Genomic DNA, 72,089 nt, shown 5'->3' with positions numbered 1-72,089 from the left:
AAAACACATATTCACAAAATGGCAAATGATTTTTCAATCCCCGGCAACGGCGCCAAAATTGATGTCGCTTTTATCGAGCGACCAATTTAACCCTGAAATGTCATTAGTAGTATAAAGTAATAGGGATCGTTCTATTCCGGGGATTGAGGGTACACCTGTCATTATCAAACAATTAAACAATTAAATTAAAACAAGTATAATATTTACAAAATAAAACAAAATATATACATATTTACGAAAAGGGGGGATTTTTGATTTTGGTTTTCTATTTTCGAAAATAAAAGCTAACTAAATAATTAAAAATGCAAAAACATAAAAATATAAATGGAATGTAAGAACAAAGATCAAAGTCGAAACTCATGATTAAAATTGATTCAAGTTCATCATTGTTCATCATAGTCATGCAAGAGGAGTTGATCATGTGAAACGTTCAAAAGCAAACAATTTCCCATATTGTACTTTCAATGCTAATTAACCTAAGCGAAAGCACCTAGATTAATTCTATCAAACATGCAATCAAGCCCTAGAAAGCTAGTCAATCATGTCATGTTTAACGCAATAAACACCTAGAAAGGCTATCAACTCAAATGTGCAACTTAGTATGAAAAGTCCACCTAATTGCAATCTTCTTTGATTAAATTCGGTTTTGTACAAAACCTTTACTACTTATCGATTCAAGAACACAAAACCAAAAAGTTGATTCATGTTCTCAAATTCGTAGCAACAATCACATAAGAACCCTAAATGTTTCGAACCATTCAAGATAATCATACAAAAGATTTCTATCATGCAAATTTAATCAAACACTCACACAAAAGCAACCATAAATCGCAATATATGAATCTGAAAATTAACAATTCATCATAAAATTTCAGAAACAATACTTGTTCATACATATGTGTCAACTAAGGCAAAACCAACGAAAATACAAAGCAAAGGTACAAGGAGAATCGGATTACACCGTGATGAAGATGAGATGAATGAAGTGATGATGTGGTCTCTTGAATTTCGAAAGCAATCTTCAAGGTGGAGGGTGGATGGTGTGCACGGCTTGTCTTCTTCTTCCTTGGCCTTGCTTGCACTTCGTGGTTGCCCTAGAGGATGGAGAAGAACACGGCTAGGCTAGAGAGATTTCTGAATTATTTTCTCAAAGTATAAACGCAAAAGTGTGGAATTCGGACTCTTTGACGTTGAGAAAGTGTAGGAATATATAGGGGACGGCCCCTAGGTGTCCAAGCCGTCCAAAACCTAGAGATGTTCACGGCATGTGCTTGCTTCCTCACATAATTTCCTCCAATGAATTCTTGCCACATAAGCCCTATGAGGTGGTGCAACCAATCACAAAATTCCAATATTAATTCCCTAAATAATTCTTGCCGAAATAAAGAGATAATTTCTGATTTTATGCTTCCAAATTCGGCCAAAACTCTTTAGGGAATGTAGGAATGTATCTAGACTTCTTTTGATCTTTCCTTGGTCTCCACCTTTTTCTCTTTCCTTAAAATCTCTAGGGAATATCTTTGCCGTCCAAAACCCTAGGGTTTTGGCGTCCTCCCTTGTTTATCTCTTCCTTTTTCACGGCAAAACTTCTAGGGAATATCTCCAAGTATTTTCTTTCCATAAAAATAGCCCTAGAGAATCTCCCTAGAAAATCTCCACACATAATTCTGATTTTCACGCCACTTTCCTTGTTTTTCTCTTGCTTTGAACGGCAACACTCCCCTAGGGTTTATTCATGCGTCATAAACCCTAAATATATGGGCTTTGATGGGCCTTTATCCAATTTGCCGAAAATCCAAAGAGTTCTTGGGCCTCGTTGCTTCATCTTTAAGCCTTCTCATTTTCCAACGCAAAACACAATATTTTTCCATTTCTTTTTCATGGTTGCGTTGGAAACTTGCTAGGGAAGCCTTCCTCCATTTTGTAGGATTTCCTGGTTGGACTAGGAAAGCTTGTTTCTTCATTTCTGCTCAAATGTGTGGGCCATTTTCTCTCATGTTCGTTCGTCTTGATGTTCGCAAGCTCCTCTTCCATTCGTGCGTTCATTTCCACTTTCTAGCTCGGAGGTCCTGAAAATAGAAACTATACTTAAAATAGAAACTTTCTAAAAATGAAAATAGAAACTTACTAAAATGAAAAATAGAAACTTTCCAGAAATGAGAAATGAAAAATGAGAAATGAGAAATGAGAAATGAAAAATGAAGACAAAAATGGAAACTTTCTACAATAAGGAACTTTCCCAATCAAAGAATGGAAACTTTCCCAAACAGGGATTTCTCAAGGAAATGGCGCAGAAAAGTGTAGGGAAATGCAGTTAAAACGTCGCATTAAAATGCTCCTATCAAGAATCAGGGCCATGTATTGATATAACGTCTCAACAAGCACAAGAGCGAATTCTAGCATTCTCTAGTCCATCAAACTTAATCTATGGCAAGTAGTCAATCAAGATGAAAGAATAATGAGATCACCAAAACATCGCCAAGAAAATAAGAATATATTTTTCATTTATCACTCCAAGAAAAAGGGACATGGGCTCAATTATCTCACATGGGTTTATATGAATCAAAACTCATCTTAACATGCTCATATTCTGTACCAAAGTTTCGAAATCCATATCCACTACAAGGCATATATTTTTCATATATCTCAATTAACCAAAGAATACCATTTTTAAATCATCTCAATTTTGTGATCCTCTTTTAATCATGATTTCAGAGATATAGAATCATCCTAGACAGTTGAAAGGGCATCCTAAGACTCAAAACAAAAACAAAAGCAACGAAAATTTTTAAATTTTTGACATTTTTCACTTTTTTTTGTATTTTTCAATATATGACTCAAGATAAAAGTGTAAATCCCTTCCCCCACACTTAAATATTACATTGTCCTCAATGTAATCAAGAATAAGCATGCAATGAAACACTTAAGCATATAGGGTAGAGAATTACGAAAATGACTAAAGAAAATTGGAGAAGTAAAAGGGAGAGATAAAACAAATATGCGTTGATGACTCCTCCACAGCTACTTCTGAATTGGGTTGCCTCCCAAGCAGCGCTTAATGTTTATAGTCTTTCAGCCTAGACTTGTACCTCCATTTAATCCTCAGGGTTTGGAACGTTTTGGAGGGGTACATCCTCCACTTCATGTTCCACAAAGGCCTCATAGTAAGGCTTCAAGCGATGGCCATTCACTTTGAACTCGTTGCCTGTTTGTTCACTCTTTATCTGCACAGCTCCATGGGAGAACACATTAGTGATAACAAAGGCCCAATCCAACGAGAACGAAGTTTACCTGGGAAGAGTTTGAGACGAGAATGGAAGAGAAGAACTTTTTGACCCACAACAAAAGTCTTCCTTCGAATCATTTTATCATGGAATGCCTTAGTCTTGTCCTTGTAAATCTTAGCACTCTCGAAGGCATCATTCCTAATCTCCTCTAACTCTTGCAATTGCAACTTCCTATGAAGCCCAGCTGCATCAATATCCATGTTGAACTGCTTCACAGCCCACCAAGCTCTATGCTCCAACTCCACAGGTAAATGGCAAGGTTTGCCATAGACTATTCGATATGGGGACATACCTATGGGAGTTTTGTATGCAGTTCTGTAGGCCCACAAAGCATCCTCTAGACGCAAGGACCAGTCCTTCCTGTTGGGGTTCACAGTCTTCTCCAATATCCCCTTGATCTGACGATTAGAGACCTCAGCCTGCCCACTAGTTTGGGGCTGATAAGGTGTAGAAACCTTATGTGTTACATCATATCTCTTCAAGAGAGCTTCAATCGTCCTATTGCAAAAATGGGATCCACCATCACTAATGAGAACTCTAGGCATTCCGAACCTGCTAAAGATGTTAGACTTGATAAAATCTGCAACAACCTTAGAGTCATTAGTTCTAGTGGCCTTTGCTTCCACCCATTTGGAAACATAGTCCACTGCAAGTAAGATATAGAGAAACCCAAAAGATGAAGGGAAAGGTCCCATGAAATCTATACCCCAGACATCAAAGATTTCAACAGTTATGATATTAGTTAAGGGCATTTGATCTCTAGGACCTAGATTTCCTGTTTTTTGGCACTTATCACAAGTTAAACAATAGGCATGTGCATCCCTAAATAATGTTGGCCAATAGAACCCAGACTCTAGTACCTTAAATGCAGTCTTCTTAGACCCAAAGTGACCTCCACATGCTTTAGAATGGCAAAACGAAAGTATAGCATTATGTTCATGTTCAGGCACACATCTTCTAATCAATTGATCAGAACAATATTTCCATAGGTAAGGTTCATCCCAAACATAGTGCTTAACAGTTTTCTTAAGCCTATCTCTATGAGCACGTGACATGGTATCAGGAATCTTCCTAGACACAATATAGTTCACAATATCTGCATACCATGGTTCACTTACCTGAAGTCCAAAGAGTTGCTCATCTGGAAATGTCTCCACCAGAGGGAGATGATCTTCTGTATGCACCAAGCGACTCAAGTGGTCAGCTACCACGTTCTCACTACCCTTCTTGTCCTTGATTTCCACGTCGAATTCTTGCAAGAGTAGGATCCATCTGATGAGCCTTGGTTTCGCCTCCTTCTTGGTCATCAAGTATTTTAAAGCTGCATGGTCAGTAAAGATAGTAACTTTGGTACCAAGTAAATAAGAGCGAAACTTCTCAAGGGCAAAGACAACTGCAAGGAGCTCTTTCTCTGTGGTGGAGTAGTTCATTTGTGCATCATTGAGAGTCCTTGAGGCGTAGTAGATGGCATAGGGTAGCTTGTCCTTCCTTTGCCCCAAAACAGCTCCAACTGCATAGTCAGAGGCATCACACATCAACTCAAAGGGCAAGGACCAATCTGGAGGTAACATGATGGGGGCAGACGTCAACAACTCCTTAAGCTTGTCAAAAGCTTCTTGACACTCCTTGTCAAAGTGAAAGGGCACATCCTTCTGGAGTAGTTGACATAAGGGTCTCGAAATCTTAGAGAAGTCCTTGATGAACCTCCTGTAAAAACCTGCATGGCCAAGGAAAGAACGAATCTCTCTCACAGAAGTGGGAGAGGGTAAGTGACGCACAATATCCACCTTGGCCTTATCAACCTCTATACCCCTAGCAGAGACAATATGTCCTAGAAGTATCCCTTGTTGAACCATAAAATGGCATTTTTCCCAATTAAGTACAAGGTTAGTTTCCATGCAACGTTTCAAAATTATCTCCAGATTATTAAGACAATCATCAAAATTCTTGCCAAAAACTGAAAAGTCATCCATGAATACCTCTATGATTTTCTCAATATAATCTGAAAAGATACTTACCATACACCTCTGAAAGGTACCTGGAGCGTTGCAAAGTCCGAAGGGCATACGTCTATAGGCAAACGTTCCAAAGGGGCAAGTGAAGGTTGTCTTCTCTTGGTCTTCATTTGCAATTGCAATCTGGTTGTAACCAGAGTATCCATCCAGGAAGCAGTAGTAGTCATGTCCAGCTAGGCGCTCAAGCATCTGATCAATGAATGGCAGAGGAAAGTGGTCTTTCCTTGTAGTTGCGTTGAGCCTCCTATAGTCAATACAAACTCTGTGGCCTGTGACTGTCCTTTGAGGCACCAGTTCATTATCAGCATTCTTGACCACAGTGATCCCAGACTTCTTGGGCACGACCTGAACTGGGGAGACCCACTTGGAGTCAGAAATAGGGTAGATTACCCCACAATCAAGGAGTTTGATAACCTCCTTCTTCACAACTTCCATCATTGGAGGGTTGAGACGACGTTGAGCCTCTGTAGTGGGTTTAGACCCCTCCTCCAGAAGTATCCTATGGACGCAAGTTGTAGGGCTGATTCCCTTGATGTCCGCCAATGTCCATCCTATTGCGGTCTTGTGTTGCTTCAACATTTCCACCAACTTCTCTTCTTGTGGAGTCGTCAGTGCAGAGGACACAATCACTGGTAAGGTTTCCTTGTCCCTAAGTAGACATACTTCAAATGGTCTGGAAGAGGTTTTAGCTCTAGTTCTGGGGCCTGGACCACTGAAGGTAAAGTCTTGTTAGTGGATAACTGAATGGACAAGGGAGAAACAGACTTACCTAGATAGGGAGATGCCTCAAGGAAGGAGACGTTTTCAATGATTTTCTCCTCACAAGTGTCTTTCAACTTGTCCTCTGGAATGGTGATTCCTTCCTTTGTATAGCCTACCCCACTCTCAAGGGTAGTGACTAAGGTATCCTCATGCATAATGTCAAACATTTTCTGCGCAAGTTCGTCCAAAATATCAGTAGAAAAACAATCATGAACCTCTAGGGGATACCTCATGGCTTCAAAAATGTTAAAGCCAATAATGTCACCATCGAACTCCATTGTAAGAGAACCTTCATACACATCAATCTTCGTCCTAGCTGTCCTTAAGAAAGGACGTCCCAAAAGCAATGGAGTTGAACTTACAGGGGAGTCCTCCATTTCCAACACATAGAAATCAGCTGGGAAGATAAGATGGTTAACCTGTACAAGCACATCCTCCAACAAACCTCTAGGGTATGCATTGGATCTGTCAGCTAATTGAATGATAACATTGTCAGATTTAAGTTCCCCTAGACCTAGGGTTTCATAAACAGAGTAGGGCATAACATTAACAGATGCACCTAGGTCTAGCATGGCATTCTTAAATCTAGAGTTACCAATAGTACAAGGAATAGTAAAGCTTCCAGGATCCTTACACTTTGGAGGAATCTTCCTCTGAATCAAGGCAGAGACGTTCTCACTTACCTTTACCACCTCCTTTTCACGGTTTACCCTCCTAGTAGTGCAAAGCTCTTTGAGGAACTTGGCATACTTAGGGACTTGCTTGATGGCCTCTAGGAAGGGTAGGTTCACTTGCACCTTCTTGAAAGTTTCCAAGATGGCTTGGTCACTTTGATCCTTCTTAGATTGGGCAAACCTGCGTGGGAAGGGCATGCAAGAAGTAGAAGGGTTAGCAATAACCGAATTTGTTAAGTTAGAATTACTACCTGATACTTCCGGTTTTGCCTTTAATGGTGAGGACGCCCTTGTCTCTTCCTTGGACGTTGCAGGGTCCTTCTCAAGACCCAACTTGGTGGGTTCTTGGTCTTTCTCAATTTCTATGCTTACTTGGGCCTTCTTGGGTTGCTTTGGTTGATCCACAAATGGTCTTCCACTCCTTGTAGTAACAACTGATGCATTCTCCACATTAGGGTTAGGTATTGTATTACTAGGGAGCTTGCCAGTCTCGTGGATCTTGCTCATGAAATCCACAACTTGACCCATTTGCTTCTTGAGCTCTGCAATGTCCTTGGTGTGGGTCTGTTGTCCTTGAATCAAAGCCTGTGTAGAGTTTGTCAAGGCTTGGGTAGAACTAGTCAAGGCCTCCAACGTCTTGTCATAGTGAGACATTGAAGATCCTGAATTTTGTTGAGGAGGAGGCATGTAAGGCCTTTGAAAAGATGACCCTTGGAATGAAGGCCCTTGTGGACGTTGGAAGTTCCCACCAAGAGGATTCTGAACGTTCTCATTGTTGGTCCACTTGAAGTTGGGATGGTCCCTCCATCCTGGGTTGTAAGTATTTGAATAAGGGTCATGCCTAGGACGTTGAGGTCCTCCTTGATATCCTCCTTGGTATCCTCCAATAGCATTAGCAGATTCCCATCCTCCATTTTCATTGAGTTGGGGGCACTGATCTGTAACATGCCCTTGCATAGAGCACACTCCACAAGCCATTGTTGCACTTGGTCCCTTGGAACTTACCACTTGGTTCATGAGGAGGGTAAGCTTATTCAGTTGGTCTTCAATGGCAGTATTCTTGCTCATCTCATGCACCCTACGAGTAGAGTGTCCTACCCCCTCATATTGTTGAGAGTTTAGGGCACGATTAGCTATAAGTTCCTTCCCAACCGCAGGTGACTTATCCACAAAAGCTCCACCAGCTGCAGCATCCAACATTTGCCTTTTGATAGGAGCATTTTAATGCGACGTTTTAACTGTTATTTCCCTATATTTTCTGCGTTATTTCCTTAATAAAACTCTGTTTAGGGAAGTTTCCATTCTTTGATTGGGAAAGTTCCTAATTGTAGAAAGTTTCCGTTTTGTAGTTTCTATTTTCCATTTTTAGAAAGTTTCCATTTTAGTTTAAGAAAGTTTCCATTTCTTATTTTAGAAAGCTTCTATTTTTAGGTTTTTGGAATAAATAAGCTGAATTGAGTTCATAAATGGAACGAGAAGCTTCATGAAGATGACATGGCAAGGAGAGAATCAAGGAAGAGTTTTTTTAAAAAAAGGAAAATATATTTTCCTTGGGGATTAAATTTGCCGTGTAATACTTAAGGAAAAACAAGGTGACAACGTGGGAATTAAGGTGATTGATTGAGAATTTCACGTGGAATAAATCAAAGGATATTTTCTTGGGAGACTTTTATGGAAAGAAATATTCTTGGAGGAATAATTTGGTGTGATTGCCAACGTGAAAATCAGAAATAATCAAGGAGATGACGCCAAGAGAGATTCAAGGGAGATTTTTATGGAAGGAAAATATGTGTGCACCAAGGAAAAGCTCAAAAGGCGTCTAGATTCATCCCTAAAATCCCTAAAGGAATGTTGGCCGAAATTCATGAAGAAAATCAGAATAATTTCAAGGAAATTCAGCAATTAAATATTAGGGAGGTATTTTAGAGAATTATGATTGGTTGGACCACATCACAAAGCTTACTTGGCGAATTCCTATTGGTGGAAGCTATGTGGAAATTTCTGATTGCTTTGTGAACCCTAGCCGTGCTCCTATATATACCCACCTCTTTGACGTTGAGAAGGGTCCTCTCCCCCATACAATTAACACTTTAGAAAAAAATCAGAAAATCTTCTTAGCATAGCCGTGAGTTTCTCCATCCTCTAGTCATCTCCACGAGTTCAAGCAAGGCCAAGGGAGAAGAAGCATAGCCGTGAGTTTCTCCATCCTCTAGTCATCTCCACGAGTTCAAGCAAGGCCAAGGGAGAAGTCTCCAACCTTGAAGCTTGCTTTCGAGATTCAAGAGACCACCACATCAATCGTTCATCACCATCCCATCTCACGGTGTAATCCGATTCTCCTTTGTAACCTTTGCTTTGAATTTCGTTGGTTATGAACTAGTTGACATATGTGTTTGAACAAATATTAAGTTCTGGAATTTTTATGATTAATTGAGAATTTTCAGATTCATATTATTGTGATTCGACAGTTGCTTATGTGGGTTTGTTTAATTGAATTTGCGTTACAGATAACTTTTGTATTTTAATCTTATGTGGTTGCAAACACTTAGGGTTTCGATATAATTGGTGCTAGGTTTAAGAACATGAAATCGACTTTTCGTTTTGTGTAAACTTGAATCAAAGTAGTAAAGGTTTTGTACAAAGATCAAATTTAATTAACGAGGATTGCAATTAGGTGGACTTTTCCATACTAAGTTGTACACTTGAGTTGATAGCCTTTCTCTATGTGTAATGCGTTAAACATGACATGATTGACTAGCTTTCTAGGGTTTGACTGCATGTTTGATAGGATTAATCTAGGTGCTTTCGCTTAGGTTAATTAGCATTGAAAAGTAAAAAATGGGAATTCATTTGCTTTCGAATGTTTCACATGATCAACTCCTTTCTCATGACTTAGATGAACAATATTAGGGTTTGAGTCAATTTTAATCATATGTTTCGATTTTGATCTTTGTTCTCTCATTCCATCTTTGTATTTACGTTTTTGCATTTTAATTGTTTTGTTAACTTAGTTTTATTTTCGAAAAATCAAAATCCAAAACCCCCCTTTTTCGTAAATAATGTTTATACTTGTGAATATCTTTGTGACTATTATACTTTGTTTTAATTTTAATTGTTTAATTGTTTGACAATGACAGGTGTACCCTCAATCCCCGGAATAGAACGATCCCTATTTGCTTATACTACTAACGACATTTCAGGGTTAAATTATGCGCTTGCTTTTCGGCGCATCAATTTTTGGCGCCGTTGCCGGGGATTGAAAAATCATTTGTCATATTGTGAATATTTGTTTTGTTTATATGTTGTGTTCGAAAAAGAAAAAAAAATTTACTTGTTAATTGTTCTTAATTTGTTAGTTAATTAGTTAATTAGTTAATTAATTACTTAGGTTGTTATTTATATTATTGAATACGAATTTTAATTGTGAGTTGTAAATTAAAGAAGGAATAGGTGAAGTCGTGTTTATTAATATTGGCCTAAACCCCTTATTGGTACCTAGTCCAGGTCCCTTAAGGTTGAGGGCGGCCTTTATTAACATTCATTGAACTGTCTTCACACTTAGGATCTTTTTCATCCAAGTAAGTATAGCCTATGTGGGATGGTGTCTAGGAAGGGGACAACGCTCATGACAGGTTCTTGAATCCAGAAGTGCTTACAAATGGGCCTAAACCACAATGTAGGAGTAGCTCATGCCAAAATGGATTCTACCTCTCGTGGTCGCCCTCCCCTACCTGGCCATTTCAGTAAGGTTGCCCAAAGGATGTAGGAGAGACTTGGTGTCTAGACGACTATACTTGGGCCGCACGTCCTCTTGATTTACCGCTTGGAATTTAATTTGATATCAATGATATATATAACAAACGAAAATATTGTGATTCACTAAGGTATATTGGATTAAACATAGTCTTGAAAAGGGTAGCTGTTTCTTGAAAAGGGTAGCTGTTTCAGTCCCATTGCACATCGAGACTCCCTGTTCCCGTACCTAAGTGTTGAAAATAATTGTAAAGGAAAGGAAAGAATGTAAATATTTGTAAGTATTTTCGTACAAAGAAAGAAAAGAAAAAAAAAAAAAAACACTTGTGTAAACATTTTTCGTGTTTTTTTTTTTTTTTTTTTTTACTCACTTGTGTACTTAACTTGTGTCTTATGTACTGACTTGTTAACTTGTGTACTTAACTTGTTAATATTACATGTAGTTTGTAATTCACTAACTTGTTATACTTGTTTATATTTTTTTTTGTATTTCTTTGTTAATTATAGTCACTAACTTTATTTAATGGAGGTACCGTCTGGCTGAAAGACGTTAAATTCAAGCGCTGCTTGGGAGGCAACCCAATTCAGAAGCAGCTGTGAAGGAGTCTTCAATAACACAGATTTGCTTTCTCTTTCGCTATTTCTTTTACTTTATAATTTTCTCCTTTATTTTTGTAGTCTTTTCGTAAATTCCATTCCTATATGCTTAATTGTTTCATTGCATGCTTATGATTGATTACATTGAGGACAATGCAATATTTAAGTGTGGGGGAAGGGATTTACACTTTTATCTTGAGTCATATATTGAAAAATACAAAAAAAGTGAAAAATGTCAAAAATTTAAAAATTTTCGTTGCTTTTGTTTTTGTTTTGAGTCTTAGGATGCCCTTTCAACTGTCTAGGATGATTCTATATCTCTGAAATCATGATTAAAAGAGGATCACAAAATTGAGATGATTTCTAAAATGGTATTCTTTGGTTAATTGAGATATATGAAAAATGTATGCATGTGTAGTGGATATGGATTTCGTGACTTTGGTACAGAATATGAGCATGTTAAGATGAGTTTTGATTCATATAAACCCATGTGAGATAATTGAGCCCATGTCCCTTTTTCTTGGAGTGAATCGAAAATATATATTCTTATTTTCTTGGCGATGTTTTGATGATCTCATTATTCTTTCATCTTGATTGACTACTTGCCATAGATTAAGTTTGATGGACTAGAGAATGCTAGAATTCACTCTTGTGCTTGTTGAAACGTTATATCAATACATGGCTCTGATTCTGGAAAGGATAGAGGCACCCTAGGAATTACCACCATTGCCATATAAACTTGTGTCCCTATTTGTGCCCGTCGTGGGACCCCCCTAGATAAGCCCCTTTGAGCCTACATTAAGCCTTTTCGTTCATCACCCTTAAAATCCTTAACCATGAAGCTTAGTATAGTTACAACCCTACCCTTTGTTCTAAGAACTTAGTGGAGCTATCTTTTGAGACATACTACATGGGTTTGGCGTTAAGGATGAAAATTGAGAAGAGGTGGAAGTTCAAGTGTGGGGGTAGACTTGTCCATAAAGAAAAAAATATGTGAAAACCGTGAAAAATGAAAAGAAAAGAAAAAAAATGTGTACGGCTAAAAAGAAAGAAAAATGTATGTTTATGGATTTTAGTCCCCCATACTTAGTGATCTTGGAGTTTGTTTTGAATTGAAGGCCCACTACAGAAAAATTTGGCCTTTGTCCATTTCACTAGAGTTCAAGGGAAGTTTACATTGAAGATTGGGCCCAACATGAAGACATTTGGCCCTTTTATGAGCCTTTGGGGATACTTGACGTTTTGCCTTGGTGGATTTCGAAAATTGCCTCTCTACATCTACATGAGCTCTGCTAGGTTTTTAGGACACTTTGTTAAATTCCTTACCCTTTCATTTCTTAAAACCTTGAGCCTTGGCCCCATTACAACCTTTGAGAAGACCTTCTTGATCCTTAAGATGGGACAGCCTTTGATGTGGAGATGAGTTACAAGAGTTGAACCTATGGCTTGGGTCCATCTGTGCAAGTAGTTGATATCTTTCATGAGATCTTTTGAAAAAAAAAATTATTATATTCACAAAGTGCTTTTCGTTTCTTATATATGTGAGCTATTTGATTGCCTCAAAATATTTTCTCTCACATATAATTGAGTGATTATAAGCTTTTAAGCATTGCCTTGAATTCTGAGAGAAGAAAGAGTGGATATACCTTGTGAGGATATGAATCATACTTGTCTGAAACATGCTTAACATAACCCATCACCATTGTTACAACCAAGTCCTACTTGTGTATGTGAAGATTATGTGTTTCAATTAACTCTCGAATGCTTGAACATTGATTCTTCGTTGAGTGCTAATCTTGGTGTTATGAAAGTAAGAGATTGCTGAGACAAAAATTTGAAGGGCAATAGAGTCATTGTTTGTGTCGAGTCTTTAAATCTTAGTTGAGTCTTTGTGTGATTTTGCTAAGGGACTAGCAAAAGCTAAGTGTGGGGGAATTTGATAGGAGCATTTTAATGCGACGTTTTAACTGTTATTTCCCTATATTTTCTGCGTTATTTCCTTAATAAAACTCTGTTTAGGGAAGTTTCCATTCTTTGATTGGGAAAGTTCCTAATTGTAGAAAGTTTCCGTTTTGTAGTTTCTATTTTCCATTTTTAGAAAGTTTCCATTTTAGTTTAAGAAAGTTTCCATTTCTTATTTTAGAAAGCTTCTATTTTCAGGTTTTTGGAATAAATAAGCTGAATTGAGTTCATAAATGGAACGAGAAGCTTCATGAAGATGACATGGCAAGGAGAGAATCAAGGAAGAGTTTTTTTTAAAAAAAGGAAAATATATTTTCCTTGGGGATTAAATTTGCCGTGTAATACTTAAGGAAAAACAAGGTGACAACGTGGGAATTAAGGTGATTGATTGAGAATTTCACGTGGAATAAATCAAAGGATATTTTCTTGGGAGACTTTTATGGAAAGAAATATTCTTGGAGGAATAATTTGGTGTGATTGCCAACGTGAAAATCAGAAATAATCAAGGAGATGACGCCAAGAGAGATTCAAGGGAGATTTTTATGGAAGGAAAATATGTGTGCACCAAGGAAAAGCTCAAAAGGCGTCTAGATTCATCCCTAAAATCCCTAAAGGAATGTTGGCCGAAATTCATGAAGAAAATCAGAATAATTTCAAGGAAATTCAGCAATTAAATATTAGGGAGGTATTTTAGAGAATTATGATTGGTTGGACCACATCACAAAGCTTACTTGGCGAATTCCTATTGGTGGAAGCTATGTGGAAATTTCTGATTGCTTTGTGAACCCTAGCCGTGCTCCTATATATACCCACCTCTTTGACGTTGAGAAGGGTCCTCTCCCCCATACAATTTACACTTTAGAAAAAAATCAGAAAATCTTCTTAGCATAGCCGTGAGTTTCTCCATCCTCTAGTCATCTCCACGAGTTCAAGCAAGGCCAAGGGAGAAGAAGCATAGCCGTGAGCATCCATCATCCATCTCCAACCTTGAAGCTTGCCTTCGAGATTCAAGAGACCACCACATCAATCGTTCATCACCATCCCATCTCACGGTGTAATCCGATTCTCCTTTGTAACCTTTGCTTTGAATTTCATTGGTTATGAACTAGTTGACATATGTGTGATGCGGCTGAAATAGCCTCACAATTTAACCCTGCAAAATGTAGTTGTTAGTATAGGATAAGCAGGGATCGTTCAGTCCGGGGATTGTAGGGTACACCTACACAAAAAGGTCAATTAACAAATAAAAGAATAAAATGGGGGTTTTGGAATTTGGTTTCTAATCTACTAAAAATAAAAACAAAGCAAATAAAACTATATACAATGATCAACTTCCCTAACCTAGACCAATACCACTTAGAAATTACTTAGTGTAAAAACAGAAAATTCATTTGAACATGCTACAAAAATGTGCCCATCTTAAATGCCTAGATAAGAGCTCAAATGAAAAGCCTCAGTGGATCAATCCACTTATCTGATTCGCTCTAATGTAGGCTTGGATCGGAAAAGTCCTTACCAAGCCTAATACTACTAATTTTCGAAAACACTCAGCGTAGTTCTCTTAACTAGTAGTATTATCTAACCCTTGAATCAACTCACACGTGCAAATTAACCATTACACATAGAATTTAACACGTAATTTCCAGAATCATTTAATCATTAAAGCATGATTTTTACCACCCGTTAGAACTAATTACTACTTGTTTAACTCAGCGTCTTAACAAATAACAATTACTCTTGGCAAATTAAGCAAACACACAAGAACTCTCACCGTTATTCTAGCATGCAAACTTATGAACCTAACTCTGAAAATTACCTAAACACGTAAAAAGGCACAAGATTGTAACATGCATCATAAAAGAATTCTCGAAATTAACTCAATAATAAACTGAAAATCTCAAAAATATTAATAAAAATATTCTGAAAATTTCATGTCTCCAATTACACAACTCACAAATTGAAACACACAAAACCGAAACAAAAATTATAAGTAGAGTCATAGTTACACTTTGAAGCTTTCCTCAGCGGCTTAGCAACAAGGTGATGAACTTGTCTCTACTATGGTGGTGGAGCGTCCTTGACTCAGCGCCTTAGAGCTTTGTAGATTGATGGATGGATGGTGGTCACGGTCTTGTAAGATATGGAGGTTTGAGGAGTGAATTGGGCAGAGTCTCGGAAAAGTTTTTGGCCAGGAAGTGATCTTAGCTAGGAAGTGATAGGCAATGAATTATCTTGGCTGGGAAGTGATCTTGGCTGGGAAGTGATGCAAATTCAGTTCTGGACGTTGCCTATTTATAGGGGAGCATTGGTTGGCTTTCCCAACTGAAACGTCTTCTTTATGGCCTTAACTCCTCTCATAATAAGGCAATTCCTTTAATTTCCAAGCTGAAACATCTTTCTCTTATTTATTTTTCCAGCTGAAACATCTTTTTCTTTTATTCCTCAACTGAAAACGTCTTTTCTCCTTTATTCCCCAACTAAAAACGTCTTTCTCTTATTTATTTTCTAGCTGAAACATCTTTTTCTTTTATTCCTCAACTGAAAACATCTTTTCTCCTTTATTTCCCTTCTTCATTGCTTGGTCAAATATCTTAATGCTTTATTTTATGACTCCATCATTGCTGTTTCCAAGAGTTCAACCAGGCAACGTTTCCTACAACAAGCAGGAGAATATCAGAATTTTCTAGAGAAAATAAAGGGAAATTAAAATGTAAAGACCGCAAAAATAGTTGACAGTTAGGAATCCTGATCCAGCTAGGATTTTTCATGAATTTTACTTTTTCCGCTTATTTCACGCCAAACACCCTACAAGACTCTTAAAATGACTCGATGACTCAAAACACGAAACTTAAGGGAGAAACAAGGCTAAAATGGAGCATATACTCATTAATATTATCACACTTTTTTGCTCCTATCAATGTGTTTGAACAAATATTAAGTTCTGGAATTTTTATGATTAATTGAGAATTTTCAGATTCATATTATTGTGATTCGACAGTTGCTTATGTGGGTTTGTTTAATTGAATTTGCGTTATATATAACTTTTGTATTTTAATCTTATGTGGTTGCAAACACTTAGGGTTTCGATATAATTGGTGCTAGGTTTAAGAACATGAAATCGACTTTTCGTTTTGTGTAAACTTGAATCAAAGTAGTAAAGGTTTTGTACAAAGATCGAATTTAATTAACGAGGATTGCAATTAGGTGGACTTTTCCATACTAAGTTGTACACTTGAGTTGATAGCCTTTCTCTATGTGTAATGCGTTAAACATGACATGATTGACTAGCTTTCTAGGGTTTGACTGCATGTTTGATAGGATTAATCTAGGTGCTTTCGCTTAGGTTAATTAGCATTGAAAAGTAAAAAATGGGAATTCATTTGCTTTCGAATGTTTCACATGATCAACTCCTTTCTCATGACTTAGATGAACAATATTAGGGTTTGAGTCAATTTTAATCATATGTTTCGATTTTGATCTTTGTTCTCTCATTGATGTCGCTTTTGGGAAGCGACCAATTTAACCCTGAAATGTCATTAGTAGTATAAAGTAAATAGGGATCGTTCTATTCCGGGGATTGAGGGTACACCTGTCATTATCAAACAATTAAACAATTAAAATTAAAACAAAGTATAATATTTACAAAAATAAAACAAAATATATACATATTTACGAAAAAGGGGGGATTTTTGATTTTGGTTTTCTATTTTCGAAAATAAAAGCTAACTAAATAATTAAAAACGCAAAAACATAAAAATATAAATGGAATGTAAGAACAAAGATCAAAGTCGAAACTCATGATTAAAATTGATTCAAGTTCATCATTGTTCATCATAGTCATGCAAGAGGAGTTGATCATGTGAAACGTTCAAAAGCAAACAATTTCCCATATTTTACTTTCAATGCTAATTAACCTAAGCGAAAGCACCTAGATTAATCCTATCAAACATGCAATCAAACCCTAGAAAGCTAGTCAATCATGTCATGTTTAACGCATTAAGCACCTAGAAAGGCTATCAACTCAAATGTGCAACTTAGTATGAAAAAGTCCACCTAATTGCAATCTTCTTTGATTAAATTCGGTTTTTGTACAAAACCTTTACTACTTATCGATCCAAGAACACAAAACCAAAAAGTTGATTCATGTTCTTAAATTCGTAGCACCAATTATATCAAAACCCTAAGTGTTTGCAACCACATAAGATTAAAATACAAAAGTTATCTATCATGCAAATTTAATCAAACACTCACACAAAAGCAACCATAAATCGCAATATATGAATCTGAAAATTAACAATTCATCATAAAATTTCAGAAAACAATACTTGTTCATACATATGTGTCAACTAAGGCAAAACCAACGAAAATACAAAGCAAAGGTACAAGGAGAATCGGATTACACCGTGATGAAGATGAGATGAATGAAGTGATGATGTGGTCTCTTGAATTTCGAAAGCAATCTTCAAGGTGGAGGGTGGATGGTGTGCACGGCTTGTCTTCTTCTTCCTTGGCCTTGCTTGCACTTCGTGGTTGCCCTAGAGGATGGAGAGGAGCACGGCTAGTCTAAAGAGTTTTCTGAATTATTTTCTCAAGGTGTAAACGTAAAGAATGGAACTTCGGAACCCTTGACGTTGAAAGAAGAGATGAATATATTGGATTAAACATAGTCTTGAAAAGGGTAGCTGTTTCAGCCCCATTGCACATCGAGACTCCCTGTTCCCGTACCTAAGTGTTGAAAATAATTGTAAAGAAAAGGAAAGAATAGAAGTAATTTTACTTAATTTCGTGAAAAAAAAAAAAAAAAAAAAAAAAAAAAAAAAAAAAAAAAGAAGATAATTAGATGTGAATAGTGACGTTTTGTTTGTTTGTGTGAAAGTTTTGTGTAAATTGTGTCTAATCTTGTTAAACAAAAGAAATGTAAAGAATTAATTGTAAATATTGTTAACTTCTTGATTGTTATAAGTGTGTAAAATCGTATGAGTAGATAAGGGCCCTTTTGTTAATATTGGCCTTAACCCTTCATTAGTGCCTTTCTAAGGTCTTTTGAAGTTGAGGGCGGCTTTTATTAACATTTGGAGAACTGTCTAACACATGAGTTCTTTCCAAGCTGAGTAAGGGGCATATAGGTGGTGTCTTAGGTTGAGACCCTGGGTGATGGGTTCAAATTGGATCTCAGAGATACTATAGACCGTGCGTAAACCACAATGTGGGAGTAGCCAATAGGGGCCTAAACCTCAATGAGGGAGTAGCCTCCGTAGTGTCACCAAAATGAGTCCTCCCTCTCACTTACCTCTTAATCTGGCCATCTAGCCTTCTGAAACAAAGGAAAGTGACTTATGTCTAGGCGACTATCCCTAGATCGTAGCTCACCAATAGTAGTGGTTTCTATTGGGCTCGACTTACAACTTGTAATCAATTGAGATATTAACTTTATTTTGTAAAGATAATAAGATACTTGAACATAACCTCCACTTGTAAATTGTGTTGTTTTGTACATTTTTTTATACTTGTATAAACTTCTTACGTGGTCTATTTGTGAAAAGATTGTGGATAGTTTGTAATTTGTACTTCTCTTTATACTTGTATAAATCATAAATAGTAAAGTCGTGAATAGTAACTTGTGAATAGTGACTCGTGAATAGTAAGGTTGATGTATAAATCACTAATTTGTAATTAACTCACTTTATACTTTGCTAACTTCTTTGAATTTTGATGATGTTCAGGATTCCTATGAATGACCGAGCCTTTTAGATCCTCTACACTAAAGGAAATTGAAGCAAGGCTCGCTCGCTTGAAGGGTCCTTCACTTCTTGAGCAGACAAGCCCTTCCCCTTCGACACACAGAGGGTACATCTTTAACGAACAAGGGAAGAGGACCTACTGTTCTGAGGAGTCTACATCACCTACACCAAGTCCATCTCCTCCTTCACGTTCACCTTCACCGGTGATTTCGTCCAACTCTACACCACCACCTACACCACCACCTGAAGAAGTCGAAGAAGAGAGAATGGCATCTATTAGGGAACTTTCCACTGCAACTGTTGAAGGAGGACCCCCTACAGGCATAGTATACCCTCCCCCTGCAGCTGGAAGACAAGCAGAGTTTGAGCTAAAGAGTGGTTTGTTGCACAAGCTCCCTATCTTCCATGGACTTAATATGGAGGACGCTAACAAGCATGTTCGAGAATTTCAATCTGTTTGTGCAAACATGCAACCACAAGGGGCAGATGAGAACCTTCTTAAGATGAGAGCATTTCCATTCTCTCTAGCTGATAGAGCCAAGGATTGGCTATATGAACTCCCTGCAGGACGTATCACTTCATGGGAGACAATGAGAAAGGCCTTCTTGGAGAAATACTTCCCAGCTTCTAAGGTCATCACACTTAGAAAGAAGCTCAGTGGAATAGAGCAAGCCCATGATGAGTCCTATGCTGCTTACTATGAGAGGTTCAATTCCTTACTTGCACAATGTCCTCAACATCAGATGAAGGATGAGACCCTACTCACATGTTTCTATGAAGGACTCTTACCCTTGGAAAGGCAAATGTTGGATGCTGCAGCTGGAGGAGCTTTTGTGGATAAGTCCCCTACAGTTGGGAAGGAGCTGATAGCTAATCGTGCCTTGAACTCTCAACAATATGAGGGGGTAGGACACTCTACTCGTAGGGTGCATGAGATGAGCAAGAATACTGCAATTGAGGACCAACTGAATAAGCTTACTCTACTCATGAACCAAGTGGTAAGTTCCAAGGGACCAAGTGCAACAATAGCTTGTGGGGTATGCTCTATGCAAGGGCATGTTACAGATCAGTGCCCTCAACTTAATGAGAATGGAGGATGGGAATCTGCAAATGCTATTGGAGGATATCAAGGAGGATACCAAGGAGGACCTCAACGTCCTAGACATGATCCTTACTCCAATACGTACAACCCAGGATGGAGGGACCATCCCAACTTCAAGTGGACCAACAATGATAACGTTCAGAATCCTCTTGGTGGGAACTTCCAACGTCCTCAAGGGCCTTCATTCCAAGGATCATCTTTTCAAAGGCCCTACATGCCTCCTCCTCAACAGAACTCAGGACCTTCAATGTCTCACTATGACAAAACGTTGGAAGCCTTGACTAGTTCCACCCAAGCCTTGACAAACTCTACTCAAGCTTTGATTCAAGGACAACAGACCCACACTAAGGATATTGCAGATCTTAAGAAACAGATGGGCCAAGTTGTGGACTTCATGAGCAAGATTCATGAGACTGGGAAGCTTCCTAGTGGCACAATACCTAACCCTAAGGGTAATGTGGAGAATGCATCAGTTGTGACTACGAGGAGTGGAAGACTGTTGGTGGATCCACCCAAGCAACCCAAGAAGGTCCAAATGAGCATAGAGATTGAGGAAGACCAAGAGCCCACCAAGTTGGGTCTTGAGAAGGACCCTGCAACGTCCAAGGAAGAGACAAGGGCGTCTTCACCGTTAAAGGCAAAACCGGAAGTATCAGGTAGTAATTCTAACTTAACAAATTCGGTTATTGCTAACCCTTCTACTTCTTGCATGCCCTTCCCACGCAGGTTTGCCCAATCTAAGAAGGATCAAAGTGACCAAGCCATCTTAGAAACTTTCAAGAAGGTGCAAGTGAACCTACCCCTCCTAGAGGCCATCAAGCAAGTCCCTAAGTATGCCAAGTTCCTCAAAGAGCTTTGCACTACTAGGAGAGTAAACCGTGAAAAGGAGGTGGTAAAGGTAAGTGAGAATGTCTCTGCCCTGATTCAGAGGAAGATTCCTCCAAAGTGTAAGGATCCTGGAAGCTTTACTATTCCTTGTACTATTGGTAACTCCAGATTTAAGAATGCCATGCTAGACCTAGGTGCATCTGTTAATGTTATGCCCTACTCTGTTTATGAAACCCTAGGTCTAGGGGAACTTAAATCTGACAACGTTATCATTCAGTTAGCTGACAGATCCAATGCATACCCTAGAGGTTTGTTGGAGGATGTGCTTGTACAGGTTAACCATCTTATCTTCCCAGCTGATTTCTATGTGTTGGAAATGGAGGACTCCCCTGTAAGTTCCACTCCATTGCTTTTGGGACGTCCTTTCTTAAGGACAGCTAGGACGAAGATTGATGTGTATGAAGGCTCTCTTACAATGGAGTTCGATGGTGACATTATTGGCTTTAACATCTTTGAAGCCATGAGGTACCCCTAGAGGTTAATGATTGTTTTTCTGCTGACATTCTGGATGAACTTGCGCAGAAAATGTTTGATGTTATGCATGAGGATACCCTAGTCACTACCCTTGAGAGTGGGGTAGGCTATACAAAGGAAGGCGTCACCATCTCAGAGGACAAGTTGAAAGACACTTGTGAGGATAAAATCATTGAAAACGTCTCCTTCCTTGAGGCATCACCCTTTATAGGTAAGTCTGTTTCTCCTTTGTCCATTCAGTTATCCACTAACAAGACATTACCTTCAGTGGTCCAGGCCCCAGAACTTGAGCTAAAACCTCTTCCAGACCATTTGAAGTATGTCTACTTAGGGGACAAGGAAACCTTGCCAGTGATTGTGTCCTCTGCACTAACAACTCCACAAGAAGAGAAGTTGGTGGAAATGTTGAAGCAACACAAGACCGCCATAGGATGGACATTGGCGGATATCAAGGGAATCAGCCCTACAACTTGCGTCCACAGAATACTTCTAGAGGAGGGGTCTAAACCCACTAGAGAGGCTCAACGTCGTCTCAACCCTCCAATGATGGAAGTAGTGAAGAAGGAGGTTATCAAACTCCTTGATTGTGGGGTAATCTACCCTATTTCTGACTCCAAGTGGGTCTCTCCAGTTCAGGTCGTGCCCAAGAAGTCTGGGATCACTGTGGTAAAGAATGCTGATAACGAACTGGTGCCCCAAAGGACAGTCACAGGCCACAGAGTGTGCATTGACTATAGGAGGCTCAACGCAACTACAAGGAAAGACCACTTTCCTCTGCCATTCATTGATCAGATGCTTGAGCGCTTAGCTGGACATGACTACTATTGTTTTCTGGATGGATACTCTGGTTACAACCAGATTGCAATTGCAAATGAAGATCAAGAGAAGACAACCTTCACTTGCCCCTTTGGAACGTTTGCCTATAGACGTATGCCTTTCGGACTTTGCAACGCTCCAGGTACCTTTCAGAGGTGTATGGTAAGTATCTTTTCAGATTATATTGAGAAAATCATAGAGGTATTCATGGATGACTTTTCAGTTTTTGGAAAGAATTTTGATGATTGTCTTAATAATCTGGAGATAATTCTGAAACGTTGCATGGAAACTAACCTTGTCTTAAACTGGGAAAAATGCCATTTTATGGTTAAACAAGGAATAGTTCTAGGACATATTGTCTCTGCTAGGGTATAGAGGTTGATAAAGCCAAGGTTGATATTGTGCGTCACTTACCCTCTCCCACTTCTGTGAGAGAGATTCGTTCTTTCCTTGGTCATGCAGGTTTTTACAGGAGGTTCATCAAGGACTTCTCCAAAATTTCGAGACCCTTATGTCAACTACTCCAGAAGGATGTGCCCTTCCACTTTGACAAGGAGTGTCAAGAAGCTTTTGACAAGCTTAAGGAGTTGTTGACATCTGCCCCATCATGTTACCTCCAGACTGGTCCTTGCCCTTTGAGTTAATGTGTGATGCCTCTGACTACGCAGTTGGAGCCGTTTTGGGACAAAGGAAGGAAAAGCTGCCCTATGCCATCTACTACGCCTCAAGGACTCTCAATGATGCACAAATGAATTACTCCACCACAGAGAAAGAGCTCCTTGCAGTTGTCTTTGCCCTTGAGAAGTTTCGCTCTTATTTACTTGGTACCAAAGTTACTATCTTTACTGACCATGCAGCTTTGAAATACTTGATGACCAAGAAGGAGGCGAAACCAAGGCTCATCAGATGGATCCTACTCTTGCAAGAATTCGACGTGGAAATCAAGGACAAGAAGGGTAGTGAGAACGTGGTAGCTGACCACTTGAGTCGCTTAGTGCATGCAGAAGATATCTCCCTCTGGTGGAGACATTTCCAGACGAGCAACTCTTTGGACTTCAGGTAAGTGAACCATGGTATGCAGACATTGTGAATTATATTGTGTCTAGAAAGATTCCTGATACCATGTCACGTGCTCATAGGGATAGGCTTAAGAAAACTGTTAAGCAATATGTTTGGGATGAACCTTATTTGTGGAATATTGCTCTGATCAATTGATTAGGAGATGTGTGCCTGAACATGAACATAATGCTATACTTTCTTTTTGCCACTCTAAAGCATGTGGGGGACACTTTGGGTCTAAGAAGACTGCGTTTAAGGTGCTAGAGTCTGGGTTCTATTGGCCAACATTATTTAGGATGCACATGCCTATTGTTTAACTTGTGATAAGTGCCAAAGAACAGGAAATCTAGGTCCTAGAGATCAAATGCCATTGTCCAATATAATAACTGTTGAAATATTTGATGTCTGGGGTATAGATTTCATGGGACCTTTCCCTTCATCTTTTGGGTTTCTCTATATCTTACTTGCAGTGGACTATGTTTCCAAATGGGTGGAAGCAAAGGCCACTAGAACTAATGACTCTAAGGTTGTTGCAGATTTTATCAAGTCTAACATCTTTAGCAGGTTTGGAATGCCTAGAGTTCTCATTAGTGATGGAGGATCCCATTTTTGCAATCGGACGATTGAGGCTCTCTTGAAGAGATATGATGTCACACATAAGGTTTCTACACCTTATCACCCACAAACTAGTGGGCAGGCTGAGGTCTCTAATCGTCAGATTAAGGGGATATTGGAGAAGACAGTGAACCCCAACAGGAAGGACTGGTCCTTGCGTCTAGAGGATGCTTTGTGGGCCTACAGAACTGCATACAAAACTCCCATAGGTATGTCACCATATCGAATTGTCTATGGCAAACCATGCCATTTACCTGTGGAGTTGGAGCACAAAGCTTGGTGGGCTGTGAAGCAGTTCAACATGGATATGGATGCAGCTGGGCTTCATAGGAAGTTGCAATTGCAAGAGTTAGAGGAGATAAGGAATGATGCCTTTGAAAGTGCAAAATTTACAAGGATAAGACTAAGGCATTCCATGACAAAATGATTCGAAGAAAGACTTTTGTTGTGGGTCAAAAAGTTCTTCTCTTCCATTCTCGTCTCAAACTCTTCCCAGGTAAGCTTCGTTCTCGTTGGATTGGACCTTTTGTTATCACTCATGTGTTTCCTCATGGAGCTGTGCAGATAAAGAGTGAACATACAAGCAACGAGTTCAAAGTGAATGGCCATCGCTTGAAGCCTTACTATGAGGCATTTGTGGAACATGAAGTGGAGGATGTACCCCTCCAAAACGTTCCAAACCCTGAGGATTAAATGGAGGTACAAGTCTAGGCTGAAAGACTATAAACATTAAGCGCTGCTTGGGAGGCAACCCAATTCTGAAGTAGCTGTGGAGGAGTCATCAACGCAGATTTGTTTTTCTCTCCCTTTTACTTCTCCAATTTTTCTTTATGTTGGTAGTCATTTTCGTAAATTTCATCCCTATATGCTTAAGTGTTTCATTGCATGTTTTTATTGATTACATTGAGGACAATGCAATATTTAAGTGTGGGGGAAGGGATTTACACTTTTATCTTGAGTCATATATTGAAAAATACAAAAAAATTGAAAAATGTCAAAAATTTAAAAATTTTCGTTGCTTTTGTTTTTGTTTTGAGTCTTAGGATGCCCTTTCAACTGTCTAGGATGATTCTATATCTCTAAAATCATGACTAAAAGAGGATCACAAGATTGAGATGATTTTTAAACATGGTATTCTTTGGTTAATTGAGATATATGAAAAATGTGTGCCTTGTAGTGGATATGGATTCGAAAACTTTGGTACAGAATATGAGCATGTTAGGATGAGTTTTGATTCATATAAGCCCATGTGAGATAATTGAGCCATGTTCCTTTTTCTTGGAGTGAAATGAAAAATATATTCTTATTTTCTTGGCGATATTTTGATGATCTCATTATTCTTCATTTGATTGATTGCTTGCCATAGATTAAGTTTGATGGACTAGAGAATGCTAGAATTCACTCTTGTACTTGTTGAGACGTTTGTCAATACATGGCCCTGATTCTGGAAGGGATAGAGGCACCCTAGGAATTTCCACCATTGCCAAATAAACCTGTGTCCCTAATTGTGCCCGTCGTGGGACTCCCCTAGATAAGCCCCTTTGAGCCTACATTGAGCCTTTTCATTCATCACCCTTAAAACCCTTAACCATGAAGCTTAGTATAGTTAAAACCCTACCCTTTGTTCTAAGAACTTAGTGGAGCTATCTTTTGAGACATACTTCGTGGGTTTGGTGCTAAGGATGAAAATTGAGAAGAGGTGAAAGTTAAAGTGTGGGGGTAGACTTGTCCATAAAAGAAAAATATATGAAAAAGCCGAGAAAAGAAAAAAAAAAAAAAAAAAAAAGAAAAAAAATGTATACGGCTAAAAAGAAAAGAAAGAAAAATGTTTATGGATTTTAGTCCCCCATACTTGGTGATTTTGGAGTTTACGTTGAACTGAAGGCCCACTACAGAAAAATTTGGCCTTTGTCCATTCACTATAGTTCAAGGGAAGTTTACAATGAAGATTGGGCCCAACATGAAGACATTAGGCCCCTTTTATGTTACCTCTAGGGAAAGTGACGTTTTTGCAATACCTTGGTGGATTTCTTGAGGTCTCTACATCTACATATGCTCTGCTAGGTTTTTAGGACACTTTGATAAATCCTTACCTTTCATTTCCTTAAACCTTAAGCCCTAGCCCCATTACAACCCTTGATAAGACCTTCTTGATCCTTAAGATGGGACAGCCTTTGATGTGGAGATGAGTTACAAGAGTTGAACCTATGGCTTGGGTCCATCTGTGCAAGTAGTTGGTATCCTTCATGAGATCTTTAAAATAAATTATACATGTGCTTTCGTTTCTTGAATTATGTGATATACTTGCTATCTTTCACATATACTTGAGTGTATAAGCTTTTAAGCATTGCCATGATCTGAGAGAAGAAAGAGTGGATATAACTTGTGAGGAATTGAATCATACTTGTCTGAAACATGCTTAACAGAACCGATCACCATTGTTACAACCAAGTCCTACTTGTGTATGTGAAGATTATGTGTTTTAATTAACTCTCGAATGCCTAAACATTTATTCTTGGTGAAGTGCTAATCTTGGTGTTGTGAAAGTAAGAGATTGCTGAGACAAAAAGTTGAAGGGCTATAGAGTCTGTTTCGTGTCAAGTCTTTAAATTTTCGTTGAGTCTTAGGGTGTGTCTTAGTTTGATTTTGCTAAGGGACTAGCAAAAGCTAAGTGTGGGGGAATTTGATAGGAGCATTTTAATGCGACGTTTTAACTGCATTTCCCTACACTTTTCTGCGCCATTTCCTTGAAAAATCCCTGTTTGGGAAAGTTTCCATTCTTTGATTGGGAAAGTTCCTTATTGTAGAAAGTTTCCATTTTTGTCTTCATTTCTCATTTCTCATTTCTCATTTCTCATTTTTCATTTCTCATTTCTGGAAAGTTTCTATTTTTCATTTTTAGTAAGTTTCTATTTTCATTTTTTAGAAAGTTTCTATTTTAAGTATAGTTTCTATTTTCAGGACCTCCGAGCTAGAAAGTGGAAATGAACGCATGAATGGAAAGAGGAGCTTGCGAACATCAAGACAAACGAACATGAGAGAAAATGGCCCACACATTTGAGCAGAAATGAAGAAACAAGCTTTCCTAGTCCAACCAGGAAATCCTACAAAATGGAGGAAGGCTTCCCTAGCAAGTTTCCAACGCAACCATGAAAAAGAAATGGAAAAATATTGTGTTTTGCGTTGGAAAATGAGAAGGCTTGAAGATGAAGCAACGAGGCCCAAGAACTCTTTGGATTTTCGGCAAATTGGATAAAGGCCCATCAAAGCCCATATATTTAGGGTTTATGACGCATGAATAAACCCTAGGGGAGTGTTGCCGTTCAAAGCAAGAGAAAAACAAGGAAAGTGGCGTGAAAATCAGAATTATGTGTGGAGATTTTCTAGGGAGATTCTCTAGGGCTATTTTTTTGGAAAGAAAATACTTGGAGATAATCCCTAGAAGTTTTGCCGTGAAAAAGGAAGAGATAAACAAGGGAGGACGCCAAAACCCTAGGGTTTTGGACGGCAAAGATATTCCCTAGAGATTTTTTTAAGGAAAGAGAAAAAGGTGGAGACCAAGGAAAGATCAAAAGAAGTCTAGATACATTCCTACATTCCCTAAAGAGTTTTGGCCGAATTTGGAAGCATAAAATCAGAAATTATCTCTTTATTTCGGCAAGAATTATTTAGGGAATTAATATTGGAATTTTGTGATTGGTTGCACCACCTCATAGGGCTTATGTGGCAAGAATTCATTGGAGGAAATTATGTGGAGGAAGCAAGCACATGCCGTGAACATCTCTAGGGTTTATCTTTGCCGTCCAAAACCCTAGGGTTTTGGCGTCCTCCCTTGTTTATCTCTTCCTTTTTCACGGCAAAACTTCTAGGGATTATCTCCAAGTATTTTCTTTCCAAAAAAATAGCCCTAGAGAATCTCCCTAGAAAATCTCCACACATAATTCTGATTTTCACGCCACTTTCCTTGTTTTTCTCTTGCTTTGAACGGCAACACTCCCCTAGGGTTTATTCATGCGTCATAAACCCTAAATATATGGGCTTTGATGGGCCTTTATCCAATTTGCCGAAAATCCAAAGAGTTCTTGGGCCTCGTTGCTTCATCTTCAAGCCTTCTCATTTTCCAACGCAAAACACAATATTTTTCCATTTCTTTTTCATGGTTGCGTTGGAAACTTGCTAGGGAAGCCTTCCTCCATTTTGTAGGATTTCCTGGTTGGACTAGGAAAGCTTGTTTCTTCATTTCTGCTCAAATGTGTGGGCCATTTTCTCTCATGTTCGTTTGTCTTGATGTTCGCAAGCTCCTCTTTCCATTCATGCGTTCATTTCCACTTTCTAGCTCGGAGGTCCTGAAAATAGAAACTATACTTAAAATAGAAACTTTCTAAAAAATGAAAATAGAAACTTACTAAAAATGAAAAATAGAAACTTTCCAGAAATGAGAAATGAAAAATGAGAAATGAGAAATGAGAAATGAGAAATGAAGACAAAAATGGAAACTTTCTACAATAAGGAACTTTCCCAATCAAAGAATGGAAACTTTCCCAAACAGGGATTTTTCAAGGAAATGGCGCAGAAAAGTGTAGGGAAATGCAGTTAAAACGTCGCATTAAAATGCTCCTATCAAGGAGCACGGCTAGTCTAAAGAGTTTTCTGAATTATTTTCTCAAGGTGTAAACGTAAAGAATGGAACTTCGGAACCCTTGACGTTGAAAGAAGAGATGAATATATAAGGGACGGCTTCCTTTGTTCTCCAAGCCTTGTAACCCTAGTAATCTCACGGCACAATGATATAACTCCACATAATTTCCTCCAATGCTTGCTTGCCACATAAGCCCTATGAGGTGGTGCAACCAATCACAAAATTCCATTTAATTCCCTAAATAATTCTTGCCGAAATTCCCTTGATAATATTCTGATTTTTCTCTTTTATTTCGGCCAAAACTCTTTTAGGGAATATAGGAATGTATCTAGACTTCTTTTGAGCTTTTCTTGGTCTCCACACATATTTTCTTTCCTTAAAACTCTCTAGATAAAATCTTTGCCGAATTCTCTAGGGTTTCTTCTTTATTTTGCACGGCAATTCCTTGATTTCCTCTTGGCTTGGACGGCTAGGTCTTCTAGGGTTTCTTCAAGTAGATTTTCTTTCCATAAAAATAGCCCTAGAAAATCTCCACCGAAATCTTCTTATTATTTTCTGATTTTTGGACGCCTCCTCCTTGTTTCTCTCTTGCAAATTCACGGCAAACATCTTTAAGGGCTAGGGTTTGCGTCACAAACCCTAATGTCATGGGCTTTGATGGGCCATTATCCAATTTGCCGAAAATCCAAAGAGTTCTTGGGCCTCGTTGCTTCATCTTCAAGCCTTCTCATTTTCCAACGCAAAACACATTATTTTTTTCCATTTCTTTTTCATGGTTGCGTTGGAAACTTGCTAGGGAAGCCTTCCTCCTTTCCGCAGGGTTTCCTGGTTGGACCAGGAAAACTTCTTCTCTTCATTTCTGCTCATTTCTGTGGCTCATTGTTCTTCATCTTTGCTCCCCTTGTAGTTCGCAAGCTCCTCTTTCCATTTATGAGTTCATTTCCACTTTCTAGCTCGGAGGTCCTGAAAATAGAAACTAGTAAGAAAAATAGAAACTTTCCTAAAAATGAAAAATGGCAACTTTCCTAAACTGAAAATGGGAAACTTTCTAAAAATGAAAAATAGAAACTACCGAAAATGGAAACTTACTAAAAATGATAAATAGAAACTACAAAAATAGAAACTTTCTACAAATAGGAACTTTCCCAATCAAAGAATGGAAACTTTCCTAAACAGAGTTTTATTAAGGAAATAACGCAGAAAATGCAGGGAAAAGCAAGTAAAACGTCGCATTAAAATGCTCCTATCAAATTCCCCCACACTTAGCTTTTGCTAGTCCCTTAGCAAAATCACACTAAGACACACACTAAGACTCAACGAAAATTAAAGACTTGACACGAAACAAACTCTATAGCCCTTCAACTTTTTGTCTCAGCAATCTCTTACTTTCACAACACCAAGATTAGCACTTCACCAAGAATAAATGTTTAGGCATTCGAGAGTTAATTGAAACACATAATCTTCACATACACAAGTAGGACTTGGTTGTAACAATGGTGATGGGTTCTGTTAAGCATGTTTCAGACAAGTATGATTCAATCCTCACAAGGCATATCCACTCTTTCTTCTCTCAGAATTCAAGGCAATGCTTAAAAGCTTATACACTCAAGTATATGTGAAAGATAGCAAGTATATCACATAATGTAAGAAACGAAAGCACATGTATAATTTTCTTTAAAGATCTCATGAAGGATACCAACTACTTGCACAGATGGACCCAAGCCATAGGTTCAACTCTTGTAACTCATCTCCACATCAAGGGCTGTCCCATCTTAAGGATCAAGAAGGTCTTCTCAAAGGTTGTAATGGGGCTAGGGCTTAAGGTTTAAAGAAATGAAAGGTAAGGATTTATCAAAGTGTCCTAAAAACCTAGTAGAGCATATGTAGATGTAGAGACCTCAAGAAATCCACCAAGGCATTGCAAAAACGTCACTTTCCCTAGAGGTAACATAAAAGGGGCCTAATGTCTTCATGTTGGGCCCAATCTTCATTGTAAACTTCCCCTGAACTATAGTGAATGGACAACCTCTTCTCAATTTCCATCCTTAGCACCAAACCCTCAAGTAGTAAGTCTCAAAAGATAGCTCCACTAAGTTCTTAGAACAAAGGGTAGAAGTGTAGCTATACTAAGGTTCAGGGTTAAGGATTTTAAGGGTGATGAATGAAAAGGCTTAATGTAGGCTCAAAGGGGCTTATCTAGGGGAGTCCCACGACGGGCACAAATGGGGACACAAGTTTATATGGCAATGGTGGTAATTCCTAGGGTGCCTCTATCCCTTCCAGAATCAGGGCCATGTATTGATATACGTCTCAACAAGCACAAGAGTGAATTCTAGCATTCTCTAGTCCATCAAACTTAATCTATGGCAAGCAGTCAATCAAATGAAAGAATAATGAGATCATCAAAACATCGCCAAGAAAATAAGAATATATTTTTCATTTTACTCCAAGAAAAAGGGACATGGGCTCAATTATCTCACATGGGTTTTTATGAATCAAAACTCATCTTAACATGCTCATATTTTCTGTACCAAAGTTTCGAAATCCATATCCACTACACATGCATATATATCTCATATATCTCAATTAACCAAAGAATACCATTTTAAAATCATCTCAATTTTGTGATCCTCTTTTAATCATGATTTCAGAGATATAGAATCATCCTAGACAGTTGAAAGGGCATCCTAAGACTCAAAACAAAAACAAAAGCAACGAAAATTTTTTTTTTAAATTTTTGACATTTTTCACTTTTTTTTTTGTATTTTTCAATATATGTGACTCAAAATATGACTCAAGATAAAAGTGTAAATCCCTTCCCCCACACTTAAATATTGCATTGTCCTCAATGTAATCAATTAAAAGCATGCAATGAAACACTTAAGCATATAGGGATGAAATTTACGAAAATAATACTAAATTCAAAAAGCAAAAACGAAAAATAAAAGATAAGGATAAAGAAAGCAAATCTGATTTGCATGGGTTGCCTCCCAAGTAGCGCTTGGTTTTAACGTCTTCTCAGCCTAGACGTGGTTTCCTCTTCTCCTCAGTTGGTGGAACCTTCAAAGCCTCCCTTTGGGTTTGGAATTGTGTTGCTCGGAAGCTTACCACTCTCATGAAACTTGGTCATGAAGTCCACCACTTGTCCCATTTGCTTCTTGAGCTCTGCAATGTCCTTGGCATTGGTCTGTTGTCCTTAAAGCAAAGTCTGTGTGGCACTAGTCAATGCCTGAGTAGAATTAGTCAATGCCTCTATCGTCTTATCATAGTGAGAATTGGGATTCCCTACATTGTGTTGAGGAGGCATGTAAGGTCTTTGATAGGGAGGTCCTTGAGGACGTTGGAAACTGCCACCAAGAGGGTTCTGAACATTTTCATTGTTGGTCCACTTGAAGTTGGGGTGGTCCCTCCATCCAGGGTTATAGGTATTCGAATATGGATCATACCTTGGACGTGGGGGACCCCCTTGGTTCCCTTGATAGCCTCCTATAGCATTCACAGATTCCCAACCACCATTCTCACTCAGTTGAGGACATTGATCCGTAGGATGTCCTTGAGTAAAGCATACCCCACAAGCAGAGGGTCCTCCATGGCCTTGAGTAGTCGCCACCTTGTTCACAAGAAGGGTGAGTTTGCTCAATTGATCCGCAATGGCAGGACTAGTGCTCACCTCATTTACCCTACGAGTGGGTTGTCTCACACCCTCATACTGTTGGGAGTTTAGGGCACGATTAGCTATAAGTTCCCTCCCAACCGCAGGTGACTTATCCACAAAAGCTCCACCAGCTGCAGCATCCAACATTTGCCTTTCCAAGGGTAAGAGTCCTTCATAGAAACATGTAAGTAGGGTCTCATCCTTCATCTGATGTTGAGGACATTGTGCAAGTAAGGAATTGAACCTCTCATAGTAGGCAGCATAGGACTCATCATGAGCTTGCTCTATTCCACTAAGCTTCTTCCTAAGTGTGATGACCTTTGAAGCTGGGAAGTATTTCTCCAAGAAGGCCTTTCTCATTGTTTCCCATGATGTGATACGACCTGCAGGAAGCTCATATAGCCAATCCTTGGCTCTATCAGCTAGAGAGAATGGAAATGCTCTCATCTTAAGAAGGTTTTCATCCGCCCCTTGTGGTTGCATGTTTGCACAAACAGATTGGAATTCTCGTACGTGCTTGTTAGCATCCTCCATATTGAGGCCATGGAAGATAGGGAGCTTGTGCAACAATCCACTCTTAAGCTCGAACTCTGCTTGTCTTCCAGCTGCAGGGGCAGGGTATACTATGCCTGTAGGGGGTCCTCCTTCAACAGTTGCGGTGGAGAGTTCCCTAATAGATGCCATTCTCTCTTCTTCGACTTCTTCAGGTGGTGGTGAAGGTGGTGTAGAGTTGGACGAAACCACAGGTGAAGGTGAACGTGAAGGCGGAGATGGACTTGGTGTAGGTGATGTAGACTCCTCAGAAAAGTAAATCCGCTTCCCTTGCTCGTTAAATGTGTACTCTTTGTATGTTGAAGGAGAAGGGCTTGTGTGCTCAAGAAGTGAAGGACCCTTCAAGCGAGCGAGCCTTGCTTCAATTTCCTTTAGTGTAGAGGATCTAAAAGGCTCGGTCATTCATAGGAATCCTGAACATCATCAAAATTCAAAGAAGTTAGCAAAGTATAAAGTGAGTTAATTACAAATTAGTGATTTATACATCAACCTTACTATTCACGAGTCACTATTCACAAGTTACTATTCATGACTTTACTATTTATGATTTATACAAGTATAAAATAGAGTATAAATTAAAAACTATCCACAATCTTTTCACAAATAAACCACGTAAGAAGTTTATACACGTATAGAAAGTACAAATCACACAATTTACAAGTGGAGGTTATGTTCAAGTATCTTATTATCTTTACAAAATAAAGTTAATATCTCAATTGATTACAAGTTGTAAGTCGAGCCCAATAGAAACCACTACTATTGGTGAGATACGATCTAGGGATAGTCGTCTAGACATAAGTCGCTTTCCTTTGTTTCAGAAGGCTAGATGGCCAGATTAAGAGGTAAGTGAGAGGGAGGACTCATTTTGGTGACACTACGGAGGCTACTCCCTCATTGAGGTTTAGGCCCCTATTGGCTACTCCCACATTGTGGTTTACGCACGGTCTATAGTATCTCTGAGATCCAATTGAACCCATCACCCAGGGTCTCAACCTAAGACACCACCTATATGCCCCTTACTCAGCTTGAAAAGAACTCATGTGTTAGACAGTTCTCCAAATGTTAATAAAAGCCGCCCTCAACCTCATAAGACCTCAGAAAGGCACTAATGAAGGGTTAAGGCCAATATTAACAAAAGGGCCCTTATCTACTCATACGAATTTACACACTTATAATAAATCAAGAATTTAACAATATTTATAATTAATTCTTTACATTTCCTTTGTTTAACAAGATTAGACACCATTTACACAAAACTTTCACACAAACAAACAAAACGTCACTATTCACATCTAATTATCTTCTTTTTTTTTTCTTTTTTTTTTTCTTTTTTTTTTTTCACGAAATTAAGTAAAATTACTTCTATTCTTTCCTTTTCTTTACAATTATTTTCAACACTTAGGTACGGGAACAGGGAGTCTCGATGTGCAATGGGGCTGAAACAGCTACCCTTTTCAAGACTATGTTTAATCCAATATACCTTAGGTGCATCACAACATTTTCTTTTGTTATAAATACCATTGATTTCGAATTAAATTCCAAGCGGTAAATCAAGTGGACGTGCGGCCCAAGTATAATCGTCAAGACACTAAGTCTCTCCTACATCCTTTGGGCAACCTTACTGAAATGGCCAGGTAGGGGAGGGCGACCACGAGAGGTAGAATCCATTTTGGCATGAGCTACTCCCACATTGTGGTTTAGGCTCATTTGCACGCACTTCTGGATTCAAGAACCAGTCATGAGCGTTGTCCCCTTCCTAGACACCATTCCACATAGGCTATACTTACTTGGATATAAAAGGTCCTAAGTGTGAAGACAGTTCAATGAATGTTAATAAAGGCCGCCCTCAACCTTAAGGGACCTGGACTAGGTACCAATAAGGGGTTTAGGCCAATATTAATAAACACGACTTCACCTATTCCTTCTTTAATTTACAACTCACAATTAAAATTCGTATTCAACAATATAAATAATCAACCTAAGTAATTAATCTACTAATTTTCGACAATTATCAACAAAATAATTAACAAGTAATTTTTTTTTTTTTTCGGTCACAATATAAACAAAACACATATTATTCACAATATGACAAATGATTTTTCAATCCCCGGCAACGGCGCCAAAAATTGATGTCGCTTTTGGGAAGCGACCAATTTAACCCTGAAATGTCATTAGTAGTATAAAGTAAATAGGGATCGTTCTATTCCGGGGATTGAGGGTACACCTGTCATTATCAAACAATTAAACAATTAAAATTAAAACAAAGTATAATATTTACAAAAATAAAACAAAATATATACATATTTACGAAAAAGGGGGGATTTTTGATTTTGGTTTTCTATTTTCGAAAATAAAAGCTAACTAAATAATTAAAAACGCAAAAACATAAAAATATAAATGGAATGTAAGAACAAAGATCAAAGTCGAAACTCATGATTAAAATTGATTCAAGTTCATCATTGTTCATCATAGTCATGCAAGAGGAGTTGATCATGTGAAACGTTCAAAAGCAAACAATTTCCCATATTTTACTTTCAATGCTAATTAACCTAAGCGAAAGCACCTAGATTAATCCTATCAAACATGCAATCAAACCCTAGAAAGCTAGTCAATCATGTCATGTTTAACGCATTAAGCACCTAGAAAGGCTATCAACTCAAATGTGCAACTTAGTATGAAAAAGTCCACCTAATTGCAATCTTCTTTGATTAAATTCGGTTTTTGTACAAAACCTTTACTACTTATCGATCCAAGAACACAAAACCAAAAAGTTGATTCATGTTCTTAAATTCGTAGCACCAATTATATCAAAACCCTAAGTGTTTGCAACCACATAAGATTAAAATACAAAAGTTATCTATCATGCAAATTTAATCAAACACTCACACAAAAGCAACCATAAATCGCAATATATGAATCTGAAAATTAACAATTCATCATAAAATTTCAGAAAACAATACTTGTTCATACATATGTGTCAACTAAGGCAAAACCAACGAAAATACAAAGCAAAGGTACAAGGAGAATCGGATTACACCGTGATGAAGATGAGATGAATGAAGTGATGATGTGGTCTCTTGAATTTCGAAAGCAATCTTCAAGGTGGAGGGTGGATGGTGTGCACGGCTTGTCTTCTTCTTCCTTGGCCTTGCTTGCACTTCGTGGTTGCCCTAGAGGATGGAGAGGAGCACGGCTAGTCTAAAGAGTTTTCTGAATTATTTTCTCAAGGTGTAAACGTAAAGAATGGAACTTCGGAACCCTTGACGTTGAAAGAAGAGATGAATATATAGGGGACGGCTTCCTTTGTTCTCCAAGCCTTGTAACCCTAGTAATCTCACGGCACAATGATATAACTCCACATAATTTCCTCCAATGCTTGCTTGCCACATAAGCCCTATGAGGTGGTGCAACCAATCACAAAATTCCATTTAATTCCCTAAATAATTCTTGCCGAAATTCCCTTGATAATATTCTGATTTTTCTCTTTTATTTCGGCCAAAACTCTTTTAGGGAATATAGGAATGTATCTAGACTTCTTTTGAGCTTTTCTTGGTCTCCACACATATTTTCTTTCCTTAAAACTCTCTAGATAAAATCTTTGCCGAATTCTCTAGGGTTTCTTCTTTATTTTGCACGGCAATTCCTTGATTTCCTCTTGGCTTGGACGGCTAGGTCTTCTAGGGTTTCTTCAAGTAGATTTTCTTTCCATAAAAATAGCCCTAGAAAATCTCCACCGAAATCTTCTTATATTTTCTGATTTTTGGACGCCTCCTCCTTGTTTCTCTCTTGCAAATTCACGGCAAACATCTTTAAGGGCTAGGGTTTGCGTCACAAACCCTAATGTCATGGGCTTTGATGGGCCATTATCCAATTTGCCGAAAATCCAAAGAGTTCTTGGGCCTCGTTGCTTCATCTTCAAGCCTTCTCATTTTCCAACGCAAAACACATTATTTTTTTCCATTTCTTTTTCATGGTTGCGTTGGAAACTTGCTAGGGAAGCCTTCCTCCTTTCCGCAGGGTTTCCTGGTTGGACCAGGAAAACTTCTTCTCTTCATTTCTGCTCATTTCTGTGGCTCATTGTTCTTCATCTTTGCTCCCCTTGTAGTTCGCAAGCTCCTCTTTCCATTTATGAGTTCATTTCCACTTTCTAGCTCGGAGGTCCTGAAAATAGAAACTAGTAAGAAAAATAGAAACTTTCCTAAAAATGAAAAATGGCAACTTTCCTAAACTGAAAATGGGAAACTTTCTAAAAATGAAAAATAGAAACTACCGAAAATGGAAACTTACTAAAAATGATAAATAGAAACTACAAAAATAGAAACTTTCTACAAATAGGAACTTTCCCAATCAAAGAATGGAAACTTTCCTAAACAGAGTTTTATTAAGGAAATAACGCAGAAAATGCAGGGAAAAGCAAGTAAAACGTCGCATTAAAATGCTCCTATCACTCATTCCATCTTTGTATTTACGTTTTTGCATTTTAATTGTTTTGTTAACTTAGTTTTATTTTCGAAAAATCAAAATCCAAAACCCCCCTTTTTCGTAAATAATGTTTATACTTGTGAATATCTTTGTGACTATTATACTTTGTTTTAATTTTAATTGTTTAATTGTTTGACAATGACAGGTGTACCCTCAATCTCCGGAATAGAACGATCCCTATTTGCTTATACTACTAACGATATTTATAGGGTTAAATTATGCGCTTGCTTTTCGGCGCATCACCTTTCCAAGGGTAAGAGTCCTTCGTAAAAGCATGTAAGTAGGGTCTCATCCTTCATCTGGTGTTGAGGACATTGTGCAAGTAGGGAGTTGAACCTCTCATAGTACGCAGCATAGGACTCATCATGGGCCTGCTCTATTCCACTAAGCTTCTTCCTGAGTGTGATGACCTTAGAAGCTGGGAAGTATTTCTCCAAGAAGGCCTTTCTCATTGTCTCCCATGAAGTGATACGTCCTGTAGGAAGTTCATATAGCCAATCCTTGGCTCTATCAGCTAGAGAGAATGGAAATGCTCTCATCTTCAGAAGATTTTCATCTGCCCCTTGTGGTTGCATGTTTGCACAAACAGATTGAAATTCTCGAATGTGCTTGTTGGCATCCTCCATATTAAGTCCATGGAAGATAGGGAGCTTGTGCAACAATCCACTCTTAAGCTCGAACTCTGCCTGTCTTCCAGCTGCAGGGGCAGGGTATACTATGCCTGTAGGGGGCCCTCCTTCAACAGTTGCGGTGGAGAGTTCCCTAATAGATGCCATTCTCTCTTCTTCGACTTCTTCAGGTGGTGGTGAAGGTGGTGTAGAGTTGGACGAAACCACGGGTGAAGGTGAACGTGAAGGAGGAGATGGACTTGGTGTAGGTGATGTAGACTCCTCAGAACAGTAGGTCCTCTTCCCTTGCTCGTTAAATGTGTACTCTTTGTATGTTGAAGGGGAAGGGCTTGTGAACTCAAGGAGTGAAGGACCCTTCAAACGAGCGAGCCTTGCTTCAATTTCCTTTATTGTAGATGGTCTAAAAGGCTCGGTCATTCATAGGATTCCTGAACATCATCAGAATTCAAAGAAGTTAGCAAAGTATAAAGTAAACTAATTACAAATTAGTGATTTATACATCAACCTTACTATTCACGAGTCACTATTCACAAGTTACTATTCACGACTTTACTATTAATGATTTATACAAGTATAAAGAGAAGTATAAATTACAAACTATCCATAATCTTTTCACAAATAAACCACGTAAGAAGTTTATACAAGTATAAAATGTACAAAACAACACAATTTACAAGTGGAGGTCATGTTCAAGTATCTTATTATCTTTACAAAATAAAGTTAATATCTCAATTGATTACAAGTTGTAAGTCGAGCCCAATAGAAACCACTACTATTGGTGAGATACGATCTAGGGATAGTCGCCTAGACATAAGTCGCTTTCCTTTGTTTCAGAAGGCTAGATGGCCAGATTAAGAGGTAAGTGAGAGGGAGGACTCATTTTGGTGACACTACGGAGGCTACTCCCTCATTGAGGTTTAGGCCCCTATTGGCTACTCCCACATTGTGGTTTACGCACGGTCTATAGTATCTCTGAGATCCAATTTGAACCCATCACCCAGGGTCTCAACCTAAGACACCACCTATATGCCCCTTACTCAGCTTGAAAAGAACTCATGTGTTAGACAGTTCTCCAAATGCTAATAAAAGCCGCCCTCAACTTCAAAAGACCTTAGAAAGGCACTAATGAAGGGTTAAGGCCAATATTAACAAAAGAGCCCTTATCTACTCATACGATTTTACACACTTATAACAATCAAGAATTTAACGATATTTATAATTAATTTTGTTTAACTAAATTAGACACATTTTACAAAACTTTCAAACAAACAAACACAACGTCACAAATTTTTTTTTTTTTTCTCTTTTTTTTTTTTTTTTTTTTTTTTGTATGAAAATACTTACAAATAATTGTTTTTCTTCCTTTTTTTTACAATTATTTTCAACACTTAGGTACGGGAACAGGGAGTCTCGATGTGCAATGGGACTGAAACAGCTACCCTTTTCAAGACTATGTTTAATCCAATATACCTTAGTGAATCACAATATTTTCATTTGTTATATATATCATTGATTTCAAATTCAATTCCAAGCGGTAAATCAAGAGGACGTGCGGCCCAAGTATATTCGTCTAGACACAAAGTCCCTCCTACATCCTTTGGGCAACCTTACTGAAATGGCCAGGTAGGGGAGGGCGACCACGAGAGGTAGAATCCATTTTGGCATGAGCTACTCCCACATTGTGGTTTAGGCCCATTTGCACGCACTTCTGAATTCAAGAACCAGTCATGAGCGTTGTCCCCTTTCCTAGACACCACCCCACATAGGCTATACTTACTTGGATGAAAAAGGTCCTAAGTGTGAAGACAGTTCAATGAATGTTAATAAAGGCCGCCCTCAACCTTAAGGGACCTGGACTAGGTACCAATAAGGGTTTAGGCCAATATTAATAAACACGACTTCACCTATTCCTTCTTTAATTTACAACTCACAATAAGAATTTGCATTCAACAATAAAAATAACAACCTATGTAATTAATCTACTAATTTTCGACAATTACAAATTAATTAACAAGTAAATTTTTTTTTTTTTTTTTTTTTAAATTAACATATAAACAAAACAAATATTCACATATTTAACAAGTGATTTTTCAATCCCCGGCAACGGCGCCAAAAATTGATGCGCTTAAAAGCAAGCGCATAATTTAACCCTGAAATGTCATTAGTAGTATAAAGTAAATAGGGATCGTTCTATTCCGGGGATTGAGGGTACACCTGTCATTTTCAAACAATTAAACAATTAAAATTAAAACAAAGTATAATATTTACAAATATATGACAAAATATATACATATTTACGAAAAGGGGGGATATTTTTGATTTTGGTTTTCTTTTTCGAAAATAAAAGCTAAGCTAACAAAATAATTAAAATGCAAAAACATAAAATACAAATGAAATGCAAGAACAAAGATCAAACCGAAATCATATAATTAAAATCAATTCAAGTTCATCATTGTTCATCATAGTCATGCAAGAGGAGTTGATCATGTGAAACGTTCAAAAGCAAACAATTTCCCATATTTTACTTTCAATGCTAATTAACCTAAGTGAAAGCACCTAGATTACTCCTATCAAACATGCAATCAAACCCTAGAAAGCTAGTCAATCATGTCATGTTTAATGCATTAAGCACCTAGAAAGGCTATCAACTCAAATGTGCAACTTAGTATGGAAAAGTCCACCTAATTGCAATCTTCTTTGATTAAATTCGGTTTTTGTACAAAACCTTTACTACTTATTGATTCAAGAACACAAAACCAAAAAGTTGATCCATGTTCTCAAATTCGTAGCAACATTCACATAAAAACCCTAAATGTTTCGAACCATTCAAGATTATCATACAAAAGATTTCTATCATGCAAATTTAATCAAACACTCACACAAAAGCAACCATAAATCACAATATATGAATATGAAAATAAACAATTAATCATAAAATTCCAGAAATAAATACTTGTTCAAACAATTGTGTCAACTAAGGTATAACCAACGAAAATTACAAAGCAAAGGTTACAAGGAGAATCGGATTACACCGTGATGAAGATGAGATGAATGAAGTGATGAATGGTCTCTTGAATTTCGAAAGCAATCTTCAAGGATGGTGATGGATGATGTGCACGGCTTGACCTCTTCTTCCTTGGCCTTGCTTGAACTTCGTGGTTGCCCTAGAGGATGGAGAAGAGCACGGCTAGCTAGAGAGAGTTTTTCTGATTTTTTTCAAAGTGTAAACGTAAAAGTGGGAACTCTTGACGTTGAGAGAAGAGGAGGATATATAGGGGACGGCCAACTTGGTCTCCAAGCCGTGTATTTCTTCTTTATTTTCCATGGAATTAATCTGCAAATGCCACATAGTTTCCTCCAATGATAGCTTGCCACATAAGCCCTATGAGGTGGTGCAACCAATCACAAAATTCCAATATTAATTCCCTAAATAATCTTGCCGAAATTCCCTTGATATAATTCTGATTTTTGTAGTTCAATTCGGCCAAACTTCCTTTAGGGAATTAAGGAATGTATCTAGACTTCTTTTGAGCTTTTCTTGGTCTCCACCTTTTTCTCTTTCCTTTTATTTCTCCCTTGAATATCTCCTTGCCGAATTCTCTAGGGTTTTCTTTTAATTCACACGGCAACTTCCTTCTTTTCCTCTTGGCTTGGACGGCAAAAGATATTCTAGGGTTTATCTCTTGATGAATTTCCACAAAAATAGCCCTAGAAAATCTCCCTAGAAAATCTCCTTTTAATTTCTGATTTTCCACGTCATTTTCCTTGTTTCTCTCTTCATTTTGGACGGCAAACATCTCTAGGGTTTCTTCATTTCGTCACAAACCCTAATTGCATGGGCTTTGTGGGCTTTTGATCCATTTGCCGAAAATCCAACAAGTCTTGAGAGTTCTTGGGCCTCCATGCGCCACCTTTGTGCCATGTCATCATCTAGAGTCTTCAAGAAGCTTCTCTCATGCCATGTCACTTCATTAATTCGATCTCCATTCATGGTTGGCTCAAGAGTTTTGTTTTGGCAAGCTTTCCTTTTCTGGACAGGGTTTCCTGGTTGGACCAGGAAAGCTTCATTTCTTCATTTCTGCTCATTTGTGCTTCCCTTTGTACTTCATCTTGTCTCCCTCCAACGTTGGCTAGCTTCTCTCTCCATTTGTGAGCTCGTTTCAGCTCATTTGTGACAAGGACCTGAAAATAGAAACTAGTAAGAAAAATAGAAACTTTCCTAAAATGAAAAGTGGGAAACTTTCTAAAAATGAAAAATAGAAACTACTAAAAAATAGAAACTTTCTAAAAATGATAAATAAAAACTACAAAAATAGAAACTTTCTACAAATAGGAACTTTCCCAATCAAAGAATGGAAACTTTCCTAAACAGGGTTTTATTAAGGAAATAACGCAGAAAATGCAGGGAAAAGCAAGTAAAACGTCGCATTAAAATGCTCCTATCATAAAGGTTTATTAGTAGAGACGGAAAGTGAAAAAGAAGGACTTGACTTACCTACATAGGTCGTTGCCTCAAGAGAAGCAACGTTTTCTAGGTGGATGGATTCATAAGAATCCGTGAGCTCTTCCTTAGGTATGGTGGCGCCATTCTCAAGAATGCCAACGCCACTTGCAATGGTTGAAGCCATGGCATCATCCTCCATAATCTCCATGAATTTCTGCGCAAGTTTATCAAGTATATCAATAGAAAAACATGATTGAAAATCACTTAGGGGATACCTCATAGCTTCGAAAATGTTAAAGCCAACAACTTCTCCATCGAATTCCATTGACAAGGTGCCAGAATACACATCAATTTTAGTCCTAGTCGTCCTCATGAAGGGACGACCTAGCAAAAGTGGCGTTGACTTTGGAGAAGGCTCCTCCATCTCTAGGACGTAAAAATCAGCTGGAAAGATTAGCTCACCCACCTGCACAAGTACATCCTCAACTAACCCCTTAGGGTATGCATTAGATCGATCTGCCAACTGAATAATAACATTATCATGTTTAAGCTCACCTAGACCTAGAGTTTCATAAACAGAATAAGGCATGACATTTATAGAAGCACCTAAGTCTAGCATGGCATTTTCGAATCTAGTGGTTCCAATAACACAAGGGATAGAAAAACTCCCTGGATCCTTACATTTGTCAGGCATTTTGCGTTGAAGCACAGCTGAGACGTTCTCACTTACCTTCACCACTTCTCTCTCACGGTTTTGTCTCCTTGTGGTGCAAAGCTCTTTCAAGAATTTGGCATACTTAGGAATTTGCTTAATGGCCTCAAGGAGAGGGATGTTGATTTGCACTTTCTTGAAGGTCTCCAAGATGGCCTTTTCGGCCTCATCTTTCTTGGATCTAGCATATCTGCTTGGGAAAGGCAAAGGAGAAGAAGATGGATTAGCAATAACCGAATTGAAAGAGTTAGAAACTTGTCCTTTAGGTTTCGGTTCTGCAGTAGGAGGTGTCACATGAGCCTTAGACGTTGCAGGGTCATCCTCCTCCTCTAAAATGGACGTTGAGATCTTTTTGGGAGGCGTTGGAGGATCTACAAGGGTCTTACCACTCCTTGTAGTGACGACTTTGGCTTGCTCAAAGTGAGGATTTGGGATGGTACCACTTGGTAGTTTACCTTGCTCATGAAACTTACCCATAAACTCCACAACTTGACTCATTTGCTTCTTCATCTCATTCACATCCGTAGATATAGCATTGATTTGATTCCCATGATGAGTTTGACCTGCAATTAAAGCTTGAGTAGACTTAGTTAGAGTTCGGATCAATTCATCATTAGAAGAAGAAGAAGAAGCATTTGAATTAAAATTCGAATTGAAAGGAGTAGGGTTAGGAGGTTGAGGCTTTTGATAAAAGCCTTGAGGACGTGGTTGGAAGCCTTGAGGTGCACTTTGAACGTTCTCATTGTCCTTCCAACGAAAATTAGGGTGATCCCTCCATCCAGGATTGTAAGTATTCGAATATGGATCATTCCTAGGACGTTGGTACCCTTGTTGGAAACCTATGGCGTTGACACCTTCTTGTCCTCCTTCCTCCATGAGTTGAGGGCATTGGTTAGACGCATGCCCTTGCGTAGAACAAACTCCACACACCATGACTTGTCCATGTGAACCCTGGGACACAAGAGAAGTAAGTTTGTTAATTTTATCCTCCAGTTGAGCTAAAGTACTTACCTCATGGACCCTTTCACGTGTGGTGGTTGATTTGGGCCTAGAGCTTCCATATTGTTGTTGATTCAAGGCCCTATTCTCAATAAGGATCATTCCAGCCGCAGGCTCCTTGTCAACAAACGATCCACCAGAAGCTGCATCTAGAATGTCTCTTTCCAAGTTGGTGAGTCCATCATAAAAACAAGTGAGCAAGGTCTCATCCTTCATGCCATGTTGAGGGCATTGAGTGGTGAGAGACTTGAACCTTTCATAGTAATCTGCGTAGGACTCAATTTGCCCTTGTTGGATTCCACTTATCTTCTTCCTAAGCATGATGATGCGAGATGTAGGGAAATACTTCTCAAGAAACGCCTTCATCATATCAGCCCAAGATGTAATCCGTCCACTTGGCAATTCATAAAGCCATTGCTTTGCCTTGTCAGCCAACGAAAATGGGAAGGCCTTCAACTTCAAAATATGCTCATCAGCTCCTTGAGGCTTCATGCTAGTGCAGATGAACTGAAATTCCATCAAGTGGTTGTTGGGATCTTCCATAGAGAGTCCATGGAATGTAGGAAGACGATGAAGTAGCCCAGACTTCAATTCAAAATCAGCTGTTGCCCCCTCAGCTGCAGCAGGGTAGGTTATACAAGTTGGAACGCCACCAGGTGGGATCACAGATGTAGAGAGTTGCCTGATGGTGAGAGCCATTGGTGGTGGTGGTGGTTGAATGACTAAGAGTGCACGAGGTGATGGAGGTGGCGTTTGGTGTGGTGATGGAACAACTGAAGTGTCAGAAGCTTCTGATCCTCCCTCTACTCTATTCCCTTCACTATCTAATTGAAGCTCACGAAATTGAAGTGGAGTGGTAACTTGGACGTCAAAGAGATCCGAGTTTTTCTTAAGCTTTTCAATCCGTGCTTGAATGACGTGGAGGGGCGTTTTGGTGTACTTGGGTGGTTCAGACGATCCAGACATTCATTGATCCTGTTATAGAATGAAAGAATATAGTTAGTAAGATATAAACAAGACGTGGACCAAGGTACACACATCAAAAACGTCACATATAAACAAGTATACACAAGGCCAACGAAAATTTTATAGTGGTTAGTTACAATCTTCTACAATTTTCGACTTAACCAATTTCAATAAGAGTTTTGCAAGTCAAGGTTTGGACGTGCGGCCCAGAGATTCTAATGTTAATACAAGTCTCCCCCCCCCCCTTTATCTTTTGGTAACTCTTTTGGCACAGAGCCAGGTAGTAGAGGAACGATTTTGGCGGAGCTACTCCCACATAGTGGTTTTGGCCCTCTTGTAAGCACTTCTCGTATCCAATCAACCTAGACACCCTGTGTTACTAAGGTGCGCCGCAGAGATAAAAGGAGTTGATTGACAAGTATTAATAAAAGAACTCTCACCTATTCCGTTATGACTCACATCCTTCTTACCAAAACCAATTCTTTCGAAAATTGTTTAAGTGTATGACTTCAATAAGACATAATGAACCATTGTTTTGGACGTGCGGCCCAAGTCCTTGCCTCCACACATATTTCTTCTCAAATCCTTTGGGCAACCTTACTGAAATGGCCAGTGCGGGGGAGGACGAACACGAGAGGTAGAAACCATTTTGGCACAAGCTACTCCCACATAGTGGTTTAGGCTCGTTTGATTGCACTTCTGGATTCAAAACCCATCATGGACGTTGTCCCCTTCCTAGTCACCATTTCACATAGGCTATACTTACTTAGATAAGAAAAGGCCTAAGTGCAAGACATTTTTCAAGTGTTAATAAAAGCCGCCCTCAACCTTAAAAGACCTGAATCAGGTGCTAATAAGGGGTTAAGGCTAATATCAACAAACGAGACTTCACCTATTCCATAATAGTTCAAAATCCCTTACCAAAATCATACCTTAGTGGCGTTTTCATCACATGAAGACTTTTCAATCCCCGGCAACGGCGCCAAAAATTGATACGTGCAAAAGCATTCGCCAATTTAAACCCTGAAAATGTCGAGCGTTAGTATAGAGTAAGCAGGGATCGTTCTAAACCGGGGATTGAGGGTGCTAACATGTGAGAAACAAATTAAAGACAAGAATATACAAATTTACAAGTTTCACGAAAATTAGAATTTTTACAAGTACAAGCATGCATAGATTTTCGAAACAACAAAGGAACAACAAAGAATTAGAGAGCACACATACATGTATCACGAATTAGAGAGCAAGGAATGAGAGAACAACAAAATATACAAGTATATATATACATAGAATTCGAAAGAAAGAGAGAATTTGAGTTAGAAAAGGTTATGGAAATCCTACTCCTATTTAAATACATTTTACAAATCCATATCATATTAGAAAACCATATACAACAAGGATTCCTAGTTATATACTAATTAGGATTACTTAATTACTAAGAAAACAAATTATTGACTAAGTCAAACACAAAATACTAAGTCAAAACTAACTCTAACTACTTTTCCTATAAAACACCAAAGAATCCCTAAAATTTAGGAACTCCTAAAAAACACAAAACAAATCCCTAAAAACCACCAAAATAATTCCTAGAAAACACTAACACATATTTACTATTCACGGACTCACTATTCACGAATTTAAAAACATTTATTTTTATTTTATTTTTATTTTTATTTTATTATTTATATGAACATGCTACCTAAAAATTCTAAGTTAATTTTCTTTATTTACACAAACAAGAAAACATAAAGATGGGGGGTTTTTGAAGATTGAAAACATAAATTTTTCAGAAAATAATCAAGAACAAAAACGTTTATTTACATAGGTGGGAAAAGAAGAATTTTCGAAGAACAATTTTTCAAGAATTAATCAAGAACAATCCATTCATGCAATCTTTAATCTTTTAGTTACCATGGAACGATATCAACCAAGAAACAAAGTTACAAGCGCCCGATGTCCCTTATATGACTTCCCTTTACACAATTGAGTAGAACAAGCGCCTAAACAATATAATTCAAATGCAAGTATCACACAATCAAAGCAACTCATGATCTCATGCATTCAAATCATTAAGAACAAGTGAAAGTTTAGTCAATAAACATGCAAATTCAAGTACTCAAAGCAAGTCTTTTCATTACATGCATAATCTGATCTCGACCTTTGTACAAAGCCTTTACTACCATATTGAACTAGGATCAACAAGCGTTCACCTAATTACTAGCTCCAATTACATGCAATCATTCTATGTTGAGCACCAAAGAACAAGAACACATAAAAGTTCTCCATAAAACAAAACCAGATTATCATTCCATATTTCGGCAACTAATAAAGATCAAACACACATAAACCAATCAATCATTGAAAAGAACATCAAAATTGCATTCAAAAATCAGATTGTTAACTCATAGTTTCGGTTTCACTCTTAAAAGAATCAAAACAGAAAATTACAACTACAAGCATACTAAACCGTGAAGAAAACATAGGGAAGATGGTAGAACAACCCTTGATCACGTCCCAAAGACCCAAAGCAGATCCAAGGTGGTGGCACAAGGTGAAGATCACGGCAAAGATGGAGGATGGCACGGCTAGGAACTTGAAGTAGCGAAAACCTGAAACTCAAGAGCAAACCGGTGAGAAACGAAATTGTGGAGAATAATGTGCGACCCCTGAACGTCTAATACACAAGGTATATATAGTAGAACGTCTCAAGGCACTCCCAATTCGTTTCTACTTGGTTTCTCTTAGTTCGTGTTGATTTAGGACTTCTTTCTCCCAAAACAGATTTCCGGCAGGATTGACCTCAGTCCACTAAAACGGCCATAACTTCCTCTAGAAAATAGCTATTGATGAACCGTAAAACGCTCTGGAAACTAGACATCCGTAGCTTTCCAACCATATAAAGATCATAATTTTCTGAGCTCTGAACGATTTATGACACTCCGTTGAAGTTGACTGATCTGCACAGGCAGATTTCCGAATCTGTAATGGATTTGACTTTTAATGCACAAGTTGAGTCCAATTCGGTTTTCCTTCACATCACATGCCTCTCACATGCCTTGCACGCCTATTATGAAGTAGAAACGTCAAGAACCTTCAAGAACCCTCAAGAATCTCACGAAATTCCAATCCTTACTCAACAAGAAGTCCAAATTCCACATTGCTTTGTAATTCGAATCTCTTGTTGCTTTCTCTTCCATGTGTACGGCATATGGTCTTCTTGAGTCTTCTAGATACTTCATGAATGTTCCATAGCTCTCCTAGTATGAGTAGAACTCCATATGCAAGTAGGTTTCCTAGTTGAATACTGCTTCCTTTTCCGAGATGCTTCTACACTCTTCCGGAACCTTCTTGAGTAATCCTTATCCAACAGGGACTCCTTATCACACTAGGATTCCTTATTTGAGTAGAATTGGGTTTCCCTGTCCAAGTAGAACTTCTAATTTCCGCGACTTAAGAGTTTGAATCCAAGTCAGCTTCTGATTCCTACTCCAACTAGGATTCCTTTTCCTAGTCAAACTGGGAGAACTTCCATTTCTTCATTTCTGCGCCACTTGTGCCTTCCTTAGCCACTTTTGGACTTTGAGACTCCATTTACACCTGCAAAACACTAACTAAGTTAAATTGATCAAGATAAAGGAAATAACTTAGCAAAATATAGGGTTTAAACATTATAAACGTCGCATTTTATGCTCCTATCAGCTTTCCACCATTCATTCTTCATGGTGTAATTCTATCTCATTCCTTGTAACCTTTTTGGTTTTCTTTGTTTTGATTTCGTATGAACGTTAAGGGCAAAGTTTAAAGCCTATTTATATTTTTTGAAATAAAGTTGTGATTTCTATATGTTTATTTATATGTTGCTTATGTGAGATTGCTTGATTGATTTTGTTTTACAGAAAACTTTTATATGTATGTGCTCTTTGGTGGCCAACTTAGGATATATGCATGTAATTGGAGCTAGATTTAAGTAGTAAAGGCTTTGGACAAAGATCGAAATCAATTAAGGAGGATTGCAAATAGGTGAACTTATTCATAACAAGGTTGTGCACTTTGGTTGACATCCTTTCTTTGTTCTTCATGCGTTGAATGTGTTATTGATTAGCTAGCTTTCTAGACTATGATTGCATGTTCAATAGGATTGATTTAGGTGCTTTCACTTAGATTAATTATTGAAGGAAAGTAAAAAATGGGAAATCGTTTGCTTTCTAACGTTTCACATGGTCAACTTCTATCTCATGACATAGAAGATCAACTATAGGAATTGTGATTGGATTTCATTCATATGATTGTGGTTTTGATCTTTGTTCCTTGCGTTCCACCATTGTATATATGTTTTTACATTTTCTTTATTTTATTTATTTAATTTTTAATTTATAAATCTAAAACCCCTTAATTGTGTTTACTTGTATATATTTCTTTCTTTGTTTTATTTTTGTAAATAATACTTTTTACTTTTATTAATTTGTTTTTACAATGACAGGTGTACCCTCAATCCCCGGAATAGAACGATCCCTATTTACTATATTCTAACGACGACATTTCAGGGTTAAATTGTGCGCTTGCTTTTTAGCGTATCACAAAACAAGCACAAATCACCGCAATCCATTCAACACAAGTCCGACAAGCACCTAAACATATAGTGTCTCAATTCAGTGCACGAATCACAAAGTGATTAAAGTTCGAAACTCCTAATCGAACAACAACCCTGAAAGAAATGCCAATCGAGGCGAACCCTCATTCGAGACCACCCAAAGTCTCTAGGAGGCTTCTATGATCAATGTGACAAAACCACAAGTCAATCGGATAGTCAGATCCACACGGAACGAAACCCGAACGGTTCAAAATCACAAAAACCCTAACATGCTCATACGATCTCCAAAAATTAAGTGTTGTATATCAAAATGCTCATATCAATGAGTAGATCAAAATCAGGGACAAAAACTATCCTTGAGGTGGCCAGAAACCGCCGGAAAACACCACCACAGTGGCGGCGCCGCCGTAAGCCCAAGTTCAGAATTTGGCCAAACTCCAATTACAACTTTCATAACTAGCACAAAGTCTGAACCAAAGCCATTTGGTCGGAATTTACCTCAAAAGATTTGAATTCCAATGAACCCTAGAACCCCGAACTCCAAAATTCGATCTCCTGATAGGAGCATAAATGCCATGTTTATAATGTATAACTCCCTATATTTTGCTAAGTTATTTTCTTTAACTTGATCAATTTACAGGTAAAATGGAGTCTCAAAGTCCAAAAATAGCTAAGGGAGGCACAAGTGGCGCAGAAATGGAAAGAAATTAAGAAATGGAAGTTCTCCCTATTTGATTAGGAAAAGGAATCCCAGTTGAAGTAGGAGTCTGAAGCTGACTTGGACTAAGAGTTCTACTTGGACAAGGAAACCCAATTCTACTCAGATAAGGAATCCTAGTGTGACAAGGAGTCCTTGTTGGATAAGGATTACTCAAGAAGGTTCCAGAAGAGTGTAGAAGAATCGCAGAAAAGAAGTTTGTATTTAACTAGGAAACCTACTTGCATATAGAGTTCTACTCATACTAGGAGAGCCTTGGAACATTCATGAAGCATCTGGAAGTGGCGTGAAGGGCGTGTGAAAGGCATGTGATGGAAGGAAAACCTAATTGGACACAAGTTATGCTTTAAAGTCAAATCCATTACAGATTCGGAAATCTGCCCGTGCAGATCAGTCAACTTCAACGGAGTGTGAAAAAGATCTCAGAGCTCAGAAAATTATGTTCTTTATACGGTTGGAAAGCTACGGATGTGTAGTTTCCAAATATTTTTACAGTTTGTCAATATCAATTTTCTAGAGGAAGTTATGGCCGTTTTAGTGTACTGAGGTCAATTCAGCCGGAAATCTGTTTTGTGTCAAAGAAGTCCTAAATCAACAAGAACTTGGAGAAGTCAAGTAGAAACGAATTGGGAGTGCCTTGGGATGTCCTCCTATATATACCTAGTGTATTTGATGTCTCAAGGTGAACAATTTTCTCCACAATTTCGTTTCTCACTTGTTTTCTCTCTAGTTTTAGGTTTTTTCTCAATCTTCAAGGAGCTTAGCCGTGCCACCTTCATCCACCACCGTGTTCATCACTTGTTGCGACACCTTGGAGCTGCTTTGGGTCTTTGGGACGTAATTAAGGGTTGTTCATATGCTTTACCATTTACTCACAGTTTGGTGTATTTGTTAGATAGAATTTCTGCTTTGGATTTTCTATGTGTGAACCTAAACTTTTGAGTATGCAAATCTATTTTTGGATTCGATTTTGATGTTCTTTTCTATGGTTGATATGTTTATGTGTTCTTGATCTTAATTAGTTGCCAAATATATGGGATGATAATCTGATTTTGTGCTTCATTACATGTTAACGATTTTCTTGGTCTGACAAACAAATAGGATGACTTGCATGTAACTTGCTAGTAATTAGGTTTATGCTTTGTAAACTCTAATTCGAATAAGTAGTAAAGGCTTGCTTTGAGTCGAAATCAAGTTATGCATGTGATGATGAGTATTGACACCCTTGGATTTGCATGTCTATTGATTCTTTCTTGAACTAAATGATTTGAAAACGGGATTTTTCAACGCAGTTGCTTTGAGTGTGTGATATCGAAATTTTCAAAATAAATTGATTTAGTGCTTTGCTATTTTGATTGACTTAAGAAAGGAAGTTAAAAGGGACAATGGTTGCTTTGATCTTTGTGTCTTGGTTGATAGCTTTCCATGGTAACTAATAAAGATTAAGGGATGCACGAAAACGTTAGTCTTGAATGGTTCTTGATAAGTTGTTCTTCGAAAATTCTTCTTTTCCCACCTTTGTATAGAAACGATTTTTGTTCTTTATTTGTTTTCTAAAATTTATGTTTTCAATCTTTATGTTTTCTTGTTCTTGTACATTTGTAAATAAATTAAATAAAATAAGATTTTTAGGTAGCATGTTAATGTAGTTAATAAAATAAATAATCTGAAAATTTGTTTGTTAAATTAGTGCATAGGGCATCCGTGAATAGTAAATATGTGTTTGTGTTTTCTAGGAATTAATTTGGTGGTTTTTAGGAGTTTGTTATGTGTTTTTTAGGTGCTCCTATTTTTTAGGGATTGGTTCCTTATTTTTAGGAAAAGTAGTTAGAGTTAGTTTTGACTTAGGAGTCCTAGTTTGACTTTGTTTTCTTGTAGATTAAGTATTCCTAATTAGTGTATGACTAGTATTCCTTGTTGTATATGGATTCCTAATATAACTATGACTTGTAAAATGTATTCTAGTAGGAGTAGGATTTCTAATCTAATTCTAACTTGGATTCTTTGTAAATTTCGAATTGTTGTCTATATATACTTGTTATTTTCATTTGTCTTGTATATTCTTTCTCTTATTTTCGTTTCACACATAAGTACCCTCAATCCCCGGCTTGAACGATCCCTGCTTATTCTATACTAACAACTACATTTTTCAGGGTTAAATTGGTGATTGCTTTTGCACGTATCATCTCCACAAGTTGAATCATTGCAAGCCACCTTGAGGAAAAGCATCTACGTCCTCTAGGCTCCAAAAGCCCTCAAGAATCACCGGCTATGGTGGCCTGAATCTCTAGTTCTGATGAAGGCAAAATATGGCAGCGCCTCTACCACTTCTCTGCATTGTTGCGCCACGCACAGGCCAACTCACACTGTGAAACTTTCCAGACTTGGAGATATAGAGGTGAAGAGAATGGGTCAAACGGATCGTCGATTGGTGGCCGGACAGTGGAGAAGGAAGCCGACGAAGGTGGCTAGGCGAAATCAGGGTTAGGACCGATCAGAGAGAAAAGTTTCCCTTTTTGGAAAATTTTCAATTTTATGATATTTTCAGATTTTTTCCTATTTGACCAAAATAGAAACTTTTTCCAATGGCCATGACTTCTTCATATGAACTCCGATTTTCACGTTCCATATGTCCATGAACTCGTATCGACGCGCTCTACGACTTTCTTGAAGGAATTTTTGGAGAAACCCAACGAATAAAAAGTCAACCTTTGCACCCCCCTAAAACCATATTCTTCGAAAAAAAATTCGTCCGAAACACTTCCGCTCCGTCCACGAGCCAGGAAACCGTCCAATAATGATACGCTAAAAGCAAGCGCATAATTTAACCCTGAAAATGTCATCGTTAGTATATAGTAAATAGGGATCGTTCAAGCCGGGGATTGAGGGTACACTTGTAATTGCAAAAATAAAAAAATAATTAATAAAAGTATTATTTACAAAAATAAAACAAAGAAAAAAATATATACAAGTAAACACAATTAGGGGGTTTTAGATTTATAAATTAAAAATTAAATAAATAAAATAAAGCAAATGTAAAAACATATATACAATGGTGGAACGCAAGGAATAAAGATCAAAACCATAATCATATGCAAGAAATCCAATCACAATTCCTATAATTGATCTTCTATGTCATGAGAAAGAAGTTGACCATGTGAAACGTTAGAAAGCAAACGATTTCCCATTTTTTACTTTCCTTCAATATTTAATCTAAGTGAAAGCACCTAAATTAAACCTATTGAACATGCAATCATAGTCTAGAAAGCTAGCTACTCAAGAACACATTCAATGCATGAAGAACAAAGAAAGGATGTCAACCAAAGTGCACAACCTAGTTATGAATAAGTTCACCTATTTGCAATCCTCCTTAATTGATTTTGACTTTTGTCCAAAGCTTTTACTACTTAAATCTAGCTCCAATTACATGCATATATCCTAAGTTGGCCACCAAAGAACACATACATATAAAAGTTTTATGTAATCCAAAATCAATTAGGCAATCTCACATAAGCAACATATAAATCAACATAAAGAAATCAAAACTTTATTTCAAAACATATAAATGGGCTTTAAACTTTGCCCGTAACGTCATGTTAACTAGAATTCATAACTCTACGAATAAAACAAAGGAAAACAAAAGAAAGTATGAAATACACCGTGAAAGATGGATGACATGGCCTTGAGACGAAGAACTCGAAAATCCTTGAAAGCAAGCAATCTTCTAGGGACGAAACAAGGGTGGATGGCGGATAGGATCTTGATGTATTGCATGACTTCTTCTCCTCCTTGGTTGAGACGCAGAGCTTCTGAAGACTAGAGAATGGAGAGAATTTTTCTAATGTTTATTTACTGAGGAAGAGAGGTGTGGTGTGTTGTGGTGGTTGGTGTTAAAACATCTAGAGAGGAGGCTATATATAGGGGAAGGCAAGGCTTCATGAATTTAATTTCCAAGGAATTTTCTGGTTGCACCACACAGCTCCAACCAATGAATTAATGCCACGTCAGCTCTGCCATGTCACTCAACCAATCAAAAAGCTCCAACAAAATTCCATAATCTTTCCAAATATATTATTGCTGATTTCCCAAGATTTTATCTAATTTTATTCACCATTTTCAGCCAAATATCTAGGCATGAACCTAGACAATGTATCCGGACACATTTTGGACCTTTTCTCCCTTAAATCTCTCCATGGCTTTATCCTTAATGTCCTCCCCTTGATTTTCACATTAAAATTGCAGATTTTATTCTCTAATTTCAGCCAACATATCTTGAGGGAATTGAGGAACGAATCTGGACTTGTTTTGAAACTTTTCTTCCTTAAAATTCTCCCCTGATATTCTCCACGTAATCTTCTTGATTTTCCATGCAAAAATCAGATTTAATCTCCCAAAATATCTCCCACGTCATCATGTTGTCTCCTAATGCCTTCAGGTTTCCTAGCCTCATCAGGATTCCTACGTTGACTGGGATTCCTAGTCGGACCAGGAAAACTCCATTTCTTCATTTCAGCTCATTTCAGCTCCATTTATTCCAAGGTACCTAGAAAATAGAAACTTTTATTAAAATTACTAAAAATAGAAACTTTCTAAAGATGGAAACTTTCCTAAACAAGAAGGATTTATTTAAGGAAATAACTAAGTAAATATGAGGAAATAACAATTAAAACGTCGCATTAAAATGCTCCTATCAAATAACCACAATTTAGATTCCAGAAAATTGATAGGAGCATTTTAATGCGACGTTTTAAGTGTTATTTCCTCATATTTACTTAGTTATTTCCTTAAATAAATCCTTCTTGTTTAGGAAAGTTACTATTTTTAGAAAGTTTCCATATTTAGTAATAGTTTCTATTTTCAGGTCCTTGGAGCAAACTAGCTGGAAGGAGCTCAAGGACTGCAAAAATGAGCAGAAATGAAGAAATAAAGTTTTCCTGTTTCAACCAGGAAATCCTGTCCAGAAGAGGAAACCCTGCCAAAAAGAGACTTTTGCGTCAACCAAGAAGAGGAAATCAAGGGAGAGCTTTAAGGGAAAATATATTTTCCTTGGGCATTTAATTTTCCGTGAATTACTTAGAGGAAAAGGAGGAGCCAACGTGAAAATCTGAAATATAATTGAAGATTTTGATTGGAGTAATTCAAGGGAGAATTTTATGGAAGGAAATATTCTTGGAAGAGTTAATTATGTGATTGCTAAGAGAAAGAGAGAGAGAGAGAGACCAACGTGAAAATCAAAGGGAAATCAAGGAGATGACGCAAGGAGAAGAAATAGGGAGATTTTTAAGGAAAGAAGATATGTGGACACCAAGAAAAAGCTCAAAACGTGTCTAGGTGCATCCCTAAATTCCCTAAAGGAATGTTGGCCGAAATTCATGAAGAAAATCAGAAAATCCTTATATAATTTCGGCAAGGATATATTAAAGGAATTTAGGGAATTAATTTGGAGAGTTTTGATTGGTTGGATGACACATCAAGGATTACTTGGCATTCTACGATTGGTTGGACCACATCACAAGGCTTACTTGGCATCATACCATTGGTTGAAGTGATGTGGAAATTTCTGATTGCTTGGAGAACCCTAGCTGTGCCCCTATATATACTCCTTCATATTTGACGTTAAAAGAGGTTCCACACTACACAATTTTCAGAAAATCACATAGTGAATGTCTAGTATCTCCATTCTCTAGTTCATCTTTGGAATTTCAAGCAAGGCAAGGAAGAAGGAAGAAGAAGTCGTGAGCATCCCTCCACCATCCACCTTGGAGCCGTGAAGCTTGAAGGTTTGCTTTCAAAGTTCAAGTTCAACGTCCAAGTTCTTCATCACCATTTCCATTCACGGTGTAATTCGACCTTTGACCTTGTAACCTCTTTCGGTTTTCCTTGCTTGAATTCGTTGATTATGTTCTAGTTAACCTTAACGTTTGAATAAAGTTTAATTCCAGATTTTTATGATTGAATAAATTTCAGATCCCTATATTGTGATTCTTGGTTGCTTTTGTGAGATTGTTTAATTAAATTTGTTTGATTGAAATCTTTTATGTATTTTTCTTATGTGGTTCGAAACATATAGGATTGATATATAATTGTTGCTAGATTTAAGAACATGATTCAACTTATTGTTTTGTGAGTTAAAATCAAAAGTAGTGAAGGTTTTGGACAAAAACCGAATTTAATTAAAAAGGATTGCAATTAGGTGGACTTTTTCATACTAAGTTGCACACTTGAGTTGATAGCCTTTCTATGTGTTTCATGCGTTAAACGTGTTATGATTGTCTAGCTTTCTAGAGCTTGAATGCATGTTTGATAGGATTAGTCTTTGTGCTTTCACTTAGGTTAATTAGCATTGAAAAGTAAAATATGGGAAATTATTTGCTTTGAATATTTCACATGATCAACTCCTTTCTCATGACTTAAGATGAACAATATTAGGGCTGAGTCGAATTTGATTATGAATTTGGTTTTGATCTTTGTTTCATATGTACCATTCTTGTATTTGTGTTTATACATTTTCTTTATTTTGTTTCTTTTAATTTTCGAAAACCAAAATCCTAAAACCCCCCTTAATTTGTAAATATGTTCATACTTTGTTTTAATTGTGTAAATAATTTACTTTGTACTTATTTTAATTCTTTATTTTTCCTACAATGACAGGTGTACCCTCAATCCCCGGAATAGAACGATCCCTACTTGCTTATATTACTAATGATATTTATAGGGTTAAATTATATGCTTGCTTTGAGCGTATCAAAAATCCTCAGAAAATAATATCGAATTTCGGGGGCACAACACTAGTGTTGCCGCCCAAAACAGTGAGCAAATACGCAGCTTCATCTCTGCTTTAGCTAAGGCTCAGACGCAGCAGTAGATTGGAGGTTGATAGAGCTTTTGGACTGTTCCTAGGCTGTGCTTGTTTCACGGAATCTGGCTATTGGGAAAGGAAAGTCTTTCCTTTCTTGTGTTTTTTTATGTTTGGGATGGCCAAGGAAGGGAAAATGATTCCCAAAGGAAAGGAAAATGAGGAGGAAACTGGTTCCCCCCTCACGACCCCACCCACTGCAAAATTATATGACTAAATTGTCCCTGCTCAAAATCATTATTTGCTAATATAACCAACTGTACTTGTTGTTTTATGATTTTTGCACTACCCCTGCAATGGAAACTAAAATATGTATTCTAACTACATTCCTAGTCTTTCCAATCACTGGAAAGGAAAATTGCTGGGAATTGCAATTTTCCATGCCTATGGAAAGAGCAAGGAATTGATTTCCTTTCCTTTCCTTTCCGTAAACCAAACGCAGCCTAGGGTTTTTGGCAGAATATTAGGTTTATATATAGAATGCTTTTTGTGGGAAAAAAGAAGTGGGAAGTTTAACTTTTGGCAAAAAAAATTCGGCTGGGCAGGCTCCTGTTTATGTATTTATTTTCTTGTGCTTGTAAGCTTATTAGGACCTACTTGATAAAAACGTGTGCTTGTTGGGCCCATAATTATAGTAGTGCCCACATCGAAAACAAGGAAGGGATCAGTCTCTTCCCCACCTACAAAAGGTCCACTCCTCTCTCATTAATTACGTATCCACTACTTACCTATTGCTATGCTGTCAACGCAAATTCATTGACTAACTTAGGCATCGGAGTAGAGAAGACTGCCAACCACGGTCTCCCTCTAACACCCCATGTATTTTATTTGACAGGTAGTGAGAACAACAAGAGCATCATAAGTAGCCGCGGGCCTGCGTTAACCAAGGTTCGGCTATCGCTTAATCTTAGATATTAACATTGACCATATAGGACTAGTAGAAGGTGGCCTTTGATTTCTTGTTTGGATACCATATTAGTTGGGAGAAGTTGATTTAAAACCTCATAATAGTGCCTTTTCAAACCTTTGATAACAATAAACCATGCAATTGTGCAGATTTGCTTCACTTTCTTCTGTTTTGCTGTAGCCAACACTCATACATTATTTCCCATGATATTAGGTTTGCCCAATATTTTCCGCTGATGTCGCTTTTGTTGAGCGACCAATTTAACCCTGAAATGTCATTAGTAGTATAAAGTAAATAGGGATCGTTCTATTCCGGGGATTGAGGGTACACCTGTCATTGTCAAACAATTAAACAATTAAAATTAAAACAAAGTATAATATTTACAAAAATATAACAAAATATATACATATTTACGAAAAAGGGGGGATTTTTGATTTTTGGTTTTCTATTTCCGAAAATAAAAGCTAACTAAATAATTAAAATGCAAAAACATAAAAATACAAATGAAATGCAAGAACAAAGATCAAAGTCGAAACTCATGATAAAAATTGATTCAAGTTCACCATTGTTCATCATAGTCATGCAAGAGGAATTGATCATGTGAAACGTTCATAAGCAAACAATTTCCCATATTTTACTTTCAATGCTAATTAACCTAAGTGAAAGCACCTAGATTACTCCTATCAAACATGCAATCAAACCCTAGAAAGCTAGTCAATCATGTCATGTTTAACGCATTAAGCACCTAGAAAGGCTATCAACTCAAATGTGCAACTTAGTATGAAAAAGTCCACCTAATTGCAATCTTCTTTGATTAAATTCGGTTTTTGTACAAAACCTTTACTACTTATTGATTCAAGAACACAAAACCAAAAAGTTGATTCATGTTCTCAAACTCGTAGCAACATTCACATAAAAACCCTAAATGTTTCGAACCATTCAAGATTATCATACAAAAGATTTCTATCATTCAAATTTAATCAAACACTCACACAAAAGCAACCATAAATCGCAATATATGAATCTGAAAATTAACAATTAATCATAAAATTTCAGAAAACAACACTTGTTCATACATATGTGTCAACTAAGGCAAAACCAACGAAAATACAAAGCAAAGGTACAAGGAGAATCGGATTACACCGTGGTGAAGATGAGATGAATGAAGTGATGATGTGGTCTCTTGAATTTCGAAAGCAATCTTCAAGGTGGAGGATGGATGGTGTTCACGGCTTGTCCTCTTCTTCCTTGACCTTGCTTGCACTTCGTGGTTGCCCTAGAGGATGGAGAAGAACACGGCTAGCTAGAGAGAGTTTTTCTGATTTTTTTCAAAGTGTAAACGCCAAAAGTGTGGAACCCTTGACGTTGAGAGAAGAGAGGAATATATAGGGGACGGCCCCTAGGTCTCCATGCCGTCCAAAACCCTAGAAAAGCTCACGGCTATTGCTTGCTTTGTCCACATATTTTCCTCCAATGAATTCTTGCCACATAAGCCCTATGAAGTGGTGCAACCAATCACAAAATTCCAATATTAATTCCCTAAATAATTCTTGCCGAAATAAAAAGATAATTTCTGATTTTATACACCAATTTCGGCAACAATTGATAGGAGCATTTTAATGCGACGTTTTACTTGCTTTTCCCTGCATTTTCTGCGTTATTTCCTTAATAAAACCCTGTTTAGGAAAGTTTCCATTCTTTGATTGGGAAAGTTCCTATTTGTAGAAAGTTTCTATTTTTGTAGTTTTTATTTATCATTTTTAGTAAGTTTCCATTTTTAGTAGTTTCTATTTTTCAGTTTTAGAAAGTTTCCCACTTTTCATTTTAGGAAAGTTTCTATTTTTCTTACTAGTTTCTATTTTCAGGTCCTTGTCACAAATGAGCTGAAACGAGCTCACAAATGGAGAGAGAAGCTAGCCAACGTTGGAGGGAGACAAGATGAAGTACAAAGGGAAGCACAAATGAGCAGAAATGAAGAAAAGAAGTTTTCCTGGTCCAACCAGGAAACCCTGTCCAGAAAAGGAAAGCTTGCCAAAACAAGACTCTTGAGCCAACCATGAATGGAGATCGAATTAATGAAGTGACATGGCATGAGAGAAGCTTCTTGAAGACTCTAGATGATGACATGGCATAAAGGTGGCACATGGAGGCCCAAGAACTCTCAAGAATGAAGTGGATTTTCGGCAAATGGATCAAAGGCCCATTAAGCCCATGCAAGTAGGGTTTATGACGCATGAATAAACCCTAGGGGAGAATTTGCCGTCCAAAGCAAGAGAGAAACAAGGAAGTTGGCGTTAAAAATCAGAAAATAAGAAGAGATTTTCTAGGGAGATTTTCTAGGGCTATTTTTATGGAAAGAAAATACTTGGAGATAAACCCTAGAGATATTATTGCCGTGGAATTCCAAGAGGAAAAGAAGGAATTGCCGTGAATTAAAGAAGAAACCCTAGAGAATTCGGCAAGGAGAGATTCAAGGGAGAAATAAAAGGAAAGAGAAAAAGGTGGAGACCAAGAAAAGCTCAAAAGAAGTCTAGATACATTCCTATATTCCCTAAAGGAATTTTGGCCGAATTTAAAGTATAAAATCAGAATATTATCAAGGGAATTTCGGCCAAGATTGTTAGGGAATTAAATGGAATTTTGTGATTGGTTGAACCACCTCATAGGGCTTATTTGGCAAGATATTATTGGAGGAAATTATGTGGAATTTTCAGATTAATTCCATAAGGTTTACACGGCTTGGAGAGCAAGTTGGCCGTCCCCTATATAACCTCCCCTCTTCTCAACGTTTTGGAGTTCCAAGTTCCATTCTTTACGTTTACACTTTGAGAAAATAATTCAGAAAACTCTTTAGACTAGCCGTGCTCCTCTCCATCCTCTAGGGCAACCACGAAGTGCAAGCAAGGCCAAGGAAGAAGAAGACAAGCCGTGCACACCATCCACCCTCCACCTTGAAGATTGCTTTCGAAATTCAAGAGACCACATCATCACTTCATTCATCTCATCTTCATCACGGTGTAATCCGATTCTCCTTGTACCTTTGCTTTGTATTTTCGTTGGTTTTGCCTTAGTTGACACATATGTATGAACAAGTATTGTTTTCTGAAATTTTATGATGAATTGTTAATTTTCAGATTCATATATTGCGATTTATGGTTGCTTTTGTGTGAGTGTTTGATTAAATTTGCATGATAGATAACTTTTGTATTTTAATCTTATGTGGTTGCAAACACTTAGGGTTTTGATATAATTGGTGCTACGAATTTAAGAACATGAATCAACTTTTTGGTTTTGTGTTCTTGGATCGATAAGTAGTAAAGGTTTTGTACAAAAACCGAATTTAATCAAAGAAGATTGCAATTAGGTGGACTTTTTCATACTAAGTTGCACATTTGAGTTGATAGCCTTTCTAGGTGCTTAATGCGTTAAACATGACATGATTGACTAGCTTTCTAGGGTTTGATTGCATGTTTGATAGGATTAATCTAGGTGCTTTCGCTTAGGTTAATTAGCATTGAAAGTAAAATATGGGAAATTGTTTGCTTTTGAACGTTTCACATGATCAACTCCTCTTGCATGACTATGATGAACAATGATGAACTTGAATCAATTTTAATCATGAGTTTCGACTTTGATCTTTGTTCTTACATTCCATTTATATTTTTATGTTTTTGCGTTTTTAATTATTTAGTTAGCTTTTATTTTCGAAAATAGAAAACCAAAATCAAAAATCCCCCTTTTTCGTAAATATGTATATATTTTGTTTTATTTTTGTAAATATTATACTTTGTTTTAATTTTAATTGTTTAATTGTTTGACAATGACAGGTGTACCCTCAATCCCCGGAATAGAACGATCCCTACTTACTTTATACTACTAATGACATTTCAGGGTTAAATTGGTCGCTCAACAAAAGCGACATCAATTTTTGGCGCCGTTGCCGGGGATTGAAAAATCACTTGTTAAATTGCGAATATTTGTTGTATATATTTTGTTCGAAACATAGATTAATTAATTTACTTAGGTTGTTTTTTATATTGTTGAATACGAGTTTTAAGTGTAAGTTGTAAATTGAATGGAATAGGTGAAGTCGCGTTTGTTAATATTGGCCTAAACCCCTTATTGGTACCTAGTTCAGGTCCCTTAAGGTTGAGGGCGGCCTTTATTAACACTTGTTGAACTGTCTTCACACTTAGGACCTTTTTCATCTTAGTAAGTATAGCCTATGTGGAATGGTGTCTAGGAAGGGGACAACGTTCATGACGGGTTTTTGAATTCAGAAGTGCTTACAAATGGGTCTAAACCACATTGTGGGAGTAGCTCATGCCAAAATGGATTCTACCTCTCGTGGTCGCCCTCCCCTACCTGGCCATTTCAGTAAGGTTGCCCAAAGGATGTAGGAGGGACTTAATGTCTTGACGATTATACTTGGGCCGCACGTCCACTTGATTTACCGCTTGGAATTTAATTTGATATCAATGATATTTGTAACAAACGAAAATGTTGTGATTCACTAAGGTATATTGGATTAAACATAGTCTTGAAAAGGGTAGTTGTTTCAGTCCCATTGCACATCGAGACTCCCTGTTCCCGTACCTAAGTGTTGAAAATAATTGTAAAGAATAAAAATTTTTGTAAGTAAAAAAAAAAAAAAAAAAAAAAAAAAAAAAAAAAAAAGTGAATAGTGAATAGTGACGTTTTTTGTATAAATCATTAATTTGTATTTCTTTTATTGTATAGTCACTAACTTTATTTAGTGGAGGTCCGTCTGGCTGAAAGACGTTAAATTCAAGCGCTGCTTGGGAGGCAACCCAATTCAGAAGTCGTTGTGAAGGAGTCTACACACGCAGATTTGATTTCTCCTTCCCTATTTCTCTCTCTTTTCATCTTTCTTTTTGAATTTAGTAGCTCTTTTCGTAAATTCCATCCCTATATGCTTAATTGTTTCATTGCATGCTTATGATTGATTACATTGAGGACAATGCAATATTTAAGTGTGGGGGAAGGGATTTATACTTTTGTTTTGAGTCATATATATTGAAAAATACAAAAAAATTGAAAAATGTCAAAAATTTAAAAATTTTCGTTGCTTTTGTTTTTGTTTTGAGTCTTAGGATGCCCTTTCAACTGTCTAGGATGATTCTATATCTCTGAAATCATGACTAAAAGAGGATCACAAAATTGAGATGACTTAAATATGGTATTCTTTGGTTAATTGAGATATATGAAAAATATGTGCCTTGTAGTGGATATGGATTTAGTGACTTTGGTACAGAAAATATGAGCATGTTAAGATGAGTTTTGATTCATAAAAGCCCATGTGAGATATTTGAACCCATGTCCCTTTTTCTTGGAGTGAAATGAAAAATATATTCTTATTTTCTTGGCGATGTTTTGATGATCTCATTATTCTTTCATTTGATTGATTACTTGCCATAGATTAAGTTTGATGGACTAGAGAATGCTAGAATTCACTCTTGTACTTGTTGAAACGTTATATCAATACATGGCCCTGATTCTGGAAAGGATAGAGGCACCCTAGGAATTACCACCATTGCCATATGAACCTGTGTCCCTAATTGTGCCCGTCGTGGGACTCCCCTAGATAAGCCCCTTTGAGCCTACATTAAGCCTTTTCATTCATCACCCTTAAAACCCTTAACCATGAAGCTTAGTATAGTTACAATCCTACCCTCTGTTCTAAAAACTTGGTAGAGCTATCTTTCGAGACTTACTACATGGGTTTGGTGCTAAGGATGAAAATTGAGAAGAGGTTAAAGTTCAAGTGTGGGGGTAGACTTGTCCATAAAGAAAAAAAAAAATATGTGAAAGCCGTGAAAAATGAAAAGAAGAGAAAAAATGTACGGCTAGAAAAGAAAAGAAAGAAATATTTATGGATTTTAGTCCCCCATACTTAGTGATTTTGGAGTTTACTTTGAAATGAAGGCCTATTAAAGAAAAATTTGACCTTTGTCCATTCACTGTAGTTCAGGGGAAGTTTACAATGAAGATTGGGCCCAACATGAAGACACTAGGCCCCTTTTATGTTACCTCTAGGGGAAGTGACGTTTTTGCAATGCATTGGTGGATTTCTTGTGGTCTCTACATTTACATGTGCTCTGCTAGGTTTTTAGGACACTTTGATAAATCCTTACCCTTCATTTCTTAAAACCTTGAGCCTTAACCCATTACAACCCTTGAAAAGACCTTCTTGATCCTTAAGATGGGACAGCCCTTGATGTGGAGATGAGTTACAAGAGTTGAACCTATGGCTTGGGTCCATCTGTGCAAGTAGTTGGTAACCTTCATGAGATCTTTAAAGAAAATTATACATGTGCTTTCGTTTCTTACATTATGTGATATACTTGCTATCTTTCACATATACTTGAGTGTATAAGCTTTTAAGCATTGCCATGATCTGAGAGAAGAAAGAGTGGATATACCTTGTGAGGATTTGAATCATACTTGTTTGAAACGTGCTTAACAGAAACCATCACCATTGTTACAACCAAGTCCTACTTGTGTATATGTAAATTATGTGTTTTAATTAACTCTCGAATGCCTAAACATTGATTCTTGGTGAAGTGCTAATCTTGGTATTGTGAAAGTAAGAGATTGCTGAGACAAATAGTTGAAGGGCAATGGAGTCTGTTATGTGTCAAGTCTTTAATTTTTGTTGAGTCGTAGTCGTGTCTGTGTTGTGATTTTGCTAAGGGACTAGCAAAAGCTAAGTGTGGGGGAATTTGATAGGAGCATTTTAATGCGACGTTTTACTTGCTTTTCCCTGCATTTTCTGCGTTATTTCCTTAATAAAACCCTGTTTAGGAAAGTTTCCATTCTTTGATTGGGAAAGTTCCTATTTGTAGAAAGTTTCTATTTTTGTAGTTTTTATTTATCATTTTTAGTAAGTTTCCATTTTAGTAGTTTCTATTTTTCAGTTTTAGAAAGTTTCCCACTTTTCATTTTAGGAAAGTTTCTATTTTTCTTACTAGTTTCTATTTTCAGGTCCTTGTCACAAATGAGCTGAAACGAGCTCACAAATGGAGAGAGAAGCTAGCCAACGTTGGAGGGAGACAAGATGAAGTACAAAGGGAAGCACAAATGAGCAGAAATGAAGAAAAGAAGTTTTCCTGGTCCAACCAGGAAACCCTGTCCAGAAAAGGAAAGCTTGCCAAAACAAGACTCTTGAGCCAACCATGAATGGAGATCGAATTAATGAAGTGACATGGCATGAGAGAAGCTTCTTGAAGACTCTAGATGATGACATGGCATAAAGGTGGCACATGGAGGCCCAAGAACTCTCAAGAATGAAGTGGATTTTCGGCAAATGGATCAAAGGCCCATTAAGCCCATGCAAGTAGGGTTTATGACGCATGAATAAACCCTAGGGGAGAATTTGCCGTCCAAAGCAAGAGAGAAACAAGGAAGTTGGCGTTAAAAATCAGAAAATAAGAAGAGATTTTCTAGGGAGATTTTCTAGGGCTATTTTTATGGAAAGAAAATACTTGGAGATAAACCCTAGAGATATTATTGCCGTGGAATTCCAAGAGGAAAAGAAGGAATTGCCGTGAATTAAAGAAGAAACCCTAGAGAATTCGGCAAGGAGAGATTCAAGGGAGAAATAAAAGGAAAGAGAAAAAGGTGGAGACCAAGAAAAGCTCAAAAGAAGTCTAGATACATTCCTATATTCCCTAAAGGAATTTTGGCCGAATTTAAAGTATAAAATCAGAATATTATCAAGGGAATTTCGGCCAAGATTGTTAGGGAATTAAATGGAATTTTGTGATTGGTTGAACCACCTCATAGGGCTTATTTGGCAAGATATTATTGGAGGAAATTATGTGGAATTTTCAGATTAATTCCATAAGGTTTACACGGCTTGGAGAGCAAGTTGGCCGTCCCCTATATAACCTCCCCTCTTCTCAACGTTTTGGAGTTCCAAGTTCCATTCTTTACGTTTACACTTTGAGAAAATAATTCAGAAAACTCTTTAGACTAGCCGTGCTCCTCTCCATCCTCTAGGGCAACCACGAAGTGCAAGCAAGGCCAAGGAAGAAGAAGACAAGCCGTGCACACCATCCACCCTCCACCTTGAAGATTGCTTTCGAAATTCAAGAGACCACATCATCACTTCATTCATCTCATCTTCATCACGGTGTAATCCGATTCTCCTTGTACCTTTGCTTTGTATTTTCGTTGGTTTTGCCTTAGTTGACACATATGTATGAACAAGTATTGTTTTCTGAAATTTTATGATGAATTGTTAATTTTCAGATTCATATATTGCGATTTATGGTTGCTTTTGTGTGAGTGTTTGATTAAATTTGCATGATAGATAACTTTTGTATTTTAATCTTATGTGGTTGCAAACACTTAGGGTTTTGATATAATTGGTGCTACGAATTTAAGAACATGAATCAACTTTTTGGTTTTGTGTTCTTGGATCGATAAGTAGTAAAGGTTTTGTACAAAAACCGAATTTAATCAAAGAAGATTGCAATTAGGTGGACTTTTTCATACTAAGTTGCACATTTGAGTTGATAGCCTTTCTAGGTGCTTAATGCGTTAAACATGACATGATTGACTAGCTTTCTAGGGTTTGATTGCATGTTTGATAGGATTAATCTAGGTGCTTTCGCTTAGGTTAATTAGCATTGAAAGTAAAATATGGGAAATTGTTTGCTTTTGAACGTTTCACATGATCAACTCCTCTTGCATGACTATGATGAACAATGATGAACTTGAATCAATTTTAATCATGAGTTTCGACTTTGATCTTTGTTCTTACATTCCATTTATATTTTTATGTTTTTGCGTTTTTAATTATTTAGTTAGCTTTTATTTTCGAAAATAGAAAACCAAAATCAAAAATCCCCCCTTTTTCGTAAATATGTATATATTTTGTTTTATTTTTGTAAATATTATACTTTGTTTTAATTTTAATTGTTTAATTGTTTGACAATGACAGGTGTACCCTCAATCCCCGGAATAGAACGATCCCTACTTACTTTATACTACTAATGACATTTCAGGGTTAAATTGGTCGCTCAACAAAAGCGACATCAACAATATATTTAGGGATTAAAGGGGGATGAATCTAGACTCCTTTTAGAGCTTTTTGTGTTCAACACATATTCTCTTTCCTTTAAAAGCTCCCTAAGAAATCTCCACGAAATCTCTTTTATTTTCTGATTTTTCCCCACGGCAAAACCCTAGTTTCTTTCTTCATTATCCCTTGGCCGAATTCCCTAGGGTTTGCACGGCAATCCCTCCTTTTTCTCTTGGCTTGGACGGCTAGGAGTCTTCTAGGGTTTATCCCTTGATTTATTTCCATAAAAATAGCCCTAGAAAATCTCCCTAGAAAATCTCCTTTTAATTTCTGATTTTCCACGTCATTTTCCTTGTTTCTCTCTTGCTTTGAACGGCAACACTCTCCTAGGGTTTATTCATGCGTCATAAACCCTAAATGTATGGGCTTCATGGGCCTTTGATCCAATTTGCCGAAAATCCAATGAGTCTTGAGAGTTCTTGGGCCTTGTTGCTTCAACTTCAAGCCTTGTCACCTTCCAACGTCATAACACTTCATTTTTCCATTTCTTTTTCATGATAACGTTGGAAACTTCATAGGTAAGCTTTCCTCCTTTTCGCAGGGTTTCCTGGTTGGACCAGGAAAACTTCTTTTCTTCATTTCTGCTCATTTCTGTGGCTCATTGTTCTTCATCTTTGCTACCCTTGACTTTCGCAAGCTCCTCTTTCCATTTGTGAGTTCATTTCCACTTTTTAGCTCGGAGGTCCTGAAAATAGAAACTAATAAGAAAAATAGAAACTTTCCTAAAATGAAAAATGGCAACTTTCCTAAACTGAAAATGGGAAACTTTCTAAAAATGAAAAATAGAAACTACCGAAAATGGAAACTTACTAAAAATGATAAATAGAAACTACAAAAATAGAAACTTTCTACAAATAGGAACTTTCCCAATCAAAGAATGGAAACTTTCCTAAACAGGGTTTTATTAAGGAAATAATGCAGAAAATGCAGGGAAAAGCAAGTAAAACGTCGCATTAAAATGCTCCTATCAAATTCCCCCACACTTAGCTTTTGCTAGTCCCTTAGCAAAATCACACTAAGACTCGACAGAAATTAAAGACTCTAAACATACAAAGACTTTATAGCCCTTCAACTTTTTGTCTCAGCAATCTCTTACTTTCACAACACCAAGATTAGCACTTCACCAAGAGTAAATGTTTAGGCATTCGAGAGTTAATTAAAACACATAAGTTACATATACACAAGTAGGACTTGGTTGGAACAATGGTGATGGTTTCTGTTAAGCATGCTTCAAACAAGTATGATTCAAATCCTCACAAGTTATATCCACTCTTTCTTCTCTCAGATCATGGCAATGCTTAAAAGCTTATACACTCAAGTATATGTGAAAGATAGCAAGTATATCACATAATTCAAGAAACGAAAGCACATGTATAATTTTCTTTAAGGATCTCATGAAGGATACCAGCTACTTGCACAGATGGACCCAAGCCATAGGTTCAACTCTTGTAACTCATCTCCACATCAAAGGCTGTCCCATCTTAAGGATCAAGAAGGTCTTCTTAAAGGTTGTAATGGGGCTAGGGCTCAAGGTTTAAAGAAATGAAAGGTAAGGATTTATCAAAGTGTCCTAAAAACCTAGCAGAGCATATGTAGATGTAGAGACCTCAAGAAATCCACCCAGGCATTGCAAAAACGTCACTTTCCCTAGGGGTGATCATAAAAGGGCCTAATGTCTTCATGTTGGGCCCAATCTTCATTGTAAACTTCCCCTGAACTATAGTGAATGGACAAAGGCCAAATTTTTCTTTAGTAGGCCTTCATTTCAAAGCAGACTCCAAAATCACTAAGTATGGGGGACTAAAATCCATAAATATTTCTTTCTTTTCTTTTCTAGCCGTACACAATTTTTTTGTCTTTTCTTTTCATTTTTCACGGCTTTCACATATTTTTTCTTTATGGACAAGTATACCCCCACACTTGAACTTTCACCTCTTCTCAATTTTCATCCTTAGCACCAAACCCATGTAGTATGTCTCAAAAGATAGCTCCACTAAGTTCTTAGAACAAAGGGTAGGGTTGTAACTATACTAAGGTTCAGGGTTAAGGATTTTAAGGGTGATGAATGAAAAGGCTTAATGTAGGCTCAAAGGGGCTTATCTAGGGGAGTCCCACGACGGGCACAATTAGGGACACAAGTTTATTTGGCAATGGTGGTAATTCCTAGGGTGCCTCTATCCCTTCCAGAATCAGGGCCATGTATTGATATACGTCTCAACAAGCACAAGAGCGAATTCTAGCATTCTCTAGTCCATCAAATGATGCGCTTAAAAGCAAGCGCATAATTTAACCCTGAAATGTCATTAGTAGTATAAAGTAAATAGGGATCGTTCTATTCCGGGGATTGAGGGTACACCTGTCATTGTAGGACAAACAAACAATTAAAATTAAAACAAAGTATAATATTTACAAAAATATTACAAAATATATACATATTTACGAAAAAGGGGGGATTTTTGGTTTTTGATTTTGGTTTTCGAAAATTAAACTAAGTTAAGAAAATAATTAAAATGCAAAAACATAACAAATACAAATGGGATGTGAGAACAAAGATCAAAGTCGAAACTCATGATTAAAATTGATTCAAGTTCATCATTGTTCATCATAGTCATGCAAGAGGAGTTGATCATTGATACGTGCAAAGCATCGCCAATTTAAACCCTGAAAAATATCATCATTAGTATAGAGCAAATAGGGTATCGAACAAACCGGGGATTGAGGGTGCTAACATGTGAGAAACAAATTAAAGAAACATAGAATATACATCACACGAAAATTATAAGAACATATACAAGTTTTTACGAAAATTAGAATTTACAAGTTAGAGAGCAAACATACTTACATAGCATACGAAATTAGAGAGCAAAGAATGAAGAAAACAATGAAAACTAACACATATATATACTCACACAATTCGAAACAAAGAAAGAATTTGAGTTAGAAAAGGTTTTGGAAATCCTACTCGTATTTATACACAATTTACAAATCCATATCACATTAGAAAACCATATACAACAAGGATTACTAGTTATATACTAATTAGAATTACTTAATTACTAAGAAAACAAATTATTGACCAAGTCAAACACAAAATACTAAGTCAAAACTAACTCTAACTACTTTTCCTATAAAACACCAAAGAATCCCTAAAATTTAGGAACTCCTAAAAAACACAAAACAAATCCCTAAAAACCACCAAAATAATTCCTAGAAAACACTAACACATATTTACTATTCACGGAGACACTATTCACGAATTTAAAAACATTTATTTATATTTTTTTTTATTTATTATTTTTATTTAACTAGGTTAACATGCTACCTAAAAATCTAAGTTAATTTTATTTATTTACACAAACAAGAAAACATAAAGATGGGGGGTTTTTTTTGAAGATTAAACTATGAATTTTCAGAAAACAATCAAGAACAAAAACGTTTATTTACATAGGTGGGAAAAGAAGAATTTTTCGAAGAACAATTTTTCAAGAACTAATCAAGAACAATCCATTCATGCAATCTTTAATCTTTTAGTTACCATGAAACGATATCAACCAAGAAACAAAGTTACAAGCGCCCAATGTCCCTTATATGACTTCCCTTTACACAATTGAGTAGAACAAGCGCCTAAACAATATATTTCAAATGCAGGTATCACACAATCAAAGCAACTCATGATCTCATGCATTCGAATCATTAAGCACAAGTGAAAGTTTAGTCAATAAACATGCAAATTCAAGTACTCAAAGCAAGTCTTTTCATTACATGCATAATCTGATCTCGACCTTTGTACAAAGCCTTTACTACTTTAACGAACTAGGATCAACAAGCGTTCACCTAATTACTAGCTCCAATTACATGCAATCATCCTAAGTTGCGCACCCAAAGAACAAGAACACATAAAAGTTTTCCATAAAACAAAACCAGATTATCATTCCATATTTCGGCAACTAATAAAGATCAAACACGCATAAACCAATCAATCATTGAAAAGAACATCAAAATCGCATTCAAAAATCAGAAAGTTATCTCATGGTTTCGGTTTTACACATAAGGAAAACAAAACAGAAAATACAACTACAAAAACACTAAACCGTAAAGCAAACATAGGGAAGATGGTATGAACAACCCTTGACTACGTCCCAAGGTCCAAAGCAGATCCAAGGCAGCAACACAAGGTAGAATTCACGGCTAGGATGGAGGATGGCACGGCTAGGAACTTGTAGATGCAAAAACCTGAAACTCAAGAGCAAACCGGTGAGAAACGAAATTGTGGAGAATAAAGTGTCAACCCTGAACGTCTAATACACAAGGTATATATAGTAGAACGTCCCAAGGCACTCCCAATTCGTTTCTACTTCGTTTCTCTTAGTTCGTGTTGATTTAGGACTTCTTTGGCACAAAACAGATTTCCGGCAGGATTGACCTCAGTCCACTAAAACGGCCATAACTTGCTCTAGAAAATAGCTATTGACGAACCGTAAAACGCTCTGGAAACTAGACATCCGTAGCTTTCCAACCATATAAAGATCATAATTTTCTGAGCTCTGAGCGATTTTTGACACTCCGTTGAAGTTGACTGATCTGCACAGGCAGATTTCCGAATCTGTATTGGATTTGACTTTTAATGCACAAGTTGAGTCCAATTCGATTTTCCTTCACATCACATGCCTCTCACATGTCTTCCACGCCTATTCTGAAGTAGAAACGTCAAGAACTTCCTAGAACCTTCAAGATTATCACGGCAATTCCAATCCAAACTCAACAAGAAGTCCAAATTCCACATTGCTTTGTAATTCGAATCTCTTGTTGCTTCTTCTTCCATGTGCACGGCATATGACCTTCTTGAGACTTCTAGATGCTTCATGATCGTTCCATAGCTCTCCTAGTATGAGTAGAACTCCATATGCAAGTAGGTTTCCTAGTTGAATACAAACTTCTTTTTCCGCGATTCTTCTACACTCTTCCGGAACCTTCTTGAGTAATCCTTATCCAACAGGGACTCCTTATCACACTAGGATTCCTTATCTGAGTAGAATTGGGTTTCCCTGTTCAAGTAGAACTTCTAATTTCCGCGACTTAAGAGTT

This window comes from Rosa chinensis, unplaced genomic scaffold (genome assembly GCF_002994745.2).
Source record: "Rosa chinensis cultivar Old Blush unplaced genomic scaffold, RchiOBHm-V2 RchiOBHmChr0c41, whole genome shotgun sequence".
NCBI lineage: Eukaryota > Viridiplantae > Streptophyta > Magnoliopsida > Rosales > Rosaceae > Rosa > Rosa chinensis.
This window is presented reverse-complemented; position numbering follows the sequence as displayed.